Consider the following 72,089-nt stretch of genomic DNA (forward strand, 5'->3'; position numbering starts at 1 on the left):
CCCGTCCCAGAGATTTGGTGAGCTTTAATCGCGCTATCTCTGAAATGACCTCCTCTATGCGTATGGCAGCGTCCAAAGTGTTGACGGACGTCTGAACCAGCAGCTGAATGTTGCAGGAGTCAAGGTACTCCATCTTCCCTCCCGGGCTGGACGTCTCCCCACTATACAGGCACTGATAGAAGTGGCGGAAGGAATCTACAATAAGGGCATCCGTAGAGTTCTCAACCGCCTGCAAATCCCTAATAGACTGGACAGCTGAGAGCTGCGCCCGTGCCGGCAGTATATGGGCTAACACAAGGTAAAATGCATGCCGCTAGTGCAAGAGGATTTACAAAAAGGGGGTGGTGATGAACAGAGTGTCTGAGTTAAACAGACCACTCTTACCCAGTCCAAAGATCAGGGCTTGATCCATCACCGTTATTTATCTCACTGCCCCATCCCAGCTCAGAACCTGGCTATATGCAAATCAGTCTGTCCCTGGCCCAGTGCATCATGGGAACAGGGCAGACTAAACTACCAAGCCAATTCTTCACCAGAAAGGAGACAAGCTACCGGGGACCGGTTTCTGGCATTTCAGCCTTCTTCGGCCCGGCTTGCTTGAATCCTGATGGAGCAGTGAGAAAGGGACTCATGTCTGAGTATACCCTGCCACACCTATAGTGGCCAAAAACGATTTACAAAAAGGGGGTGGTGATGAACAGAGTGTCTGAGTTAAACAGACCACTCTTACCCAGTCCAAAGATCAGGGCTTGATCCATCACCGTTATTTATCTCACTGCCCCATCCCAGCTCAGAACCTGGCTATATGCAAATCAGTCTGTCCCTGGCCCAGTGCATCATGGGAACAGGGCAGACTAAACTACCAAGCCAATTCTTCACCAGAAAGGAGACAAGCTACCGGGGACCGGTTTCTGGCATTTCAGCCTTCTTCGGCCCGGCTTGCTTGAATCCTGATGGAGCAGTGAGAAAGGGACTCATGTCTGAGTATACCCTGCCACACCTATAGTGGCCAAAAACGATTTACAAAAAGGGGGTGGTGATGAACAGAGTGTCTGAGTTAAACAGACCACTCTTACCCAGTCCAAAGATCAGGGCTTGATCCATCACCGTTATTTATCTCACTGCCCCATCCCAGCTCAGAACCTGGCTATATGCAAATCAGTCTGTCCCTGGCCCAGTGCATCATGGGAACAGGGCAGACTAAACTACCAAGCCAATTCTTCACCAGAAAGGAGACAAGCTACCGGGGACCGGTTTCTGGCATTTCAGCCTTCTTCGGCCCGGCTTGCTTGAATCCTGATGGAGCAGTGAGAAAGGGACTCATGTCTGAGTATACCCTGCCACACCTATAGTGGCCAAAAACGATTTACAAAAAGGGGGTGGTGATGAACAGAGTGTCTGAGTTAAACAGACCACTCTTACCCAGTCCAAAGATCAGGGCTTGATCCATCACCGTTATTTATCTCACTGCCCCATCCCAGCTCAGAACCTGGCTATATGCAAATCAGTCTGTCCCTGGCCCAGTGCATCATGGGAACAGGGCAGACTAAACTACCAAGCCAATTCTTCACCAGAAAGGAGACAAGCTACCGGGGACCGGTTTCTGGCATTTCAGCCTTCTTCGGCCCGGCTTGCTTGAATCCTGATGGAGCAGTGAGAAAGGGACTCATGTCTGAGTATACCCTGCCACACCTATAGTGGCCAAAAACGATTTACAAAAAGGGGGTGGTGATGAACAGAGTGTCTGAGTTAAACAGACCACTCTTACCCAGTCCAAAGATCAGGGCTTGATCCATCACCGTTATTTATCTCACTGCCCCATCCCAGCTCAGAACCTGGCTATATGCAAATCAGTCTGTCCCTGGCCCAGTGCATCATGGGAACAGGGCAGACTAAACTACCAAGCCAATTCTTCACCAGAAAGGAGACAAGCTACCGGGGACCGGTTTCTGGCATTTCAGCCTTCTTCGGCCCGGCTTGCTTGAATCCTGATGGAGCAGTGAGAAAGGGACTCATGTCTGAGTATGCCCTGCCACACCTATAGTGGCCAAAAACGATTTACAAAAAGGGGCATGTTCCGCTCCGTCTAAATCCAAGTGCTTTAGCATGCTTCGCTTTGTTTCCAGCTCCCTCCAAACTCACAGGCCCCCGTCCGCTTGTGCACTGCCTCCAAAGCTCCCACCTCCCCTTCCAATTCCGCACGCTTAGCTTTGCACAGTCGCGCAAATGATGCCGCCACTGCAATGAACTCTCCCCTCACCACTAATTTCAAGGCTTCCCACACCGCTGCCAAGGATGTATCCCCCCTGGTGATTTTCTGCAAGATAATTAATGATTGTATCCCATATTCGCAACACAACCGATTCCAAATGGAGTAGGGAATCCTGGAGACGCCAGCCGGGGTCGGCGGTCATCCACTGCCGAAGGTAAGCTGCACCGAGATAAAGGCATGGTCCGAGAGGGAGCGCGGGTAATCGGAGCCTCAGATAAGTAGGGCAGGAGAGAAGTCGTAGCTAAAAAGTGGTCAAGGTGGGATAGGTTTTGTGTGCTGCAGAGTACTAGGTGTAGTCACGCTCAGTAGGGTGTTGGACACGCCACACATCATGCAATCCACCATCAATCAACCATTGCCTACCCCCCTGCGACAGCGCACCCGACTGATGCCATCGCTGTTCAGACCTGTCCATCTCAGAATCCATCACCACATTGAGATCTCCACCCACCTGGATCGAGGTGTCCGGAAATGCCAGAACCTCGGAAAGGACGACCCTCAAGAAGGGTTCTTGTCGCTTGTTCAGGGCATATAGTGACCCTAGGGTAAGCTGCGCGTCCCCCCACTGGACCCTGACTGCCAGGAACCTGCCCTTGATATCAGCCACTTGGGAAAGCAATTTACAATTTGCACACGCGCTAAAAAGGATTGCCACCCCATGCTTCTTAGCTGGACCTGAGGACCACAGTTGCAAGGGGAAGCGCTTGTCCCTCATCCGGCTAGTATCCTTTGAAATAAGATGGGTCTCCTGCAGCAAACACGCATCACCCCCCCACATTCTCCAAGAGGTAGAGGATTGCTGCATGCTTGACTGGGCTATTCAATCCCCTGACATTCAAACTCACAATCTTTAGGTCTCTACCCATAGTACCAACATAGTGAGTAGGAGCCAACTAATCGCCCAGAGCCAGAGGCATGAAATGGGACAGAGTGCTGCGGCCACAGACCATATACCTGCCATGTCCGACCGAAGACTGATGCAGAGCCTCAAAAATAACCCCAAAACCCCAACAAAGCCCCTTAACCTAAATCATAATGTAATGTAACATAATGAAGAATGAAAACCACAAGTCTTGTCTAAGGACATTAGTCTGTCAAGAGAATCAAACAAGAAGGGGAACAAGGCACCATTCCAGGGAGCATACTGCACCTGATACTGGGCAACTCCACTATACAAGGGTTGAGGGATGGTACCACTTCTCAACAGAACATTTCCCACCTCCGGCGCCGAGAAACAGCCCACCTGATGCCAATCGAACATCTCTCAAGGGACGTCATTGGTGCCACAGATGTAACTGCCGCTTCTCTTTCCATCAGGCTGGAGGGCAAATCCGGTTTCGACTGCTGGGGAGATCTCAGGACCCTCTGCCAGTCAGTAGAGCATCTGTGCTTCCTCAGGGGGGATTCTGCGAGCCCTGGCTGAGGGGAGGACCGCTCCAATCCCAGAACATCATATGCAACAGGCAGAGAACGAATCTGGTAGAGCTTGCTCTGGTGATTTAAGATAAGTCGGAAGAGGTGGCCCCATGAGTAGGGGGTACCCTTCTCACGCAGATGGTTGGTAATAGGCTTGAATTCCCTGCGCTTGGCAAGGGTGTAGGCCGGCAGGTCTTGGACGAGCGCCGGGTGATGGCCCCGGAATTGCACAGGATGGAGGTCGCTGGCTTTGCGAAGGATACGCTTCTTAAGCTGGAAATCATGCACAAACCAGAATGTCTGGTAGGGGGGCCTTAGCGCCCCTTGGTAAGCTGACGCAGTGAACCTGATCCATCTGTATGGCAAATCCCTCTCCTTCCTCCAGTATTTTCCGGAAAAGCTCACAGATGTACTCACGAAGGTCATCCCCCTCACCCATCCAAGGCACCGCTTGAATCCTAATGTTTTTACGCCAAGACCGGTTCTCTAAGTCCTCAGCGTGGGCTTGGAGATCTAAGTATTGCTCCGTGAGGCGAATGGAGTTGATGGAGATCATCCTCCCGACCCAAGTCATGTTCCTCCAAGGTTGCCGCCCGCTCGTCAATGGCATCCACATCACGACGTACCACTCGTAGGTCGGAGGAGAGCTGAGCGCGAATCTCCAAAATGTCTTCTTTAACAGCCGAAAACAACTCAAGCACGAAGGCTTTGGTCGCCGATACCTCGTTATCCTCCGATAGCGGCGATTTGGCGTCTGCATGAGAAGTGGACTGACCTGCCGATTTCTGCAGCAGATCTTTCAGAAGCTTGTCTTTCCTGTTCCTGGAAGAAGACATGGCGACTAAGGCGCAGGCCTATTCTCCAAAGTGCGCAGCTCAGACAAACGCAGTGCCAGCACCCAGAGGAGCTCTAGGAATGCCCGCTTCCGACAGGGACAGAACAGCAAAAACACCAGAGCTCAATATTAGCTGGCCCACATGATTATCAAGATGCAAATGAGCCCGGGCCTTGCGTATGTTGTGAGCAAAGAGTTAGGACATGGGAGACACCCCCGTCCCCCCTCACCGCCAGGACTCTCCCCGTCAAGGCCCCAGTAGCTCCGCTTGGGGGGCCAGCACTCACAGAGCCCAGGGGATCAGGGTTCCAGTCGGGCAGAAGGCCAGATCAGCGCTCCCCCTCAGCCCCTCAGATGGCAAAAGGAACAGAATGGGTCAAAAGCCCCCAATCTGCCTATCCACAAACCATGAGGCGGCCCCAACGGTATAGAGACAAAATATCGACTCCAAAATATCGACTGGACATAATATCGAGTTTTAAATATAGACTGGACAAAATATCGACTGGACATAATATCGACTACAAAAATATCGTTTTTCAGGTAAGTGAAGTAATATCGACTGTATAAAATATAGATAGCAAAAATATCGATTTTTTAATAATATATAATATTTTATAGTCTATTTTTATGTAATAATATGTGTGAATAGTGTGTATTAATGTTATTAAATATTTTATTACATGAATTTTGTTTTGATAATAATTGCGTAATGTAATTCTGTAGCGGGTTGTGGGTTTATAGGGGAATAGGGTGGGAAGTAATTTAATAATAATTAATTAATTAATATATGTTTGTTAATATTTTTAATTAATAATTAATTGATAATTAATTAATATTAATTAGTTAATTAATTAATATAATTTTGAATATATTTTGTATTAGTAAATAATTGTTAATTAATTAATTGTAATTAGTTAATTACATTAATTAGAGTACATTTTATATATATATAATTTTGTGTTATTTTAAAGTAATTAATTTTTATAAAATAATATTAATTATTAAAATAATTACACCTAATGTTCTAATATATTTACTTTATTGTTATTGTTAATTAATAATTAATTGGTAATTAAATAATATTGATAAATTTTGGGTAAAGGGGTATTTTTAGGGTTTAGGGTCAGTTTTCAGTTCATGGGTAAAGGGGTATTTTTAGGGTTCAGGGTCAGTTTTCAGGTCATGGGTAAAGGGGTATTTTTAGGGTTCAGGTCAGTTTTCAGGCCATGGGTAAAGGGGTATTTTTAGGGTTCAGGGTCAGTTTTCAGGCCATGGGTAAAGGGGTATTTTTAGGGTTCAGGGTCAGTTTTCAGGCCATGGGTAAAGGGGTATTTTTAGGGTTCAGGGTCAGTTTTCAGGCCATGGGTAAAGGGGTATTTTTAGGGTTCAGGGTCAGTTTTCAGGCCATGGGTAAAGGGGTATTTTTAGGGTTCAGGGTCAGTTTTCAGGCCATGGGTAAAGGGGTATTTTTAGGGTTCAGGGTCAGTTTTCAGGTCATGGGTAAAGGGGTATTTTTAGGGTTCAGGGTCAGTTTTGGGTTTTTGGGTAAAGGGGTATTTTTAGGGTTCAGGGTTAACAAATAAGATTTTAAAAAATTATTTTTATTATTTTCATTTATTATTTTATTATTATAATTTAATTTAAGTCGTTTTAAGTATATTTTAATAATTAAAATTTAATATTAATTTAATTTAACACTGTTTTTAATAAAGTCGATATTTTTTACATCTATATTTTTGTTAACGATATTTTGTACTCGATATTTTTGTACTTACCTGTTTGTAGATACAAACTCGATATTTTGACTGTCGATATTTTGTCCACGATATTTTGGCAAGTCGATATTTTGTCAGTCGATATTATTTCAGTGATCCGGCCCCAACACCCAGCAGAACAAGTCTCACAAGCCCCGGCCCACCAGCAAGGGTCAAAAAGTACACCGCTGTGAGGGACTCTCCCAGTGTAGGCCCCACTCTCACTCTCAGTCCCCGCTGGACGGGGGGGGGTGCATATGCTGCCACTATCCACAACCTCAGTTTCAGGCCAGCAAAGCGCTAGTTCCTGCCGTCCGCCCCCGCCAGCACACCCCCGCTCCTCACTCCGCCGTCTGCCGACGTGCGGACCGATCCATATCTCTGGAGGGTAGGTCAGCAAGCCACTAATCCTCCCGGCCTCATCCAGGCCAGCACACAGGAGCGACTGCTACCCGAAGCAGCCAGGGCAGGTATCACAGATCTGGGCCAGTAGAGAGGAGCTCTGCCCGCCGACGCGCGGGCCGATAGCAGACCCAGCCCCACTCGCAATGCAGGCTCCAGGACCCCAAGCAAAGTTGAGGAGAGCGTACCTAGTGGGCACTTAAGGGGGGAGGGCATCCACACCCGTCACGCCGCACAGTCTCACTGCCAGCGGCCCTCGCCCCCGACCGACTCCACAGGTACCGCCAGTCCTTCAACCACTGTGACGCAGATCAGGCATACCACTAGGCCCCTCCGGTCGGATCTACAGGGCTCGGGGATCACAGCAGGTGCCCAGACACCATCTAAACATGCTCAGTGCGGGTCCCTGTCTCCCCCGCAGTACAGGAGCACGCCGTCCATTGGTATACGGACCGAGTCCCGCTACCCAAGGCCTGCTGCCCCCTCTCACCTTGCTGCACTGTGTTTGGGCTTTCTCTTCTTCTCCGCCACGCTGCTCAGCACTCGTGGGCCCCGGATCCGGCAGTCCCACACAGCTACGGGCACAGACAAGCCGCCGCTCGCCAGGGGGCCCGCCCGCACGCCTAGTTGGGAGCGGGGTACCAGAAGCACACGTCGCTAGCCTGCCCTCAGCTTCGGTTTCAGCAGGCATGGGCCGCTCACCCACGCGGGCCTCACAAAATGTCGGCTTGGAGGCAGACCCTTGATCTCCGCATTCCGGGCTGCTCCGTAAGATGGGTCCTCAGCCCACACACACCTCTACTATGCTGGGGAAGCTGTTGACTCTTCACAGCGCGGCTCTAAGGTGCCGCGGCACTAGGATCCCCGCCGTTAGAGTCTCGCTAACAAGCCCGCTAGACCGCAGCAAGGCCAAGGCCGGGCGGATCAAGTCAGCACCGAGCACCACTGTTGAGCGCCGAAATACATCCTCCACTGGAGCATCCACGCTCACCTTCCAGTGCGGATGGCACCAGGAGGGCAGATATCCAATGCTAATTACAGTCGGCGCCGGAGGGACAGAGAAACGCGTCCTACTCCGCCGCCATCTTGGCCACGCCCCTGCTTCCCGATGCTTTTAGATAGAGGTTTTTATAACACCTGTGGTTTCATTTGCTGACAGTTTATGACAGATAATACAGTTTAGTTGCATATTTGATCTTTTAGTTAGATTGCTCTACTTGAAAATCCATTATAGAGACCTACGCTGAAATGCCACCCTGGCTTCAATTTGAGAATGTCAAAGCCCAGTTTGTTTTTGTTTCCATTGTAATTATAAAATGTTGAAGCTTTCTGTTATAGTTTAATGTTGGCAAAATCCCTGGATCCTGAAATGTTATAGTCTAGGGAGAACTTGACTTTCTCACCTGCCTGGTTCCCCCTCCCATTCCAGTCTGGCCTAGTCATGACTGTTGACCCAGTAACCTTTGTTCCAAGATAGGTTTCTGCTCCCTTGCATTCTGGGACATTGTGATTTTTCTCCCTTAATCTTTGCGTGGAAATTAATCTCTTTCCTGCTTTTTATTTGCCAAAACAAAAAAGGTTCACTATAATTTTGCAGTTACAGGTCTAGAAAACTACTTAGTTCTCACTATTTTTTATGCCAGGGTAAGGAAATAGTGACATTTGGATGTGGTATTTAGATTGGATGTCTGTTTTTTTTGTTATTATTCTTGCTACATATATATATATATATATATATTTTATTTTTTTATTCGTTTTCTGTTTCTTTTTTATTTTTTGTGTTTTTCCTTACTCTGTGAGTCAGCGCTTTTAGTGCTTATGTTGAATGTTGTTCTTACCGCTCGGCTTTGCTCACGGCGAGCAACTCTCACACTTGGCGGTAAGTGACAGTAGCATTAAATGGCATTGAGGGGTTGGTGGGGTTGGGAAGCCAATGGGTACCACCACTATATAGACTTACAGCTCTGAGTGAAACCTATTGCTCTGTTTACACAAGTCTTCCACGCACAAACAGGCATTCAGGTTACTTGTTGCTTAGACTTGAACAGCCGAGCCCACCCTCAGGATATCCAGGGTTTATGGTCTTAAGCAGCAAAGATAGAAGTCTTTCAGGTTTTATAGTTCTCGCAGTTACTTCTTCTTGAGTTCGTTCCTCTAATTGCGAAATATTAGTTCTTGGCTGCTTCCCTTTAATAGAGTAAAAAGGCACACTAATTTCAGAGCATTCGAGCTTAGTTTGGGCCTGTATTTGAGGTAGACACCCCTGTCCCCAGAGCCATTTGAGGTGCCTCAGCCCTTCTACTGAACCAATAAAGGCTCTGCAGTCCTGCTTTAATTATCCTTTATGCCACAATCTTGCTCAAGTATTCAGCAACTCAGATGTGATCCTGAAGAAACTGAGGAGAGACTATTCCCAAGCTTAAGTGCTGCTTGGGAGATTGGCCTGCAGTGGTTGCCTTGCTGCCAAAGGAAGGAGAAATGAACTTTTGAGTAACTTTGCTTTCAACTTGTGAAGTATCTCCAAGGGCTTGGAAAAGAGCTTGCCTCTTCCTGAAGTCTCAGGGACAACAGACTTCACCCCCCAGCTCCCCAGAGTTCTTGTGGAAGTGCCAGCTGCTGTTTGGGCCTTCTGAGGAACTGCGCGTCGCAAGGAGCTGGAAGCGCGACTCAACGAGAAGAAGCGTGTCGCTGTCGCTGTGCCTGCCATTGCAACTCCGGAGAAAGGAGGGTGTCGCCGCTGGAACTGTCACACTGCACCGGATCAGAGAGAAGCGTGCCGCAACGAAGAGGAAGCGTGTCGCCGTCGCTGCTGCTGCTGTAGCAACTACGAAGAAGGAGGGTGTCACCGCTGGAGCTGTCGCACTGCACCGCATCAGGAGAATGATCTCGCAACGAGGCCAGAGAGTGTCACCGTTGCTGTGCCTGCCGTCGCAACTCCGAAGGAGGGTGTCGCCACTGGAACTGTCGCACTGCACCACATCAACCAAGAGCACCTTGCATCCCCGGGAAGCAAGCCGCCGTCGGAGCTGCTGCCGTCGCATCTTGTACATCACTGTAGTTGTCGCATCATGAGGAAGCTTCACGCATCGTGGAGAAGAGCGTCGCCGCTGGAGCTGTTGCCGTGGCATCGTAAGGGTGTCGCCGCTGCAGTCCACGCATCGAACCGAGAGTTTGTCGCATCCCCGAGAAGCGTGCCGCATCTGGAAGATCTTCACGTCTTTATTTCTTTGTATCTGAACTTTGCCGCTTTTCCCATCACTGTGACATTGCTTGTTGTGGAAGTGCAACCCAACCTAAGGTACATTGACGCAGAGTGTCGCATCTAAGAACTGAACTGAACTAAGCTTAAATCTACCATCTTAATGTAATCATAGTGTGTATTTTTTTTGTTTATGGTCTTGTGGTAACTCTATATAAAGTCTACTTATTTTTTATATAAACCTTGTGTGGTGTCCATTTGTAGTGTTGTCACTGGGTTACTGTGTGTGGTCACAAATGCTTAACTTACAACGCCTCTGAAGTAAAGCCTTGGCTGCTCTCGCCACGCTACCTTGAGGGTGAGCAGGGGTTATTTTAGGGTTTAATCCCCCTTGTCCTGACTAGAGGAGAGGGTCCCTGCTTGTCACAAGTACCTACCTGTGCCAACTAGAGACCCCCAAATCTAACATTGGCAGTCAGCGGGAAGGATTCTGGATTTGCATTTGTGACTCATGTACAGTGACTGGTGAACACTACTTAGTGAGTGCAGACCATAACGATACCGCATACTTTTCTGGTAGATTCCTATTTTTGAAAGAGGCCTGGATCCATTGTAGTAGAGAGAGCAGAAGCTGGGCCTCCCTAATTGTGAATGGGAAGAAGATAGGCTGGAATGTTACACAGTAAAGCAGATGAAGTACTTTTGCAAGAAATTCAATGTTTCCACTTTTGGATTTAAAGTGAAGGAAGAATTTTACAAGGCGCTGAGGGTGACAGGTGTTTGAGCCCTGAAGAAGTCTCAGTTGATGAGACGAAACGCGTTGGCTAAGAAAAGAAAAATCTACTGTGAATTGGACCATTTTTTTCTACTGTTGAAAATACAATAAAGGATTGAAAATACACGACTATCAAGTTCGGACCTGTTCATTTGATATGGACTTTAACTATTGATTCAAGGACACTGACTATTATTGCAAAAAAATGTTTTGTTGATGGGTGCTGATTCCACAGTTTTTGTTGTGTATTTGGACTTTGTCCTTGAAGGAACAGATAGGGTTGTGTTCCTAGGTTTCTCAAGCACCATCATACCACTTAAAAGTCACAGGCCATAACAGGTGCAGGCTTCTTGCTCCAACCCTTCGTTTGCTAGTGTGTTTCAGCCTCTAACATGGTTTATCTCCAATACATAGCTTTCTGATATCGAGTATCCGCCAGTCTTTCAGAGGGGGTCTGTGCTGATACCTGCACACTCTGCTCCTTTCCCCAGCTGGGAGGAACGCCCCTTAATTACTGCCAAAAGCAGCAGACATCAATTTAATACTCAGTCCTTTGTTTAAATTGCAGTGCTGATGTACGTATTATCCACATATCACATACCGTAAATAGCCTTAATGACATGAAGTACATCGGCCACCCGCCAAGCGGCCGATCAATATTTATTACAGTTTGAAAAGCTGCTCTTCGTACCATATAATCATAAATTACTTTGAACTTATAAACAATAGTTCTCTTTCTCAGCCACTGCAAAGACTCTCCCACAATATGATCAACACTTACTACTTAATAATTAAAACTAACAAAAGGGAAACAAGCATTGACAAAGCTAACAGGTTTTTTTGCCTACGCAAGCGCTACTGACTGCCAATGTGTTTTAGCCATGCTGTTCACCAGTATGACTGCTGTTAAGCATGGCTAAAAGAGTGGCGTGGAGTGATGTAAAGTGGAGTGGTGTTGAGTAGAGTGGAGTATTATGGAGTGGCGGTGTAGAGGGTCGTGGAGTGGCGTAGAGTGGAGTTGAGCGGTGTGGAGTGAAGCGGATTGTTATGGAGTAGTGTAGAATGTTGTGGAGTGTCATAGAGGGAGTAGAGTGTTGTAGATCTGAGTGACGTACAGTGGAGTGGCATAGTGTTGTAGAATGCCATACAGTGGAGTAGAGAGGTGTGGAGAGGAGTATCGTGAAGTGGTGTGTTATGGAGTAGAGCGGATTGTTTAGCGTGGAGTGGCATAGACTGTGGTGAGTGGCATAGGACAGAGTGGAGTGGAGCAGATGGTGTTGGTTAAAGTGGAGTAGAGTTTCGTAGATCTGAGTGGCGTGCAGTGGAGTGGCATAGTGTTGTAGAATGCCGTACGGTGGAGTAGGGAGGTGTGGAGAGGAGTATCGTGAAGTGTTGTGGAGTAGAGCGGAGTGTTCAGAGTGGAGTGGCATCGACTGTGGTGGGTGGCATAGGACAGAGTGGAGTGGAGCAGATGGTGTTGGTTAAAGTGGAGTAGAGTGTTGTAGATAGAAAGAATGGAAAGCAAGCAGCCCTTTAGCACTGTCTGAGGAGTGTAATGTTGTCTAAACATGAAAATAAAAAAAGTATTAGCAAAGCCAATAGGTCTCACCCATGGATATTTTAGCCATGTACATCAATGGAGGTTTGGTCGGAAGTACACAAAAAAAGCGCTATGACGTGGTAAATGCTGGTTGCATCAAAGCACTTAAAAAAATCTTAACAATACCATATAGTAGAGCGGTTTGGCTTTGTCTATTGTGTTTACCACGTTGTACAGCAGCGGCCAGCTGTGCAGCACCCAGAGACTTCAGCTTCTGCTGCAGGGATTCTGCACAAACACAGAACTATGCGCAGGACTATAGGATTTTCGTGTATAGGGAGTGGGTATTTCTGCCACCTTAACACCCATAAGCCCAGGACTGACTAGCTATAGTGTCTCGATTGTTCTCCTACTCACTCACAGAGAAACAAATGATTAGACACCCCAGAACACAACACTTCCAGATCTCTCGGGAATCGTGGTAACAAGACACACCCTTTCGCTGGCACTCTCGTACTTGTCCACAATAAGATCTGACAGAGACACAAAGCAGTTTAAAATATTTATTTTAACTAAGGTGCCCACACATGCAGAAGAATGCATAGTACAAATACAGTCAGCATAGCAGCTAGTCCGTAAATCATGAAGGGAGACCTCATCATAGAAAGACATTAGAGCCGAACCTCCCTCCCCTTTGCTACGGAGCAGTATTATTATATATCTGAAGATCTCTGGGCTTTGTCGTCACGCCCTATACCATAGCCTATAGATGGTTGATCTGCATCACACGTGCGGTCTCGCTCTTCTCCCTGGAAAAGCCCCTCTCTAAGTGTGTGTTACCTAATTTGTCTATCCCACTAAAAACCAAAGTGCGTTGTACAAATAACAGCTACATCAGTTTGTTTTGTCCAAGGGCTGAGGCCTGGCCAGAACAAAATAACAAGGGGCATTGTTGTTCCCCCTTGTACATGATGTTCAGTCATAATCTCAGGGACCTGCGGAGAGTGAACACAGCGATGAGTTTACATGTGAAAGCCGCCCGAGAAAATATTGCAAAAAAATAAAGACGTATAGTAAAGTGTGCAAAGCAGCAGGCAGGCTGCAACGTGCTCAAGCAAACTTAGTGAAGACGACAATGTCCCTATGGGGCACGTTACACTTTGAGCAGCTGAAATTTAAGTGAAATCCGCTAGATCAGCAGGGTTCCCACAGATCACGTCATTGCTGACGGGACTGGTAACTCCTGATCCTAAATGTACTCATGTACCATTTATATTTCGATGGGAACAGCAACAGAATGATAGGAAGTTGACCAATGACATCTGGTCGGATGATAACAAGGTGCCCATTTGGATAAGCATTCAGGTGTCACACTGTGCAGTGCCTTGTCCTTAAGAGAAATTAAAGTTTTCTCTATGCAGAATGTCCTTTTAAAGCGGTGGACAGAATCCAGCTAGTCATGACCGTTGGCCGCTCACCAGTTGTGGCCCAACAGCTGGCTCCCAACAATGTGCAATAGTGGACTATTCATTTTACAGTTGCCCTAATGACAAACCAAACATGGCCAGTTTATGGCCTCATTTCTTGCTCTACGTTGATCTAGCAACTTTCATTGGTATGACAGTTCTGGTTGCAGATAGAAGCAGTGTAAGCACAATGTCTCACTCACTGACCTCATTAGGGGTGACTGAGGCTCTAAGAACAGGGATGACGCGACTGTATCTGCAAAGCTTGTGCAGTGGTCTCCAACCTGGAGCCAGTGAATGCGCGGGGAATGCGACAGCCACATCATGCTGAAATATTAATTTTCAAGTTTCCAGTTTAATCCGATTTATTTGCATTAATAATCAGTCGAACAAAGCAGAAATTACAAACAATGCAATAGCAAAAGCAAGTAAAGCCGCAAGACAGATAATCGTGAGGAAAACCTTGTGTCCTACAGGATAGCCCATGTTTGAGAAACTGGAGCCAGCAGGAGGAAGAAAACAGCAGTGTGGGGGCAGAGACAAGAGCACATGATGGAAGGACCTGGAATAAATGGAATGGCAGGCAGCAAATGAAGGCATGCCAACCACAACACAGCGGATACGCAGATTCTATCACAGTGACATATGCCATGCCTCGTTCAATTGCGACTTGATAGCATCTTTCTGATCCACACCCAGGGACAGGAGTGGGTCAGCAGGCTTAGCATCATCAGCCCCAAGGGCAATGCAGCAACACCAGCTCAGTGTCAACACTTTGCAACAATCCAGAAAGCAGAGGCGTTCCCCGGTTCTATAAGAACACTGACATTTGTCAGATCACAACACAATGCAGCTCTTTGCCTGGCTGTTGCTGCTCTGCTGCTGACGCTGTTACTGCTGCTGGTGCTGCTGCTGCTGTTGCTGCTCTGCTGTTGCTGCTGCTCTTCTGATGCTGCTGCTGCTGCTGTTGCTGCTGCTCGGCTGCTGCTGCTGCTGTTGCTGCTGCTCGTCTGCTGCTGCTGCTGTTGCTGCTGCTCGGCTGCTGTTGTTGCTTTGCTCTGCTGCTGCTCTGCTGCTGCTGTTGCTGCTGCTCGGCTGCTGCTGTTGCTTTGCTCTGCTGCTGCTGCTGCTGCTGTTGCTGCTGTTGCTGCTGCAGCTGCTGTTGCTGCTGCTCGGCTGCTGTTGCTCTGCTCTGCTGCTGCTGCAGCTGCTGTTGCTGTTGTTGCTGCTCTGCTGCTGCTGCTGCTGCTGCTGCTGCTGTTGCTGCTCTGCTGCTGCTGCTGCTGCTGCTGCTGCTGCTCTGCTGCTGCTGCTGCTGCTGCTGCTGCTGCTGCTGCTGCTGCTGGTGGTGGTGCTGCTGCTGCTCTGCTGCTGCTGCTGCTGTTGTTGCTGCTGCTCGGCTGCTGTTGCTGCTGCTCTGCTGTCGGTGCAGGAAGGAGAGGCGTGGCTGAGCTCTTGCTCTACCAGTTCTGCTGATACCACTGAGCTCTGGCCACCACATCGTTGGAGTAGTCGCCGCCGATAGTATGTCTGTCCACATCATCATAATCAGAGACTCTTCTTGGGCCACAATTGTAGGCTGCAATTCCACCTGAAAGACAGAGGGACAGAGGCGTCAGTCCAGACTCAGACTGGCTCAGGGCTGCTGTGTGCACGGGAGGGGCCCTCTCTGCCAGAATCACTAGCAGGGGACACTTTCACCGATGCTTACTATATTGTTATTGTGCATATACTACTCTTTTACAATATTATTATGTGAAGGCTGTTTGATATTCTTTCAAGGTGAAGCTCCAACCGCTCAATGCAGAGCGCGTCATTATTGGGCTCTTACTGCACTATTCAGACTCTTCATGGTTCAACTGCTGACTCCATGTCAGTGTATTTATTACACCCATTGACATTGTTACACTTTTATACACTTATGTTATATATATGAATGTATGACTTGTACATTATATTTGAGCTTCAGAATTTACTGTTAACACTTTGTGCCTGATTCAATTCAATTCAATTCAAAATCTTTATTCGATTGTAGGTTTTACAATCATAAAAGTACAATTTATAAGCACACATTTAAAAAACATTACAGACAATTCATTTCAGATGACAAATAATGACACAGTATACAGTACAATCTATCACGCAGAATGAGCATGGGCAGTATATAGTTAAAAATATAAATAGCTGTAATCTTAAAAAGCACCTAAAATTTTAACATCGTGGTTAGCCATCCATGCTTTTCCTAAAGCAAATGGCTTTTTTTAAAAGTTACAAACAAATAAAGTGCAATCGCTATTCAGTAGTTGTAAGTGATAAAGTGCAGGTTTAATTTGTGTGAAGCTCAATTTTTTAAGGCACGGTTTAAGGTATAATTTCCGTGGGGTGGAGTAATAGGGGCAGATAAAAAGGAAGTGTGCCAGATATTGTGGAGACTTTCCGTCGCAGCCACAAGCTGGCAACACTTCGCCCCGTTGGGCCCCACTTGGGACTGCCAGTAGAAGGTGATAGAGATCAAAGCGGAACCTTGTTAGCAGAAACCGTTCATAGCTGGACATAGGCCAGGTCAGGTAAGGTTCCATTTGCAAGCATGTTTTTAATAATAGGTGTTTCCTAACACTGACCTTCTGTGTCTCAACCTCTTCTCTGTCAGTACATCTTAGCAGTAGTAAAGCATTCTTAACCAAGCTCACGTCAGATTTTGTAATTGTGTTTGGGGCATGGAACAGATCCTGTCGATCAATTCCCGTTAGGCTGTCCTTTATGTACTTCACCCACGGTACTTTAAACCTCCCATCTAGCTGTAAGGCTTCTTTCAATAGAGAATGTGTTAATGGGATGTCATTATTCAGCCAACAGTTCAGCCAGCATATGACTGGGCTTACTGCTATTCTGTCGCCTAAAAAGGGGATCCCCAGCTCCTCGTGTACCGAGTAGTTCCCAATGCCCCTGGGCAGTCTCAGAATCTTTTTTAGGAAGTTATGTTCTGTAACCTCTAGGTCTTTAATCTTACGGTAGCCCCAAAGGTCACTCCCATAGCAGGCAACAGCAACGCTTTTTGCCTGGTACAGTTTAAGCAATGCGGCCGTCGGGCAATTGCCGATTTTTTTTGCAAAGCCAAGGATGGCCGCGTTGATCCTTGATGTTTCTCCCTTCTTCTTAGAGATTGCTGGGCCCCATGATAACTTGTGATCTAGCAGGACCCCGAGGTAAGAGAAGGAGTTGGTTGATGGAATTTTCTCCCCGTTTATACTAAAATAGACAGTTTTTGGGACACCCTTCCCTGCTTTCATAACGTAGGACTTGGAGTTATTTATGTTTAGTCCACGTGACTCCATGAATTTGTGGAAGGAGTTTAATAGTTTCTGGAGACCGATTGCTGTTCTAGAAATAAGAACAGCATCGTCGGCGTAGAGTAATACAGGTACCCCTTTGCGCTCAACTAAGGGGTAATCTGCTTCTACGTTTAGAAGAAATTCCTCCAGTTCATTAATATACAGGTTAAATAAAAATGGGGCCAAGATGCAGCCTTGTCGGACACCCCGGTTTATTTTAAATTTGTCCGTTACATTAAGGTCTTGGGAGTAACGGACGTTCGCTCTTGTGTCTATATGCAGATCAGCGAGAAAATTGACAAGGTTCCTCTCTATACCCATTCTCAGCAAAGTAGCCCATAATAGGCTTCTGTCTACACAGTCAAAAGCGGACGACAGGTCCATAAATGCCATGTAGACAGTGCCTTGTCTCGCCAGTGTGTACTTGCTTAGGATAAGGTATAGGTTCAGGCACTGCGTAATGGTCGAGTGACCTGGTCTGAACCCGTATTGTATGGGTGAAAGGATGTTGTTATCTTTAGCCCAAGTAGATAACCTGTTGAGAATTACTCCCCCCACCACTTTAACTACTGAATTTAATAAAGAGATTGGCCTGTAACATAACGGGCTACTGCGATCGCCCTTCTTAAAAATGGGGACTATAGTCGAGAGACCCCAAATTCTTGGGCATCCAGTTGTCACCGCTGCGTTTATTACAGCCGTGAGAACCGGAGCCCAGAAAGGGATGCTGGACTTAAACAGGTCCGGCGGCAATCCATCCGGACCCGGGGCCTTGTTGATGGTTAGACCCTGTATTCCCCTAACAGTCTCTTGTACTGTGAAGCATAATGGAGACGCAGTTGAAGTTAAAAAATCATAGTCTTCCCGAAGCTCATTACTCTTAAAAATTGTACTGAAGTGGGACACCCACTCCCCCTCTGGGATGTTTGTTCCAAGGGCTGTGTCGTTTGGATTATCAAACAGAGGTTTGTTAATTATTTGCCAAAACTTGCTGCTGTTCCCCAACACTGATGGGTCTAAAAGGGATTCAATTACGTTGGCCTTAATTTCCTTTTTTCTAATAGCTATTGCTTTCCTATAGGCCAAGCGGAGATTTTTTATCAGGTCACGATCTCTGGGTTTAGTTTTTAGTGCGTATTTCAGATCCCTACTTGCCTTTGAGCAATTATGGTCAAACCATTTGGAATTGTTCTCGCTATGTCCCTTTGTTGGCGCTGTGAGCATGGAGCCAATTTTGGTGACCAACCCCTCAAACCTGGACAAAATATTCGAGGGGGTTGAATCAGACGATAGGCAAACAGACAGCTCCTCTTCACATGCGCTGGTTATCTTAGTATACAGGGTGTCTTGATTTATCATTGACCATCTAATGCGACGCCTGCCATTTACGCACCTTAGCGTGCCATGATCGATGCGTGACTGTCGTTTTGCTAATAATGGTCCGCACAAGTTTATGACAAGGGGATTATGATCGCTGTATACACTAGTGAGGATAGTAAAGTGCGAGACCCATTGAACAACATCTGGAGATAATAATATATGATCAATGAAGGATCCCTGCCCATGTCCTTTAAAAGTTGGGGTGTCAAAGGTTTTTGTATCGGGGACCAACGACATAGCTACAGTCAAATTGTGTTCATTCACTAAGTCGTTTAAGATCTTACCGCCCCTACTATGGGAGAAGTGAAAACCGTCCTCAATATTACACCCTAAGGACCCCCTTGGCGTACTAGCTGGGTACCACATGGTTGGACATTGAAATCACCTGCTATCATCAAATACCGTGATACAGTGTGAACATTTTTGCTCAATATGTCAATTAGGGAGGCAATATTACAAGCTTCGTTACTACTGTTAGCATTATAAAAGTTAACCAGTGTCAGCACATTCTTGCAGTTTTTTATGTCAATCTTCTGTATATTCAGACTAACATTGTGGCAGTTACTTATATTACAGCGCAGGCCTAGGTTGATGAAAATGGCCAGGCCACCCTTGGCTCTGCCCCTAGTCGAGGCAATCGCTGGAATAGTAAAGCTTAGGAAACCCTCGATATGGACGTTATTATCCTCTATCCAAGTTTCTTGGAGGCACACAATGCTAAATTTTCTAATGAATGTTAGCCATACTGGGTCCCGTAACTTGTTTGCCAAGCCTGCAATATTCCATGAGATTAAATTTACACAGTCTTCGGGTGCAGGGCAGATAACAGACTCTCTGGTAAATGGAGTAGATGTTGGAGTAGGCGACATTGCGCCTGCTACCGCCAGGCCCACAGTACTTGTTACAACTGGCTCCTGATACTCGGATATAGGGACAAATGCCCCGTGCTGGCTGTGAGGGTTCTCAATTTTAGATGGAGAATCCGTAATTGACAAAAGTATGCTAGGGTGGTTTTCATGGGTGCTTTCTGTCTTGTCGGCGCCACTTTCGATGTCACCATTTACTGGCCTTGTGTCTGGTAGGAGTGTTGAAGGCGCCTCTATTTCCCCAGAGAACACTGTAGGTAATACTTTAGGGGAACTACTATTTTTAGCAGCAGTTGTTGGAACAGTGTGTGTATCTTTATCACTGCGACGACACCCCAGCTTCTCAGCTGACCTTGTAGTGCATGATGTACTTACCCCTCCCCCCATAGCTTCTGCACTCCTTAGGCATCAGTCGCAATCCTCCAGTCCGCTAAAGGCCTCAAACCTATTAGAAAGCTCTAAAGGCGTGAATGGTAACAAGTTAGACATATTCCCATTAAATCCTGTTTTATGATTAAGAGGTATAGTGTTCCACCCATGTATAACTGGTGGTGGAGCCAGTTGGTGCATGTATACAGGGTTCAAAGCAGACTCAATATTGGAGAATTGCGAAGTGATGAGGGTGTTGTTATTATAGTGATGTGGGGGGAAGACAGTGGATCTAGGGTAAAAGTACGTCAGGGGGCCTGATTCATAAAGGTACATTTTAACTTTTGTGTAAGTTTAAGTTTTTATGGTACTCACAAACTACGAGTTATTAGTAAGTTTACGACTGCAGACATTCCGCAGTCAGGGCATAGAACATATAAAGGTAGGACAGGTCTGTCTTGGTTTACATTAGTCCCTATAACACAACTCCCAGCCTGGCTACACAGATCAATTGAAAGGCATCTGAGCTGAAGTGTCAATCAAGCCAGAGGTCACTGGCGACTGAGGCAGGGCGGGACAAACATCCCCGCCACCACGGCAAGGAGCAGAAACATCCCATAAGGAGTGACATGAACAGGCAAACCCAGACACACAGTGCAGCCAGTAAGACCGCAGAAATGGCAGTGGCAGTGAGACTGGCTCAAATGCCCCTCATTGGCTTAAGTGAACTGTGAGGAGTTCTGGGAGTGTATAGATTTTGGACCAAGCAATAATGATAGACATGGGCCTTGGGAGAGGCTTCAGCAGACTGTTATTCCCCAGGGCAGATGCAGACACTCCATCATTCACTTGCCCAACCATCATGGGGAATCCTTGGGGGACCTCTGCCAGATCCAAGCAGCCAAGTGATGCCCTGCACTGGACTGAAGCGAGTCTCACCCGTCCGCGGTGCGCTTATGCACACGTGTTCATGTAACCTTAGCATACGTGTTCATGTAACCTTAGCATACGTGTTCATGTAACCTTAGACTACGTGTTCATGTAACCTTAGCATACGTGTTCATGTAACCTTAGCATATGTGTTCATGTAACCTTAGCATAGGCTCAGTCTGCTCTATGAAGGCCAACAGTATTGTTTCTGGTTTTACTACTCTTGTCAGAAAATGTGAAATGTATCCACCAGATAGTTTCAAAAACATAAAAATAGCCTACAAGACCGTGGAAGAATTCTAGAACTGGTGGCGAACACAGGGACTTTCCTTCTGCCTTCTGCATATTCGCATAAACGATTTCCTTTTAGCCAGGCTTTGTTACTTTTTTATTGGTTGAGACATTTGGCGGCCTCCAAGTTGCATTGAGCACATTTTGTCTACGAAAACGTAGGGCCATATTTATGGCCAATGCACACAGCGCAGCGAGTCACTGCGCTGTGCGGCGCTGCGCGACAGGAAAAGGGCAGGAATGCAACATATTTAAGGCACTCCTGCACATTCCTGCCTTTCCCCCTGCGCTGGGGCCCTCTTCTCTGCCTAGCACTAACAGAAGCACCCGTGCACAACAGCGCAAGGGTGCCTGCGTTGTAAATTGGATTGTTTTTGTGCCAGAAGGTACACCTTCCGGCACAAAAACAATGTACTGAGGCTTTCTCCTTGTGTGCTGCAGAATGCAGGACACTTACAAAAAGGACAACACGAGGAGAAACAAACCTATTTCACCTTGTTATGTCTCACCAGGGGAGGTGTAGGTTTTTAGCACATTCCACGTTTGGCAATTCTGGGAATGCGTCAAAATCCATGGATGTTGTGTGGGAACACCCATGTATCGTCCACGGAAACGCCTCCCTGGCGCAGAGTAATGCAACACAGCGGTTTGCGATGCTTTGCACTGCTCGAGCTTCATTAAGCCGCTCAGGGCCACACACGGTGGCCTTGCGTGGCGTCATAAATCTCATTTTTAGTTTGCGTCGCTCTTTCACCATGTTGTGTGGTGTAAAAGTGATGCAAAGGGGCTTGTAAATATGCCCCTGAGGGCATAATTTGGATGCAGCGAGATCTGAGGGAAACCTTTCTGAAAGTTGATTTATGATGTTTTAGTCAGTTTTTTAAAAGGGGTTGAGGAGCCCAAAGTCACCACAGAAGTGAAACACGAGGAAACTGATGGGAACAAATGCACCCTGCAGGACAGAGCGATGAGTGCATCATGGAAGCATTGTCTGAGATGAGTCCACCCTGTCCTAGGAGGAGTCTGGAATATTGCGACGCTCGCTCGATTGACGCGTTCCTCAGCTGTACTTTAAGCAGTGAAAGAGCATCCGGCTTGTTTCTTGCCATCTCTTTCTTAGTTCTCTCAGAAGACACCTGAGATCAGAGTAAATGAACCACTTAAGTGCACGATCATGGAGTGGACAAGCATTAGCACCTAGCTGGCCCAAGCAGGCTGCAACTCAACAGCTGTCATGAACTTATGCATCCTGTTTACTTACATTGCATCTCCCTGGAGTATCTCTGACAAGGACGGCAGGCCTTACTTCAAGGCCATGTCTCAGAGAGAGAATTCCACAAATGACCCCCAGAAGAGTAACAGAGCACCGCACACCTGCAGCCGGACAATTCTCCAAATCAAAGGAGGTTCCATACGCCCAGGTGCACCGGCTCAAGAGGCCGCCCCGCGAGGACGCCCCACGAGGATGCCCCATGAGGACGCCCCACGAGGACGCCCCACGAGGACGCCCCATGAGGATGCCCCACGAGGCCGCCCCGCTAGGCCCCCCGCGAGGACGCCCCACGAGACCGCCGCGCGAGTCCACCCTGCGAGACCACCCTGCGAGGATGCCCCGCGAGACCGCCCCGCGAGTCCGCCCCTATGGCACACAGGTGGATGCTGCTGTCCATCCCAGAGAGTGAGAAGTCGGTGTCAATGGAAGTCCAAGGTTATCTATGGCACGGCCTGCTTTGGAGACTTCTGATTTAATGTGCATGAAAACCCACGGCCAGAGCTAGAGCTCGGCTAGTGATGGAGCTCAGATTTCACCTATAAAATGTATGCATTATTTTATGACAAAAAGCTGCAGGCAGCATGTATGAACTGGCACGCAGATTTTGACGCAAGCAGAATGAAAACATGAAAGAGGCCTGCAAATGAAACCATGTAAAACAATGCTCATTTCATTAATCAGCCAGGTAAAATGTGTAGTTTAGATTTAACCTCACTATAGAATACATATTTAATTTAGAAAATGTGTCTTGAACTAGCATATTTGTGCTGAATTAACAAGCATTTTTGCAAGAATAGAAATGTGCTGGAATGTGTTTTTCCAGGGTAGATACCCACATGATTTCAGTTTGCTTTAGTGGACTCAGCTCAGTGCAGTGTTTGCCCTTGAAGATGAGAATGGAATGTGCTCCTCTTCCCTTCCACCTTTCAATCAAAGGGCTTTGTTAATAAATCAGCCCTCCTGTTCCCTCTCTTCCACCTTCACAGGGACCATAAGAAGGAATACTGCATTCAATAACCTGCACAGCCCAGGCAGGACCACAGAAATGTGCGAGAGCCCTGCACGCCCCCGGTCACTGTCCCCTCACAATCCGTGTGAATTGCAATGATCTCAGTCCTTTTTGGCAGAGCAGCAATGTTCTTGGAAGTTCACATTTGACAGGACCCTGCGATCACTAGAGACTTGGGATGAGGCTGAGGTTCAGGAAGGGAGTGGGTGGAGAGGAAGATACTGCTGCTCCAGGCTTCAAAAGATGAGATTTGCACCCACATGTCTCCATCCTTCATGAGACATTCTCTGCTGAGATGTCTACATGGGGTCAGGATCTGATATATGAGATCAGTTCTCACCTGAGACCTAGGCAGGGCTGCTGACTTACTCCGGGACTATTTACATGACATCTTGAACCATTCTTGTTCCATCTGAATGGAGCTGTTGATATTCCATCTGTGATTGTGAATGGGGCAGTCGGTATAATAGCCGCCAATGCATAGGACATTGTGTTTTCTGCGTCAGATGCTCATAAGGCTGTTGGCCCCACTGAAGCAGAGGCGCAGAAGTTTTGGTAGAGTTTCGGGGCTTCTACTTAATTAAGGAAATCCCCAAATTTGATTGAATTCTTCCCTCTCAGGAAAAGATGTCCGGGTTGTATCATCTGTGGTTCATCTTGGCCTCACTCCTGCAGTGACAACAGACTGCAGAGTTGTGACTGGCTTAGGGGACCCTGAGTGTGTAGTGTCAATGAAGGGTCACAGACGCAGGAAGCTTGTGAATAGGTTTATTCGGCTCAAGAGCAGCACAGCGACAGGAACATAGTGCAGCATCCAACTGACCAACTGTCAGCATTCCACTCCCAGCCTCAGTACTCCCAACACTCAGGGTTCCAACTACCAGTGCCATAAGGGCACAAACACAGAATACTACATTATCCTCATTTCTGCAAACAAAAGGAAGAAAAGAAAAGAGTAAAGAGACACACAGAGAAAACAGAGAAACAAAAGAGAAACGAAAGAAAGAAAGAGAGAAAGAAAGAAAGAGAGAAAGAAAACCTGACAAAACACAAAACAAGGTAAACACCTAACATAGCAAAACAAGGAAGAAAAGAAGAACTATCTGAACCTGGCAGGAATCCTGGGTACTCTCAAACTCCTGCGAAGTGTGGGCGACAAATCATCTTTACAACAATTGTTGCCAGAGTTGGTGGTTTCAGAGGAGGCATTTTTAACTTTGACAACCTTACAGACATTCCACCAATGGTTGTTGTTAACTCGCACAGCATTGCCACAAACCTTGTTGACAACAACCGGTTCAGAGAATTTACTCCTGCCTTTGGTGACATGAACAGGATTCTTAATGCGAACAACATCACCAACACAGAAACCATGAGACACCACCCTTTTCCTCTCATCAAATTGACTTTTCTGCCTAGCCTGTGCTTTGTTAACATTTTCCCTCACAAGACCATCAATGCCATCTATGACATTCATCTTGACCCACTTGGACATCCAACCTGGACAAATCTTAGTCGACGGTTTTCTCCCTCTTAGAAGCTCGAATGGGGAGAAACCAGTGGAAGATTGTGCGGTCGTACGGTAAAACCATAACATGGAGCGAACAGCGTTTTCTAACACACACTTACTGGCAATGGCCCATTGCACACAGTTATTCAACACACGGTTCATTCTCTCGACAAGACCATTGGACTGGGGATGGTACAAAGAACTCTTCTTGTGAGAGACGCCACTTTGTCTGAGAAAGCACTCGAAATCAGAACTAACAAACTGTACCCCATTGTCGGTCATGATACATGAAGGAAAACCCTCTCTTAGAAAAATATCCTTCAGGAACAGAATGACATTTGCCGAGGAAGGCTCATTGATGAACCGAACCTCAGGCCATTTAGAATAATAATCAATGGCCACGATTGCATATCGTGAGGTGGGTGGTAAGAGGTTAAATGGTCCGACCAGGTCAACTCCAATTTTTTCCCAAGCTCTTTCTGGAAGTTGAACCGGTTCCAGGGGGGGCGTCCTCACTTTAAGACTTTTGTCGGAAAAGTTGCATATAACACAACCATCAATCATCGAATCTACACACGCATCCATTTGTGGCCACCAAAATACATCTCGCAACCTGCGTTTGGTGAAAGTTTTCCCTAAGTGGCCTTCATGCGCACCATCCATAAGCCGTTCCCTCAAACTCTCCGGAGGAATCAGCCTTCCACATCGCAAAAGAAAACCATCCTCTACAGTGAGTTCATCGGCAACCTTAACATACGTCTGAAACGGTCCAGAGACATACTTCTCCCTCGGCCAACCAGACTTCAAAAATTCAATGACACGAGCAAGGATAACATCCTTGGCCAATTCTCCTCTCCATTCAGTTTCATTCACAGCACACATGCCTTCTAAGTCTAATGCCGCTACAAAACAATCCTCCTGATCATCTTCCCTCTCAACCTCGGAGTCGTTACCAGAGATGGGAAAACGTGAGAAATAGTCTGCCCTGACATTTTTTGCTCCAGGCAAATAGGTTATGTCAAAATCATACTGAAGTAGCTTGGTCGACAATCTTGCAATCCTAGGGGTGTGCTCCTTAATCTTTTCACCAGACAAAATTGAGACCAAAGGACTATGATCCGTGCGTATAGTGAAATGACTGCCCCAGCGAAAAGAATTGAATTTCCTGACTGCCCACCAGCAGGCCAACAACTCTTTCTCGATGACCGAGAAATTCATTTCTGCACCACGCAAAACTCTTGACGCATAAGCTATGGTGTTATCAACCTGACCATTCTTCTGGGTGAGCACAGCCCCTAGACCAAACCCGCTAGCATCAACAGTCACCACACATTCCTTATTGGGGTCAAAAGCTCTAAGAACACTGTCACTCACTAGCTGAGACTTGATCCAACGAAAAATTTCATCACAGTTCTCATTCCACACAAAAGGTACATATTTCTTGAGCATGTTGGTTAAAGGTTGAATTTTAGACGCGTAATCTTTGATGAATCTAGAGTAGAATTCACTCAAACCTATAAAGGATTTTAAACCAGGTTTATCCAGGGGAGGAGAGGCATCGACAATGGCTTTTACTAACCCTGGACGTGGTTCAACCCCATTGTAAGAGACAACCATGACCAAGGAATTCCATTTTCTCTTTGAGGAAAACGCATTTCTCTCTTTTAAGAACAACACCTTTACTTTGCATAATGCCTAACACCTGACTTAAAGAAACATCATGTTCCCCTTTGCTTTGCCCAAAAATTAAGACATCGTCTTGGAAAACGATCACTCCGGGAGTGTCCTTGAACATCTGACTCATTAACCTCTGAAAAACTGCTGCCGCAGAGGCAAGTCCAAAGGGCATTCTACAGTATTGGAAGCTGCCAAAAGGCGAAACGAAAGCAGTTAAATGCCTAGAGGACTCACTCAACACCACCTGTGATATGCAGATGCTAGATCCAACTTGGTGAACCATCTAGCACCCCTGGTAAGAGACAATAAATCGGTGATCTTAGGCAAAGGGTGCGAGTCAACCCAGATGTTTCTGTTAAGGCTGCGTAAGTCGACACAGACACGCAAATCTCCATTCCTTTTCCTTGCAACAACAAGGGGAGACAACCACAACGATGACTCGATAGGTTCGATAATTCCTTTTTTGCACAAATCCATAAGTTCCTTTTCAAGACTATCTCTGACACTAAAAGGGACACCCCTTACCTTATGCTTGACTGGAATGGCCCCTTCCTTTACTCTGATTTCGTGTTCGAAACCTTTAATCGTTCCAAGCCCTTTACTGAAGACGGAAGGAAACTTATTGGCCAAACCTACCACATAGTCATCAGTTTCTACAACTGCCAAACTCTCTAAAATAAAGCCATCCTCTTCCATCCCAACCTGTTCTTTAGCACCTGGTCTTAATATTAACCGAAACAATCCGCCATGGAACCAACCCAAAATGTTAAGACCCTTGATAGCCACATAAATTTTCCCAAAAATTTTCCTCCCCCTGAACTGAATGATATCCTCAAAATACCCATCCAATGCTATTCTGCGCCCCTCAAAGGATATAGGAGCTCTGTCGGGAGGTTCTAGTTTCCTTCCTGGCCAAGTCTCATTAAATAGCTCTTGGGTGATCATAGTGACCTTTGCACCTGAGTCTACCAATAAAGAAATGATTTTATCACCTACACCAAAATTTTCATAAGGATCAACACAATCCGAAGGGTCTCCAACAATGACACCATCATCACGCACAGCTATGACCATGTCTTTGTCGACTTTGGTAGACACATCAACGAAATTCTCCCCCTCACGAACCACAACAACCATATCTCTAAGGTCATCTTGGATGGTACTAATGTGATCTTCCCCCCTGCTGGTGTTTTCATTGCATTCTGCAACACATCCTACCCCAGTAGTGTTAACCTGACTCTGAGACTTATTTACAAAATTCATATTTCCCTGCCTTGGATTTTGGCAAATTTTAGCAAAATGACCATACTTCCCACAGGTGCGGCAAGTAGCACTCCTAGCCGGACAGAACTTATTATCCTTATTGTGAGAAGGATTCCCACATCTATAACAAATGTCACGTCTAGAAAACATATTTCTATCGTTGCGTTGTGGATAAGAAGGAAAGTTCCTCTCAAAAGGTTGTTGACCAGGATTAGTTCTGGTTTCTCTGTTCTCCTTGGACCTCACAATTGAGACTGACTCTTCGTTCTTTCTTTCAAGTTCTTTAACCTCTTTCTTTGATAATTCAATACTTTTGGCTGTGCGGATTATTTCTTCCAGAGTAGGATTCCCTAACGTGAGCAACTTCTGTTGTATCGACTTGTCAGTGCACTTGCAGATGTACTGATCCCTAATCAATTGTTCTCTGAATCCTTCAAACTCGCACTCAGCACTCAATTGTCTCAGAATGGAAACATAGGTTTCCACATCTTCGCCTGGGAGTTGGTCTCTTTTGAAAAACTTATGTCTGATCACAACGAGACTTGGTTTCACGTCAAACCTCAACTCCAATTTCATCCTTGTCTCAACATACTCATCGATGTCATCTTCGTTGTTTCTTGCAATAGGAGGTAAGTGTTTAAAGATTTCCCTACCCTCGAAACCCAAAGAATGCAACAGAAGACACTTCTTCCTTTCTGCGCGGTATCTAGACGCGCCTATTGCACCTAGATAGGTTTCGAAGGCGTCAAACCACTTCCTCCAAATTATCGGTGGATTCCCTGGTGTCTCCAGGAAAGGCGGTGGAGGCGAAACTGACTGCATTGCAAGAAAAAGTAATTTGAGTGAAAATGAAAAAAAAAACAACAGGTCTTGTGATGTCGCTGTGCCAACTGAGGAATAAAGTTTTCCTTTGAACGTTCTGGATGCTGGCTAGTAAAGTAGCAAAACTGAATGCAGCAGTAAATACTCGTTTTGCTTTAATTGATTTCCTTTTTGATTCTACTCACTGTTGGTGTAACAGTAGAGCGTTATGGAGGAGATCGTTTTTTTTTGTGTTTTAATTGTTCCTTTCCCCACAGCGTGTAACGCACAACTGTATTTGCCGTTTAATCTTGTTTGCCATTTTTAAATTGAACCTTGCCCCACAGCGTGTAGCGCACAACAGTATTTGCAGTTTATTCGTGGTTTGCCAACCACGTATGATTTCATTAGTCAAAATGGCCGCTGCGTGCGTGGTCCCGCGTTGCCAACCACAGACGTCACTGTCAAAATGGCCGACGGGTCGTAATCAGCGTGCCTAACGCTGCCAACCACGACCATTGCGCAGCAGCTCTCCACCCCCAGATGGACGCGCAGTGAAAAACAAATCTGAACACTTATCTGGAAGTGTCCGTCGTCGTGCGCTCCACTCAGGACAGATTCCTTCTGTGGGGTTCTGCTCTTCTCCCAAAGCGCGATTCCTCCTCCTCGCCGGCGCTAAGACACTCCGACCTTCTCTCTCGATTCTGCAACATTCACGAGGTGAGACTGCAGGTCCGTTTCATGCTCTTGAGCATCGTCGCCATCATTTCTGTAGTGTCAATGAAGGGTCACAGACGCAGGAAGCTTGTGAATAGGTTTATTCGGCTCAAGCGCAGCACAGCGACAGGAACATAGTGCAGCATCCAACTGACCAACTGTCAGCATTCCACTCCCAGCCTCAGAACTCCCAACACTCAGGGTTCCAACTACCAGTGCCATAAGGGCACAAACACAGAATACTACAGAGGGCTTCCTGCTTGGTTCCGGCTGGAAGAGATGCAGAAAGATGCCTGAGAGAAAATATGAGTGTCGTTTTTATTTTCCTCTCCCCAGCCCCGCCACCCCTGATCCATGCCAGGCGCCACTGCATTTTTAAACATAGTCAAAAAGTTGTACTAATCCATGAAATTCTAAGTGTTCCTCAATGTGGTGCAACCTATCTTTAACCGATTCATTTCATCATGCTTTTCTTTGTCAATGGAAAAACTCTGCTCTTGCTAAGGCTGGTCAACTTTTGAAGATGAAGTGCTTTTGTCTTTTGATAGATGTGTGTCCGAGGTGCTTTTGTCTTTTGGTAGATGTGTTTCCGAGGTGCTTTTGTCTTTCAATAGATGTGTGTCCAAGGTGCTTTTGTCTTTCGATAGATCTGTTTCCGAGGTGCTTTTGTCTTTCGATAGATGTGTTTCCGAGGTGCTTTTGTCTTTCGATAGATGTGTTTCCGAGGTGCTCTTGTCTTTCGATAGATGTTTGTCCGAAGTGCTTTTGTCTTTCGATAGATGTGTTTCCGAGGTGCTTTTGTCTTTCAATAGATGTGTGTCCAAGGAGCTTTTGTCTTTTGATAGATGTGTTTCCGAGGTGCTTTTGTCTTTCGATAGATGTGTGTCCGAGGTGCTTTTATCTTTCGATAGATGTGTTTCCAAGGTGCTTTTGTATTTTGGTAGATGTGTGTCCGAGGTGCTTTTGTCTTTCGATAGATGTGTTTCCGAGGTACTTTTGTCTTTCGATAGATGTTTCCGAGGTGCTTTTGTCTTTCGATTGATGTGTGTCCGAGGTGCTTTTGTCTTTCGATAGATGTGTTTCCGAGGTGCTTTTGTCTCTTGCTAAGGCTGGTCAACTTTTGAAGATGGAGTGCTTTTGTCTTTCGATAGAAGTGTGTCCGAGGTGCTTTTGTCTTTTGGTAGATGTGTTTCTGAGGTGCTTTTGTCTTTCAATAGATGTGTGTCCAAAGTGCTTTTGTCTTTCGATAGATGTGTTTCCGAGATGCTTTTGTCTTTCGATAGATGTGTGTCCGAGGTGCTTTTATCTTTCGATAGATGTGTTTCCGAGGTGCTTTTGTCTTTCGATAGATTTGTTTCCGAGATGCTTTTGTCTTTCGATAGATGTTTGTCCGAGGTGCTTTTGTCTTTCAATAGATGTGTGTCCAAGGAGCTTTTGTCTTTTGATAGATGTGTGTCCAAGGAGCTTTTGTCTTTTGATAGATGTGTTTCCGAGGTGCTTTTGTCTTTCGATAGATGTGTGTCCGAGGTGCTTTTGTCTTTCGATAGATGTGTTTCCAAGGTGCTTTTGTATTTTGGTAGATGTGTGTCCGAGGTGCTTTTGTCTTTCGATAGATGTGTTTCCGAGGTACTTTTGTCTTTCGATAGATGTTTCCGAGGTGCTTTTGTCTTTCGATTGATGTGTGTCCGAGGTGCTTTTGTCTTTCGATAGATGTGTTTCCGAGGTGCTTTTGTCTCTTGATAAGGCTGGTCAACTTTTGAAGATGGAGTGCTTTTGTCTTTCGATAGAAGTGTGTCCGGTGTGCTTTTGTCTTTTGGTAGATGTGTTTCTGAGGTGCTTTTGTCTTTCAATAGATGTGTGTCCAAAGTGCTTTTGTCTTTCGATAGATGTGTTTCCGAGATGCTTTTGTCTTTCGATAGATGTGTGTCCGAGGTGCTTTTGTCTTTCGATAGATGTGTTTCCGAGGTGCTTTTGTATTTCGATAGATGTGTTTCCGAGATGCTTTTGTCTTTCGATAGATGTTTGTCCGAGGTGCTTTTGTCTTATGATAGGTGTGTTTCCGAGGTGCTTTTGTCTTTCGATAGATGTGTGTCAGAGGAGCTTTTGTCTTTCGATAGATGTGTGTCCGAGGTGCTTTTGTCTTTCGGTAGATTTATTTCCGAGGTGTTTTTGTCTTTCGATAAATGTGTTTCCGAGGTGCTTTTGTCTTTCTATAGATGTGTTTCAGAGGTGCTTTTTTCTTTTGATAGATGTGTTTCCGAGGTGCTTTTGTCTTTCGATAGATGTGTTTCCGAGGTGCTTTTGTCTTTCAATAGATGTGTTTCCAAGGTGCTTTTGTCTTTTGGTAGATGTGTTTCCGAGTATAACATTCCACGCATGCGCTTTTTATATGACTTACAACTGCAGGAGGGTTTGTGAGTCGCCAAATGATATCAGATTTGCCACATTTCCTCTGACTGAGGGGCCCCATCATGGCGGGATAGGATCAGGGCACTCCATCAGCCCTGTATCAGGACATACAGATAACTTGTAACACTTAGCAGATGGATTGTTGGCCAATCTAAAGAAGGCTGTGACAGTACAGAGGGTTACAGAGAGTGTTGTGCAGGGGCACTATATCAATTCTACTTACATTATTACAGGATTTATATTATGGTGCAAACACGTTGCATCAATAGGATGTTGAGTAAAAGCTCAGGGCCTCTTGGCCTCCATGCAGTGCACCTGTTTATCAAGTGCGAGAGTGTCACAGAAAACAGGAACAAAGTACTTCCAGGTGTAAACACACTGCTCTCTGCCACATTGTCCCCTCTCCTAACCTTCCATCACTCTCTGGAGGTTCAGCCACATCACGAAGGGGCAGTGTGTTTGCTTCGATCACCACCTGGCTCTGGTCAGCTAGACCTTGGCTCAATGCTGCCCCTCCCAGTGAGAGGCCTTGGTAGTTTAAGTCTTTACATTTATGTGGCTTGGAGAGGTTCCTGCTCTCTCAAGGCCACGAGAGGCCACATCCGATGAGGCTACCTATGCGGCAGGAGTTACAAGTATTGTTTGGAGACACTAGAGGACATATTTGGCAGAAAAAAGGATCAGACGATTGAAAAGATTGTGACCGGAGGGTGACCACCATTACCCCAGCACAGCAGATTGAATCACGTAAGGTGAAGAGTGGGATTGTGGATCTCCCCGCTAAAGGGGTATTTATACCCTAGGGGATTTGAACTCTTGTTGTGAGTGAGTGTTTGGAGAAGATTACAGATATTTTGTCCCCTTGTCCTGAAGAGGCCAAAAGAAATTGTAGGCTGAAACGCGACCACGACCGCGTCAACAGACATTTGAGGAGTCCAATGAATTATATTTTTTGGCATGAGATTATTGGCGCATATTAGAGACTAAGAGAGAGGTTTGATAACTCTGCTGCTAAGAGGACTACCTCACAGTGTATCACTTAGATTAAGGAGTGTGCATTAGTAGTTGTATATGTTAGGGTTTTGTATAGATTGAATATATTGTGTATATGTATTATATTGATGCTATAGTAATGATTTATGTATTTGTTCATGTATGTATATTATGTTTCATGTTTTTGTTATGAATAATTGTTTTTGTCCATTTTTCCCGCCGAATAGTATGTGTATCTTACTGAATTGTTCATAGTGATTTTTGAAAAATACCTTGAAAACATCAGGGTAATTGATGGTGCCTTGACTCAAAATAAGTGAGTGATTTATCCCTCCATACCATTTTCTTCTTTACACATTTCCAGCTCACAGTGCTCCAGCTGAGCTGCAGAGCAGACCCGGAGACAAATCAGTCAACTTTTTTTCGATATTATATTCATGATTAAGATATGCTCCTGATGAATTTATTCAAATATTATTGTAATACTTTACTCAGATTTGCTTGATCTCTTTTGTATGATGAATGTTGTAATCCTACATTGTCTTTCATAAAAAAAAGAAAATCAAATGCTCAACTGGCTGAGCTGCCTTATCAGCTATGGAGATCAGATGCTGCTGACATGAAAGAAAGTGTAAGACAGTAAGGGCAGGCGAAGAGAAAAAGAAAAGGCTAAGTGGAATGAGTGTGTGTTCACAGGACAATTCGGAGAGTAGGTAGTGAGGTATTGTCAGCGCATAGCCTATGCAGCAATAAATCTACAGCTTACTATCTCAAAATGGGGCATCAAGGGAACCACGGACAGCTACCACCCACCGCAGTACATATGATGATATACATTGACGTGTATGTTAAAAAATCAGTTCATGTAATCACATATACACTTATATGAAGAATGTCAAGTTGATTATGTAATTATGGTTATATTTGTCACACAGTAATGTTGATTAATTTCCTTCCTTCTTTTTCACTTGGGCTGCCTTAATGCTGTCCTTTTTCTGTTTCTACTCTCCTTTAATAATTTTCCCACTAAGACTGCCTTAATTCAATCCTTTTGTGTCTAGACACTGTTCAAAAAAGCCTTGCTGGAAACACAGCAGTACTAAGGAGTTTTGAAGTCGTTTTTATAAAAATACATATTAATTTGGTTTTACTAACAAATATATATGTTTTAAGTATTACCATTACCAGTACTACTCTATAATGGTGCCGGCGCTAATGTACTACTGAACGTTATATTTCAATCAATTACGATCGGATCCACGATCTAATTTATAATTGCGTTAATTCTCGCAATATAACAGGCAAAGCACTACTAACACAACAAATTAGCTTTTAAAAAGTAATCCTGACTACTGTACATTATATTTTAATCAATTACGATCGGATCCACGATCTAATTTATAATTGCGTTATTTTCCGCAATATAACAGGCAAAGCACTACTAACACAACAAATTAGCTTTTAAATGTAATCTTGATGGCCGTAACTATTATCGGCCGATGGTCTGAATTGTCTGGGGTGACTTAGGCATTGTGTCGAGTCCTTCCTCGACATCCATGCCCCAGTGTATGTATTTAATACTTACCCAAGATGGCGCGGGTGCAACACGCCGTCCGAATGATAATGATCGTGTACGGGAACCCGAGGTGAGTTTAATGCTTACTCTGTTTATTAATAATTGGCAGCTTATGGCCGTTATGTCGGAAATATAATTCAATGCCTTTTTCGACTGCGGGGGGATAGGACTAGCATACCGGTCGGTTAGCATTTGTGTGGTTAGGCGGTATTGTACATACCGAAGGGATTTTTACAACATAAAACATAAGTTTGACTTCGGTTCAGCGCGATAGCAGTGCACTGGCACCATTAGATGTTAAGCATTCTATGCACATAATAGACACCTATAGTGTCAATATGATTCAAAATTTGAGATTCTATTGGTAAACAATTGCTTGCTTGACGTTTTATTGCAGACATACTTGATGTTCCAAGATTTACAGGCTTATCTTGCCTATCGTTTCCATAATGAGATTTTTATACTGTTGAAGACATTAGTGAGGAACAAAGTTACGATATCATTTAAAGGGTAAGAGAATTATCGTTTTTACCTAATGTAGCAACTTCTCTTAAAACTTTGTTCTTTTTTAAGTGATTTTATACTGAGTTTATTTCTAAAGTATTTTGTGATTTCTATATTATATTTCGCAGTGGATTGCTCTATAGAATTTCCTGATACTCAGCCGTTCTCACATCTACAAGTGATATCATTTTTTATGGTGAGTTTCAGGCTTGAGCATAACACAAACTACTAGGTCCTTGGTTGTTTATACACATCCCAGTGATGGCACTGATTTGCATTCAGTCTGTTTCACTATACTAACTGGATAGCATATTTGCTCTGATTAGGTGCTCCCTTTAAGGTTCTTCACTTTTGTGTCTTCTCTCTTTTTGGTTCTTTGTGCATGCTTTTACCTATGTCACAAGGGTCTATCTGATGGTCGAGTTTCTGGAATTAGTGTTATTTGTTATTTATGGCGTATTTCTGTTCTTTCCTTTTTCTTTTCCCTTTTTCCTTTTGACTTACGAGATGGCTTACTTATTTGTATGAGGTTTTTTTCTTTGAATGGCACACTTAGGTGTAATGTTTGGTGGTGGTATTTCTTAATTTGACTTGGTTTTCCCAACTGTTGGGATTTATAATAGGGTATAATTTGTTGTTTCAGCCCTGAGGAAGTAATTGGGTGATGCCCCTTGACGAAACACGTGTTGGCGTTTGGCTGTTGTAAATTATATCAAGACTGTACTGCTATATCTACAAGTCTTCGTGATCATCTGGATGAAAAATAAAATAAAGACTTTTTTCAAACTTGGATACATGGATATGGACTTTCACTGTTTGAATTGATATTATCTGTAAATCATACAGATACACTTACATATTTTTGTGCTCAGGGAACTCTGCAAAACTTGTGTTCACAGGACACCAGACCTGGGTGGGAGGCAGAGTGTCCTTCACTGGTTCAAGGGACCCTGCAGGAAGGGAAGGGTGCAAACGAGTTCAGGGAGTGACTGCTAGATGCAGCCACTCACCCCTGTCAGTTTTCAAAGGCTGCGAATCACTCACCAGAGAACTAACCCCCAGATAAAGATTCAGCCTCAACCCACGTCTGCCGGGGTCTTTCTCCCAACACAGGGCATACTTGACTCCAGCCGCGGCCCTGGTCCACACCGGTCACTGAAGACCTTGGAGCAGAGATAAAGGTCTGAGCTGCAGGAGAGGGACTATACCAAGGAAGAGGACATCTATCGCCAGGACCACAAACATGTCTTTAGAACCCTGTCGCCACTGATGAAAGAATATTCTAAATTAAAGAGGGAGCTACATTAGAAGAAACTTTGAAATGATGGATCAGGAGACTTCTAAGGGCCATTTTTGGCCCTCCGCCTCTTCCCTTCGGCGGGGCCCCCACACGCAATGTTCTAAGGCAATCCACGGCTGATTGATTGGATTTAATTTGATGGCTGTTCTTGTGATGGAGAAAGAATGGCCTTAGAACACTATCGCCTCCTGTAGCACAGAAGAGGCCATGTTTGTCAGCTGCACACAGTCCAAGTGATGCATGTGAAAGACAAGTACTTAAGGACTCACCCTTTAGTTGCTGCTCCCTTGTCCACTGCGGGAACTTCTTCTGGATGGTGGTGATCATGTGAACGAGGGTCCCAGTGGCTTGTAAGAGATGTTCTTTGCTGTCCCAGGCCCCTCTGGGGGTGTGCCACTCCTTAGCTACCTAATGCAAAGCAAGACAAACAGATTCAAGGAGAGCATGTGTCGTGTTCACGCATAAAGATTGCTTTGAGTGTCGATAACCCACAGAGCTGTCCGGTGGTGACTCTCAGTGAAGTGTGTCCGGCTGAGCTGCTTAGCTTGTGAGACTGATGTTTCTTTCACCTCTGCTTGTTTTTGCAAACGACCCTTAGGGAGAAAGGAACCCACTGAGGGAGTCTTGATGAACCTTGACTTAGACATGAGGAGTCTAATGTGGGTCAAGGGGGCATATCACAGCGGGGTGCCCAGAGCACAAGATACACGTGTGCCCGCTGCATGCAATGATGGAAGCCTTTGTCTCACACCCATGTCATATTACAGGTGTGGGTGCATGTGCAAACACGTCATTGCATGCACAGTAATGTCATAGGGTACCCCTTGAACGCGAGGTATGGAGGTCCCGGGTACCCCCTCAAGCAGGCCAGTGCAGGCAGATGCAGTCAAACTCTCCATTCACTTCAAGTACATCCCTCTCCCCTTTCAAAAGTGAGGCAGATGCAGCGTATGATGAAACATGGAACCGAGTTCCAAGCCGCGCACTCACTAACGAGCGGTCCCTATCAGAGGTGCAAAGGGTCAGAGGTGAAACTTGCACTGCTGAGGATGCAGCACCTCAGTCTGGCACACCCACATATGTGTGAGAGGTGGCACAGCAAGGAGCGGGCATTGTGCCTGATAGCTGGCAAGGCTCCAGCAGTGGAGAATTGTGTCTTCTCTAGGATAACCACTGACCGGGTACATGTTTCTCATTTAAAATGGTCCTCTTGAAATATGTCATATATGACAATATTTTAACGCAGGCCTGGCTTGGGCCTAGATAGAATATTGTACAGAGCTCCAGACTAACCATATTCAAAAGGGTTCAGTGACTAAATATCGAGGGACATAATATAGAACGCACAAAATATTGACTCCAAAATATTGAAGTACAGAATATAGAATCCCTATCTACAAACAGGTAAGTACTAAAATATTGAGTACAAAATATCGATAGTTAAAATGATGAATTTTTTAAATGTATTAAAAATAATATAAAAGTAATTAAATATTAAACACAATTAAATACAAAATACTTAAAATAATGTAAAAAGCTTAACATGTGAAAATAATAAATGCAATCTAAAAAAACATAATTTTTTAAACATATATATTTACTTAATAATATTATAAAATAATTATTAATCTTAATTATAAAATATTTTAAACATTGTGAAACATATATTTACATATATATAAACTTATTATATAAATATAAAAATAAATAATATATAACAATTTAAATAATTAAAGTGATACTTTTCATACAAATTAATAATTTACACTACATTAAATATAACAAAATTAAAAACATTACATAGCTAAGGAAATAACATTAGTATTCACACTCCAAGAATTTGTTGGATTGTGAGAGGGTAAAAATGACTATTCAACTAATAAGAACCTTTTGGTGTATTTCCCATGTATCTCAAAATGCCAAAAACAATTCAAAGTGTGTACCATGTAGGCAATTAAAAACATATAATAAACAAATCAAGAACCCTAAACAGTGTGTATGTTATAAAAATATACAATTTATTATAATACCATTAAAACATTTTGTTGTACAGCGTAATGATAGTACCCAAAATCACATATGATATAAAAACCAATAAAAAATTCACTATTTAATTTAAAACAATTAGTAACGGAATCACAGTTGTTGTAGGCAACTAGGACCGCATGCCTTTCTGTGGCGGCATTGCCGCCACATAAAGGCATACCCCACAGCCCATCCTAATATGGCTGGCGGTGTCTGATAGACACCGCCTCCATATTAGAGCTTTTCTGCCACAGTCGCAAGCCGACTGCGGCGGAAAAGCGGCAGACGGTGTTTCTGACCGCCGCGGTCCCCCCGCCATTGTAATATGGCGGGGGGAAATTGAGAGCGGACGGGCACGGATGGCGGACGGATCGCCACCGCCTGCATGGCGAAGGCGATCCGTCCGCCATCCTAATCGGCCCCTAAGTCAGGCCATCAGCCTGAAAAACTAAAAAGAAATCAAATCCCTGCACGGAAATAGTATGTGACACGTAAGAAATGGTACCAGCCCAGTTTTCCACATAAACCTTGTCAGCATCAGCCTTTCCATGCTCTGAGGTACAGCCAAATTCTTCTGAAGCCCCCCCAAAAGTACAGAAGGATGTCGAGGTTGTTCCTCCAAATGATCATGAATTTAGATGTGTTTATAAAGAAAAGAGTCGACACTCGTCCACCTCATTGAGAGTATGACAGACAAATCAATCTATTACCTGGAGAGCCTATTCCACACAGGAAGATCTATCCACTGGAAGGTGAAAGAGGCCGGCATTGTACAACAATATCTTCAGTAAAACTTTGCTAAAAGCTTTATTCAACAGACCACCTTTCCAGCAGGGGCCCCAATCCTTTTTGTGTCGAAGGCAAATGGGGAATACAAGCCATGCATAAACTATCGAGAATGAATGTGATTATCATAAGAAATCGATATCTGCCATCCCTGGATCAAGTCAAATCGGTCAAAGTATTGTATAAGTTGGATCTTAGAGGAACATACAACTACGTGAAAAGGATTAATGGAATGTGGCATTCAATACCCAATATGGACATTTTGAATAACTGGTACTGCCTTTCAGCTTCCTTAATTTCACTGCAGCCTTCCAGCATTTTGACAACAACATTTTTAGTGATATTCTGGATTTGTGCATCGTGATTGGAAGGATTTGAGTTAGGACAGAACATGTGCATCTAGCCTTGAGCCCCGGATGATAACCAGTGCAGGCAATAACACAATCTCACATAGGACAGTAGATCAAGATAAAAGGATTTTAATCATACAAACCTGCATGAGTCCAAAGCAATTGCCATCGTCATCCCACCCTTGGATCAGGTCGGCTCCAGCACAGGACTCCCGCGAGATAATTCCAGCAATAATGCACGCTTGGACATTCTTCTCCCGTGCTACGCTGTCGATAAGGCCCTTGTATTTTTGCATATTGGAGGAGTCACTCTGAGCCATCTTACGAGATGCTGCAACTCCTGGAATCAAAAATCAACATTTTGTCCTTGATCACTCACAATCATGCATGAAAAAAGCTCATTAGGTTAGTTTTAGATCCAGCTGACCTGTTATTCCTCCTACGTCCTAAAATGATTCACAGGCCCTGAACATTACCCTGTGCTACACAACCTGTCTCCAGTTTGAACAGAAACCATAACTTGGGCAGAATCCATGACTTCATGCCATGGACTGCAGGCCACTGAGCGGCCATGGACAGCGGGCCACTGAGAGGCCATGGACAGCGGGCCACTGAGAGGCCATGGACCGCAGGCCACTGAGAGGCCATGGACTGCAGGCCACTGAGAGGCCATGGACTGCAGGCCACTGAGAGGCCATGGACCGCGGGCCACTGAGAGGCCATGGACTGCAGGCCACTGAGAGGCCATGGACTGCAGGCCACTGAGAGGCCATGGACTGCAGGCCACTGAGAGGCCATGGACTGCAGGCCACTGAGAGGCCATGAACTGCAGGCCACTGAGAGGCCATGGACTGCGGGCCACTGAGAGGCCATGGACTGCGGGCCACTGAGAGGCCATGGACTGCGGGCCACTGAGAGGCCATGGACTTCAGGCCACTGAGAGGCCATGGACTGCAGGCCACTGAGAGGCCATGGACTGCGGGCCACTGAGAGGCCATGGACTGCAGGCCACTGAGAGGCCATGGACTGCAGGCCACTGAGAGGCCATGGACTGCAGGCCACTGAGAGGCCATGGACTGCAGGCCACTGAGAGGCCATGGACTGGAGGCCACTGCGAGGCCATGGACCGCGGGTCACTGAGAGGCCATGGACTGCAGGCCACTGAGAGGCCATGGACTGCAGGCCACCTGAGTCTGACTCTGTTCCATCTGTATATGGTTTCTTTGGCTGTCCTGAGTATGACTCTGTTCCATCTGTATATGGTTTCTTTGGCTGGCCTGAGTCCGACTCTGTTCCATCTGTATATGGTTTCTTTGGCTGGCCTGAGCCCGACTCTGTTCCATCTGTATATGATTTCTTTGCTGGCCTGAGTCCGACTCTGGTCCATCTGTATATGGTTTCTTTGGCTGGCCTGAGTCTGACTCTGTTCCATCTGTATATGGTTTCTTTGGCTGGCCTGAGTCCGACTCTGTTCCATATGTATATGGTTTCTTTGGCTGGCCTGAGTTCAACTCTGTTCCATCTGTATATGGTTTCTTTGGCTGGCCTGAGTCTGACTCTGTTCCATCTGTATATGGTTTCTTTGGCTGGCCTGAGTCTGACTCTGTTCCATCTGTATATGGTTTCTTTGGCTGGCCTGAGTCCGACTCTGTTCCATCTGTATATGGTTTCTTTGCTGGCCTGAGTTCTACTCTGGTCCATCTGTATATGGTTTCTTTGGCTGGCCTGAGTCCGACTCTGTTCCATCTGTATATGGTTTCTTTGGCTGGCTTGAGTCTGACTCTGTTCCATCTGTATATGGTTTCTTTGGCTGGCCTGAGTCCGACTCTGTTCCATCTGTATATGGTTTCTTTGGCTGGCCTGAGTCCGTCTCTGTTCCATCTGTATATGGTTTCTTTGCTGGCCTGAGTCCGACTCTGTTCCATCTGTATATGGTTTCTTTGGCTGTCTTGAGTCTGACTCTGTTCCATCTGTATATGGTTTCTTTGGCTGGCTTGAGTCTGACTCTGTTCCATCTGTATATGGTTTCTTTGGCTGGCCTGAGTCTGACTCTGTTCCATCTGGAGTGAAGTAGTGTGGCTCACTGGTTAGAGGCGGCAGACCCGAGAGCAGAGGACGGCCCGGGACCAGGGTTCGATTCCCGGCGCGGCAGGTTTCTGGACCAGGGTCAGCGGACTCGATAATTCTCTCGCCTCGGTGCCCACTCTGATCAGCGATCACACTCGGCAACTCTGGGCATTAGCTTGCCTCATCTTCACTAACGGCCCCACCAGACCGCCGGGGATGCCTGGTCTCACCCTGGAGATACCCATTAAGGGACCATCTCTCAGGGAAGCCAGGAAGGGTTTCGCAGCGGTCGAAGCGCCTTGGGACCCTACGGGTAAGTAGTGCGCTATATAAATGCCTATACATTTACATTTACATCTGTATATGGTTTCTTTGGCTGGCCTGAGTCCGTCTCTGTTCCATCTGTATATGGTTTCTTTGCTGGCCTGAGTCCGACTCTGTTCCATCTGTATATGGTTTCTTTGGCTGTCTTGAGTCTGACTCTGTTCCATCTGTATATGGTTTCTTTGGCTGGCCTGAGTCCGACTCTGTTCCATCTGTATATGGTTCCTTTGGCTGGCCTGAGTCCGTCTCTGTTCCATCTGTATATGGTTTCTTTGCTGGCCTGAGTCAGTCTCTGTTCCATCTGTGTATGGTTTCTTTGGCAGGCCTGAGTCTGACTCTGTTCCATCTGTATATGGTTTCTTTGGCTGGCCTGAGTCCGACTCTGTTCCATCTGTATATGGTTTCTTTGGTTGGCCTGAGTCTGACTCTGTTCCATCTGTATATGGTTTCTTTGGCTGGCCTGAGTCCGACTCTGTTCCATCTGTATATGGTTTCTTTGGCTGGCCTGAGTCCGACTCTGTTCCATCTGTATATGGTTTGTATGGCTGGCCTGAGTCTGACTCTGTTCCATCTGTATATGGTTTCTTTGCTGGCCTGAGTCAGTCTCTGTTCCATCTGTGTATGGTTTCTTTGGCAGGCCTGAGTCTGACTCTGTTCCATCTGTATATGGTTTCTTTGGCTGGCCTGAGTCCGACTCTGTTCCATCTGTATATGGTTTCTTTGGCTGGCCTGAGTCCGACTCTGTTCCATCTGTATATGGTTTCTTTGGCTGGCTTGAGTCCGACTCTGTTCCATCTGTATATGGTTTCTTTGGCTGGCTTGAGCCCGACTCTGTTCCATCTGTATATGGTTTCTTTGGCTGGCCTGAGTCCGACTCTGGTCCATCTGTATATGGTTTCTTTGGCTGGCCTGAGTCCGACTCTGTTCCATATGTATATGGTTTCTTTGGCTGGCCTGAGTCCGACTCTGGTCCATCTGTATATGGTTTCTTTGGCTGGCCTGAGTCCGACTCTGTTCCATCTGTATATGGTTTCTTTGGCTAGCCTGAGTCCGACTCTGTTCCATCTGTATATGGTTTCTTTGGCTGGCCTGAGTCCTACTCTGTTCCATCTGTATATGGTTTCTTTGGCTGGCCTGAGTCCTACTCTGTTCCATCTGCAAATGGTTTCTTTGGCTAGCCTGAGTCCGACTCTGTTCCATCTGTATATGGTTTCTTTGGCTACCCTGAGTCCGACTCTGTTCCATCTGTATATGGTTTCTTTGGCTGGCCTGAGTCTGACTCTGTTCCATCTGTATATGGTTTCTTTGGCTGGCCTGAGTCTGACTCTGTTCCATCTGTATATGGATTCTTTGGCTGGCCTAAGTCCGACTCTGTTCCATCTGTATATGGTTTCTTTGGCTGGCCTGAGTCCGACTCTGTTCCATCTGTATATGGTTCCTTTGGCTGGCCTGAGTCCGACTCTGTTCCAAATGTATATGGTTGCTTTGGCTGGTCTGAGTCCGACTCTGTTCCATCTGCAAATGGTTTCTTTGGCTAGCCTGAGTCCGACTCTGTTCCATCTGTATATGGTTTCTTTGGCTGGCCTGAGTCCGACTCTGCTCCAAATGTATATGGTTTCTTTGGCTGGCCTGAGTTCGACTCTGTTCCATCTGTATATGGTTTCTATGGCTGGCCTGAGTCTGACTCTTTTCCATCTGTATATGGTTTCTTTGGCTGGCCTGAGTCTGACTCTGTTCCATCTGTATATGGTTTCTTTGGCTGGCCTGAGTCCGAGTCTGTTCCATCTGAATATGGTTTCTTTGGCTGGCCTGAGTCCTACTCTGTTCCATCTGTATATGGTTTCTTTGGCTGGCCTGAGTCTGACTCTGTTCCATCTGTATATGGTTTCTTTGGCTGGCCTGAGTCTGACTCTGTTCCATCTGCATATGGTTTCTATGGCTGGCCTGAGTCTGACTCTGTTCCATCTGTATATGGTTTCTTTGGCTGGCCTGAGTCTGACTCTGTTCCATCTGTATATGGTTTCTTTGGCTGTCCTGAGCCCGACTCTGTTCCATCTGTATATGGTTTCTATGGCTGGCCTGATTCCGACTCTGTTCCATCTGTATATGGTTTCTTTGGCTGGCCTGAGTCTGACTCTGTTCCATCTGTATATGGTTTCTTTGGCTGGCCTGATTGCATTCTATGGTGTGCAGGTTATATGGCGTCCCGGAAGGCTGAGCTTCGAGCCCGACTCTGTTCCATCTGTATATGGTTTCTTTGGCTGGCCTGAGTCTGACTCTGTTCCATCTGTATATGGTTCCTTTGGCTGGCCTGAGTCCGACTCTGTTCCATCTGTATATGGTTTCCTTGGCTGGCCTGAGTCTGACTCTGTTCCATCTGTATATGGTTTCTTTGGCTGGCCTGAGTCTGACTCTGTTCCAAATGTATATGGTTTATTTGGCTGGCCTGAGTCCGTCTCTGTTCCATCTGTATATGGTTTCTTTGGCTGGCCTGAGTCCGACTCTGTTCCATCTGTATATGGCTCCTTTGGCTGGCCTGAGTCCGACTCTGTTCCATCTGTATATGGTTTCTTTGGCTGGCCTGAGTCCGACTCTGTTCCATCTGTATATGGTTTCTTTGGCTGGCCTGAGTCCGACTCTGTTCCATCTGTATACGGTTTCTTTGGCTGGCCTGAGTCCGACTCTGTTCCATCTGTATATGGTTCCTTTTGCTGGCCTGAGTCCGACTCTGTTCCATCTGTATATGGTTTCTTTGGCTGGCCTGAGTCCGACTCTGTTCCATCTGTATATGGTTTCTTTGGCTGGCCTGAGTCCGACTCTGTTCCATCTGTATATGGTTTCTTTGGCTGGCCTGAGTCTGACTCTGTTCCATCTGTATATGGTTTCTTTGGGTGGCCTGATTGCATTCTATGGTGTGCCGGTGACACCCAGCTCCTATGATTATTTCAGGAGCATTCCGAGGTTGCACTCAACAAAAGGAGAGACTTAAGGGAGTGGCCGGATGGATTGAAGGGAACTTCCTCCGATTGAACTCCAATTAAACAGCAGTTCTATTCTTCGTTCTCGTGGTCCTTCTCCTCCACCCACGGGTTCCTACTGCTCCTGCCATAAATTCTTGGTGTTATCTTTGACGCAGCCCTTTCCTTCCCTGCGCAAATGTAGTAGATTTAGTCAGTATGTTTCTCCAAACTGAAATTGCTACAGGAGTTGCTGCACCTTATAACTGAGGACTCATGAACACGTTGCTTCACACACTGCTTACCCGCTGCCTGAATTACGCCATAGTCTTGAGTTTAAATCTTTCCTTTCTAATTCAAAGACTTCGGATTATTCAACACGCAGCAGCACGTCATATCGGGAGAGTTCCTCCCACCCCCATCTCAAGCAGGTACATTGGCTGCCAGTAACTAAACGCATTAAATTCATGCTATCATGTTGGCGTTTAGAGCGTTTGCAGGGGGAGGTCCGCTCTATAGTATCCCTTGTCTGCAGGAGCCTTTCTTGGCAAGTGTTATGCATCTGAATTTGGATGCACGTCCTCTTCAATGGAGCAGGAAGGTTCACTTGTCACTGTCAGACCATTCCGACCAGGCTGGCTTGCAGTGTGTAAGAAGCAACACATGAACACACATGTGGCCAAGAGCACAGCCAATGCACACCACCAGCACACCCATCCCAGGCACTAGGATACACAATCAATATTAAGGGCCTTTTGATGAGTACTGTGGTCCTAGGACCGCTATACTCATGGTGGCGGTCTGACCACCGTCACCACTGGGAGTCCACTTGCCGTATTTCAAGTGTGACGGTTGGACCGCCGTGTCTGCCGGGATCCAGGATTGCGTGGTGGTGGCGCACCGTAAAGGTGCAGGAATATGCTGGTGGTGCCACTGCAGCACCGTCGAGCATATTCCGAGTTGTATTTCCACCACCCATTTCATGGAGGTGAACCCACCATGAAAAGGGCGGCGGAGATGCAACCCAGTCGCTTCTGGGCCTGGGGGATGCTTCTGGGAGGACACATGCTGTGCCACCCTAGAATTGAACCCTCGTTCATGCTGCGCAGGAACGTGCTGCAGGCACTGTCATTGCTGTGGTCTGCTGTTAAGGCTCTTCTATAGGCCTAACACAGCCACCACCGTGAGACCACTGCAGCACCGTCCGCCCTAGATTCAACTCAGAATCCAGGCAGGCAGTCGCACCACAGGCTTGGCGGCCTTCCTGCCAGCACAGCGGTGCCGGTGATCCTGGAGGACCACCAAACACGTAACAAGGCTCTAAAACTGGAAGTGCTTATTTTAATCCTTTTACAGCTAAGGAAGTAGAAGCCTGCCAACAGCTCTTGATTGTTTTGAGGCTGCCTGGGCCTGATACGCTTACCCAGTGGACATTACGGGGGTTCTACAGTTACCAAGGAAACACAAGAGACTCCACAACTTTTAGGATGCCGGCATTCATGGAGTTGACTAGTTACACTGTGATGGGACCAAGTTCGGGCAGTACACAAGCCTTATCATCTGCTATAATGGGATCAACGGGATATTTCTAATACAATACTTTCAGGGAGGTGGGAGCGCACCAGACACGCCCCAACAAAATTACCTTTGGCATGATGGTTCATGTAGTTCATTATTTCTCGCTCATTTTAATTCAAAGTGTTCATAGCCAGTGCTGTATTATTAATTTCAATTTGTATCCCTAGACACGTGTTTCATGATTCCTCAATCGTCAGTAGGGAAAAAAAGCAAAGTTCATAGGTTGCAGGGCATGCTGCCTTATCTCCCAGGACCAGTTCCACTCACAGCATGAACTTTGAACTTTGCTTTTTTCCCTACTGACGATTGAGGAATCATGAAACACGTGTCTAGGGATACGAATTGAAACTAATAATGCAGCACTGGCTATGAACCCTTTGAATTGAATGGAGCGAGAAATAATGAACTTCATGAACCATCATGCAAGAGGTAATTACGTTGGGGCGTGTCTGGTGCGCTCCCACCCTGATAAGAATATTTCTAATACAAAACTGATTATGCACCTCAGACATTAATACAAAGGAGAAAAAACTTTGGGAATGGCTGCAATTAAGGCTGCACTGATTTTCTGAAGAAGAGTTAATATGTAAGAAATGGGACAGCATTTTGCCAGAAATTGGTGGACCAAAATTATGACAAATAGGCAGATATGGGCAGGGTTCAGTATTTTAAAATATTTGGCTATATTTTGAATATGATTGTGGGGAAATCCATTCTGGGGGTGTCTGTTTCTAAAGACCATTTCCAGTCAGTTAGTGGGAAGTTACTATTAATAACCCTGGGTGGATAGCGCAACTCCGCAAAGTGGGAAAAAATACTCCGCTGTGCTACGCGAAGCTCCGCAAGTGCAGAGTTTGATAGAAAAATGCCATTCGCTGTGATTGCACAGTGCTGGATGCTTGTCCGCCCTGTGCAATCTTCGTGAACAGCACCATACACAGCGCAAGCGAGCGCTGCTTTCCTTTCTGCTGCTCGAGTAGATTTTTACTCGAGCGGAAGCTTTCTGAACGCGAACGTGCAGTTTCTCAATACGAGCGGTCACGGGCATATGCGACCTCTCGCAATGAGAAACCTGACCTGCCCGCATTAAGAAATCTCGCCGGGATAGTTATTTTCCACACTCGCACTCGGCAACTTAATTTTGACAATTGTAAACGAGGAAAAATCTCGCCGGGAGGTTGATTTTCTTTGATCGCGGTCGCCAATTTGAAGTTGACGAATGCGAGTGAGGAAAAAGACTCCACTCCGCAACGCGGTGCAGAGTTTTTGGGAACTCTGCAAGCTGCACGTAACACGGAATGCGTAAATCTCTGCAAATTCCGCGAGCGAAGCGGAGTTCACCGCCCAGGGTTAACTATTAAATGAGAAATTGCATTCCGAGGCCAAACAAACGCTGAATGTGTGCGCAAGGGTGTTGAGCTTACCTCTCTCAGTCAGTCTTTCCTGCCGCGCAGTCTGCTCGGAAGCTCCAGAGGTCTCCACTCTCATAATGTCACCTAAGGGTCACACCATGAAAGCTGCTGTAAAATGGGATACACAACAGCTACAAAACACATAGATCTGATCTTAACAGATAGGAAACATGCCTCAGTTGCGAAACAGAGTTTTTGGGAACTCGGCGAGCTCCATGTAACGCGGAATGCGGTAAATTCCACAAACTCTGCGAGCGGAGTTCACCGCCCAGGGTTAACTGATAAAAGAGAAATCGCATTTCGAGGGCCCAAAAAACTCTGCATGTGTGCGCAAGGGTGTTGAGCTTACCTCTCTCAGTCAGCCTGCCCTGCTGCGCAGTCTGCTTGGAAGCTCCAGAGGTCTCCACTTTCATGACGTCACCTAAGGGTCACACCATGAATTAAAAGAGTATTTCATTGAGAAACAGCACAGACATGGAAACATGACATCTTAATTCTGACTTGTGTTGTGATCATGATTGACGGTGTGAAAGGGTGGCGCAGAAGAACACGTCACATGCTCCTTTCAGTGCCAAAAGGCTTGAAGTTCTGTAAAGAGCGGTAGGAGGCAGTAATTAGGTTTAAATTATTAATTTTACAAGTAGTATTAAAACCCACCGGTGCTAGAGCCTAGGCATCTCTCCAGATCAGCTCCAACAGATTCACTGAAGTAGAATCTAGACTCACAATAAAAGGATTCTCAATTACATACTTAGGAATCTAAATGAAGTGACAGAACTACAGAACTAAAGAAAAGGTAAACAACTACAACAGAAATAGAAGACATATACCACAAGTTCCTTTTCCAACAAAATAAAACAAAATAAAACAAAAAAAACAAAACTAGTCTAAAACATAATCACAGTATTTCTTAGGCAATTTCACATTCCTTTTAGATGAAATAGGAACATTTTGAACAGAAGAGCTCAAAGAAGCATCATCCCCAGGAACAGTGTCAGCAAGATCAGAAGAAGGCAAACAAGCACTGTCAGGAACAGAGTCAAGACATTTGCCAGCAGTGTCATTGTCATTAGAATGAACAAAATCATTAAACGAGACACCATCTCCCTTTTTAGCAAAGAAACGTTCTTGGCCTGGTTTAAGAACAATCACAGAACTTTTGCTCCACCAACCCTTGTCCTTAAGCAAAACAGTAGAATTGGTGACGTCCTCTACTTGAAAAGGTTCAGAGAACTTAGACAAACCCTTGGGAGTAAAAGATGGTTTAACAATTCTAACCCAGTCACCAATAGTTACAATTTTGTTCTTACAATGATGGGACAAATCATGATAAACCTTACCAGACAACCGAGCTGAAACTATATTGTCCCTGGCCTTAATGATGGAATCCTCTAAACTGATCTTACTAAGCTTCGCATTACCAATTAAAGGCATGAACATGCACCTAGGTTCCCTGCCTCTCATTAAAAAATAAGGAGAAACACCAGTGCAAGAATTGGGAGTCAAGTGGTAACTCCAAATCTTCTCCTTTAAAAACTCCAACACATCAAGTTTGCTCTCCAAAGCGGCCTGAACGCCCTCCTTAAAAAATCTGTAGGCCCTCTCCACCTGACCATTGGAGCGAGGGCTATAAAGAGGAGCTCTGACAGCAGTAACACCAAACTCATTCAAAAAAACTTGCATCTTACTGGAAACAAATTGGACCCCATTATCTGACATCAAAGAAATAGGTGCCCCCTCAACCCTAAAAATGTTGTCCAGAAAACACACAACTTCATCAGTGGTAGGATGTTCTACAAAAGAAAAATAAATCCATTTGGAAAAATCATCAATTAAAACAATAAGAAATCTCATCTCCCTACCCAGACACTCAAAAGGTCCGGAAAAATCAATAGAAAGTCTCTGCCAAGGACTTGTAGGACTTGAAGACAAGAAATAATGCAGCTAAAATGGCCGCGACGTTGCGTGTCAACGTGAAACGAAGCGTTCCAGCACAGTTTGTGCGTTCCAGCAGATCACGTGACAGCGTGCAGCGTCACAAAGGGCCAGCTCGAGAGAAGATCCAGCGCGTGAATTCAGCGCGAGCAAAGTCCAACGGCCTTGGAGATCGGTAAGGAAGGACCGCTTTAAATCCAAAAAGAATAATAAAATCGTAACAGTACCTTAAAACATCAGAAAGTTTCAGGGATTTCAGTAAAGATGCCCAAATCTTCATCAAAAGGACTATGGTAGCCGGCACAACCACGCAGAAAGTCTGTATCAGTAAAGTTCATAAAAGACAAAATAGTCCTTTTTTTTAAGAAAAGCTACACAGTGGGTCGTTAATTAATTAAATAAACCTTGTCGCCATTGTAAAGAGCGGTAGGAGGCAGTAATTAAGTTTAAATTATTTATTTTACAAGTAGTATTAAAACCCACTGGTGCTAGAGCCTAGGCATCTCTCCAGATCAGCTACAACAGCTTCACTGAAGTAGAATCTAGACTCACAATAAAAGGATTCTCAATTACATACTTAGGAATCTAAATGAGGTAACAGAACTACAGAACTAAAGAAAAGGTAAAGAACTACAACAGAAATAGAAGACATATACCACAAGTTCCTGCTAAACATAACACTATACCACTGTAGCAGACTGGGCATCCCCCACCATAACACACTAAAGAAACAAATCTATCTTGAAGGCCCAGAAAGCTGATTTAAAAGGGGATCCACAACAGGTAAAAAAGACACAGATCTGATCATAACAGATAGGAAACATGCCTTCGATGCTTAGCGGAGTTTTTGGGAACTCCGCGAGCTCCGCGTAACGTGGAAAATTCCGCAAACTCTGTAAGCGGAGTGGAGTTCACCCAGGGTTAACTATTAAATGAGAAATTGCATTCCGAGGGCCCAAAAAACTCTGCATGTATGCGCAAGGGTGTTGAGCTTACCTCTCTCAGTCAGTCTGTCCTGCTGCGCAGTCTGCTTGGAAACTCCAGAGGTCTCCACTCTCATAATTTCACCTAAGGGTCACACCATGAATTAAAAGAGTATTTCATCTGAGAAACAGCACAGACAGGGAAACATGACATCTTAATTCTGACTTGTGTTGTGATCATGTTTGACAGGTGTGAAAGGGTGGCGCAGAAGAACACGTCACATGCTCCTTTCAGTGCCAAAAGGCTTGAAGTTCCTGCTAAACATAACACTATACAACTTTAGCAGTCTGGGCTTCCCTCACCATAACACAAAAAATAAAAACAAGTCTATCTTGAACGCCCCGAAAGCTGCTGTAAAATGGGATACACAACAGGTACAAAACACACCGATCTGATCCATAACAGATAGGAAACACGCCTAAGTGGAACGTCGTAATATAAAGTCAAGCCTCAAAGGCTGTTAAGTCTTCATGCTAAGTTATCCGAAAAAACACGACGTGATCTCAGCCATGGTGCCTTCTTCTGTGTGCGTCGTTCCTCGGTGGGCAGAACGCGCGTCGGTGGTCTTGTTGCCTCTAGGTCCGCTTTATATGAGTGGTATGCTACGCTTTCGGTTTCGGTTTCCCTGTGGCTGAAGTAACGTTTCAGCCCCTCCCACCCCGGAAGCGGTCATGCTGTGGCCTGCATTCCATCTGGTAACCCCTTGGGATCGTGTATCCCCTGCTCTTCGGCACTTTTCGGAAACGAAACTCAGCCCGGGCAGGTTCAGACAGAAGCAGCTGATCTCTGGGGCTGAGTGCAGGGGTACACAATTCAACAGGACGCCTAACTCAGCTCGACGATAAATCACCAGATACTTTTGCAGGAAAAAGGACAGACAGAAAGCGCAATAATTACAGAGAAGGGATCCTGATGAAAATAGCAATTACATTAATAAACAGTGTGAAAGCAAGGAAACTATTGCTCAAACATATGGAATCATAACAAAATAAACATGGGGGGAAGAGAATAGAAACAGCAGGGGTTCAAATAGGGGAAAACTAGTATCAAAACGAGAGAAACATTAAAGGGTGAAGGAAAAAAAAAAGACAATGAAAAAAGCAAAGCATTAAAATGGGGAAATAAAGTGATTTGATTTGTATATAGTGAATATGTTACAAGGTGTTAATGACAAACATGCAACTTGCACAGTAAGTTGAATAACTGCATGTTTGGTTAGTCTCATACAACGTACATGGAATTTTACCAGTCTGCCCTATATTTTTGTGTCCATGCTAATGAAACAAGCATTTGCAACACAATCGGTCTCATACTTGTGTGAAAGTTAGAGCTATTGGCGTTGTAAATGACAATGTTTTTTTACTTATTTTTTAGGTCGAGCCTGGGCAGCGCATGCGCTACTCTGTGGCAAGATGTATTGGAGTATGGAGTAGAATCTCCGCCCACTCTTCCCCCATATTTGCCATTGGCTTGTTTCATTGTCCTTCGTAAATGCTGGCTTCTGATTTGTTAATAGCTTGTTAATCCCTCCTTAGTACCGCCTTGTCTTTATTTGTAACCTCCCATGAGGACTGGGCCTTTAACTTCAGTTGTTGCACAGTACGTCTTTTTTAGTCTATAAGCTCTATTTTCTTTAATGAGTTTCTCCTACTGCAGGCACAGCATGCTTTCCTGCAACATTCAGTGCGCCATGCGTGCTTTCACTTTCCGAGCAGCCTGGGATAATGGCGGCCGCTTCTTTAAATAGGTTTCGCATTTACAAGACTTTGAGCTGTTGGCATTGTAAATGATGATGCCTTTTATTTATGTGTTAATTAGTAAAACATATAAATAAAAGGCATTGTCATTTACAATGCCAATAGCTGAAACTCTCGTAAATGCGACACCCATCGCATTGCAAATGCTTGTCATACATGGCTCCAGGTACACACTGGTGGCGCACATTCTAATGTTCATTTCTCACATTGCTGGTTTTCGTACGCAGACACTGGTGTACGCTCGTATCTCAGGCTGCACAGCACACATTCTGGGACTAGATCCCTTACTGCCTTTGTTCGTACACGGATCTTGGTGCATGCTGGTGGCTCACAGCACACATTCTGGGACTAGTTCCCTTACTGACTTTGTTTGTACAGATCCTGGTGCATGCTGGTGGCTCACGGCACACATTCTGGTGCTGGCTTCCTACGCGGCAGGTTTTCGTACAGGAATTCTGGTTCATGCTCATGTCACTTGCTGCACAGCACACTCTAGTGCTGGATTTCCTCATAGCAGGGCAGGTTGTCCTACACAAATCCTGGTGCACGCTTGTGTTGCATGCTGCACAGCACACTCTAATGTTACTTTTCCACATGTTTGGTTTTCATGCACAGATTCTGGTGCACGCTCATGTCTCATGCTGCACAGCACACTCTATTGCTAATTTTCCACAGGGGTATTTTTCATGCATATATCCTGGTGCACGCTCGTGTCTCACGTGGCACTGCACACATTTTGATGCTGGCTTTTATACATGGATCCTGGTGCATGCTCGTGCCTCACACTTCACAGCACATTCTAATGCTGGTTTCCCACATGGCTGGCTGTAGCTCACTGATCCTGGTGCACGCTTGTGTCTCATGTTGCACAGCACACACTAATGAAGGTTTACCAGAGAGATGATTTTAATGCACGGGTCTGGTGAAAGCTGCACAACAAACTCTAAATCTAGTTTCCCATACTGCTGGTTTTCGCTCACGGATCCTTGTGTACGCTCAGCCTCCTCTGTCCGTTCGTCTGCGCATGGGGTGCCCCAGGGGTCCTCACTGAGCCCTATGCTCTTTAACATCTATGTGAGGCCCCTGGCAAGCATCGTGGAAGACGAGGGTCTTTCCCTTTACTCATACGCAGACGACACTCAAATCATCTTTTCCCTCTCCCCGGCTAAGACGTGTGCTTCGTCTACTCTCAAGCTAGGGCTTAGCCAAGTGGCGGAGAGGATGCAGACTAATCTTCTGAAATTAAACTGAGACAAGACGGAGGTGGTCATCCTAGGCAAACATAAACACCTCTGGGGCCCTCAACACTGGCCACCTGAAATGGGCCCACTACCCCTGCCGTTCACGCAGGTACGGAACCTTGGCTTTGTCCTGGATGATTCACTATCTATGCGGCACCAAGTAGTCAGAGTGGCAGCCTCCTGTTTTACCATCCTAGGGTGGCTTCGCAAAATCCTCTGGATGCTCCCGGACTCCACAAGGCGCACGGTAGTCCAGGCTCTAGTCATCTCACGCCTAGACTACGGTAACGTGCTTTACCTTGGAGTCACTGTGGAGTCTCAGAGGAAACTCCAGCTTGTTCAGAACGCGGCCGCTCGTCTACTCTGTAAAGTCCCTTGGAGATCCCCCATCTCCCCCCATCTTAAGGATCTACACTGGCTCCGCATCGAAAGCAGAATCACATTTAAGGCCCTTTGCTTTTTGCACAAGATCAAGCAGGGGTCAGCCCCAGCTTACCTCCAGTCTCTCGTCCAACTTTACTCTCCTTCCCGCCCTCTCAGATCCTCGTCCCAAGGGAATTTCCTGATTCCACGTTTTAAACTGACAAGAATGGGCGGACGCTCTTTCTCCTGTCTTGGCCCCAAACTGTGGAACTCCCTTCCAGCTCCATTGAAACTTGAACCTTCCCTGACGAAATTCCGTAAAAAACATAAAACCTTACTTTTCCCTCAGTGAAGACTGCCTGGCCCTTATCACCTCTACCTCTAGCTGGCGCCGGGAGACCCCATGTGGGTAGCTGCGCGCATTATAAGTTTAATTACAATACAATACAATACAATACGTTGCACAGCAAACTCTAATGCTAGTTTTTCACACTGCTGGTTTTCGCATACGGATCCTGGTGCACACTCCTGCCTCACGCTGCAAAGCACACACTAATGATAGTTTTTGTACACGGTCCCTGGTGCACGCTCATGTCTCACGCGCATAGCACACTCTAATGCTGGTTTTCACGCACGGATCCTGGTGCACGCTCATGCCTCACTCTGCAAAGCACACACTAATGATAGTTTTTATACACGGTCCCTGGTGCACGCTCATGTCTCACGCGCACAGCACACTCTAATGCTAGTTTTCCTTCATGCTGTTTTTAATGCACAGGTCCTTGTGCACACTTGTGTCTCACGCTACACAGCACACTCTAATGCTGTTTTCCCACATGACTGCTTTTCACGCACTAATTCTGGTGCACGCTATTGCCTCACGCTGCACAGTACACTCTAATGCTGGTTTCCCATATGGCTGGTTTTCAAGCACTGATCCTGGTGCACGCTATTGCCTCACGCTGCACAGCACACTCTAATGCTGGTTTCACACATGGCTGGTTTTCACGCACTGACCCTGGTGCACACTATTGCCTCACGCTGCACAGCACACTCTAATGCTGTTTTCCCATATGGCTGGTTTTCACACACTAATCCTGGTGCACGCTATGGCCTCCCGCTACACAGCACAATCTAATGCTGTTTACCCACATGGCTGGTTTTCACGCACTGATCCTGGTGCACACTATAGCCTCACGCTGCACAGCACACTCTAATGCTGTTTACCCACATGGCTGGTTTTCACGCACTGATCCTGGTGCACACTATTGCCTCACGCTGCACAGTACAATCTAATGCTGTTTTCCCACATGGCTGGTTTTCACGCACTGATCCTGGTGCACACTATTGCCTCACGCTGCACAGTACAATCTAATGCTGTTTTCCCATATGGCTGGTTTTCACGCACTGATCCTGGTGCACACTATTGCCTCACGCTGCACAGCACACTCTAATGCTGTTTTCCCATATGGCTGGTTTTCACGCACTGATCCTGGTGCACACTATTGCCTCACGCTGCACAGTACAATCTAATGCTGTTTTCCCATATGGCTGGTTTTCACGCACTGATCCTGGTGCACACTATTGCCTCACGCTGCACAGTACAATCTAATGCTGTTTTCCCACATGGCTGGTTTTCACGCACTGATCCTGGTGCACACTATTGCCTCACGCTGCACAGCACACTCTAATGCTGTTTTCCCACATGGCTGGTTTTCACGCACTGATCCTGGTGCACGCTATTGCCTCAGGCTGCACAGTACAATCTAATGCTGTTTTCCCATATGGCTGGTTTTCACGCACTGATCCTGATGCACACTATTGCCTCACGCTGCACAGTACAATCTAATGCTGTTTTCCCACATGGCTGGTTTTCACGCATTGATCCTGGTGCGCGCTATTGCCTCACGCTACACAGCACAATCTAATGCTGGTTTCCCACATGGCTGGTTTTCACGCACTGATCCTGGTGAACGTTATTGCCTCACGCTACACAGCACAATCTAATGCTGGTTTTCAAATGAGTTTCTCCTACTGCAGGCAGAACAGGCTTTCCTTTAACATTCAGTGCACCATGCGCGCTTTCACTTTCCAGGCAGCTCGGAACAATGGCAGCCGCTTCTTTGCAAGGAAATAGGTCTCGTATTTACAAGAGTTTGAGCTATTAGCATTGTAAATGAAAATGCTTTTTATTTATGTGTTAATTAGCAAAACAGATAAATAAAATGCATTGTCATTTACAATGTCAATAGCTTAAACTCTCACAAATGCGAGACCTATTGCATTGCAAATGCTTGGTTTTGTTTGCAGTGGAGTAATGAGTTAGAAACCGAGAGTTTGAGCTATTGGCGTTGTAAATGTAAATATTTATGTGTTATAGAGTAGAGTGGGTGTATGCGGTGTGTAGTGGAATTATGTGGCTATCATCCTGATAATGTGAGCATTTAAACCCTTCCGTGCGTCGGACGGCTGGGAGCCATCCGACGTCACGGTGGGCGTGGGCGTCAGATGGCTCCCAGCCGTCCTAGCACCCACCCACGGGGAAGCACTGGTGCCCCCCGTGGGCCGCCCATCTACGTGCCCCCACCGGGGAAAGCAGGAAAAGCCCTTCCCCTGCCTCCCCCACCCCCCTCCCATGTCATCAATGACATCAGCGCGCTGGAAGTCATTTGCTTCCCGCGTGTCGTACAGAGAGGAGGTGAGTTTCTTCTGGTTTGGGGTTGGGAAGGGGCCGTCTTTTAAACAGAGAGGGATCGGGGGAAAGGAAAGGGTTTTCCTTTGCCCTGATGCCTTGTTTGTGCATTCCTGCTGCACGATTGTGTAGTAGGGATGCCCACTAGACACAGGGTAGATTTCACCATTTTTTTTAACTGGCCCACTGGACCACCAGGGAATAACGTGTGGGGAGTGGCTTATTTCTGCAGGTGTAATTTGTTCTTAGGAAGGTTCAATGGGAGAAAAGCCCCAACGTGCCCCTGAACAAGGGATTTCAATTCACGCATTTTGTATTCTGAGCTCAACAGGAACACATTGCTGAGCTCCAAGACACACAGAACAACATCCGGGTACTTACATCTCTGCACAAGGTCGTTTCTAGGAATTTTCTTCAATACTTGTCGTGTGATCTCAGTGGCTGTTTGATCCCTGTAATATTGAATCATAGTCTTCGCCGTATCCATGCGGTCGGCGTTTTCAAGCCGTGATCTTGGGATCTTTACCTGTCCAGGTTCCACAGCGGAGTCTTGGAGCCACGTTTTGAAGAGCTTGAACTCTTGGCCAGCCAGTTCTTCTAAACAACCATAGATCACCTCACTGGCTGTCTCTGGGCTGCTTCCCTGAGCCATTATAAAGCATGAACCTCAGTGCCTGCAATGAAAATGCATCTTTCAGTTGAAGTTAGCTGAGATCTGTCACAGTTAGTTTATGATATGGAGGTCTGATTGGGTTAAGAACATTATGAGCCCCTGCATAGGGTACAGGAGCCCTGAAATCTAATATCATTAAATATAAAGACAGAGCCCAGCCATATTCAGAGTCCTACATTTATTGATCAAGTCATGGCATAATGATAACTGGTGGCGGCTCCTCAGCTAAGGCGGAGGAGCATCACCCCACTACTCATTGAGCAGTGGAAAATAAAATGATAATAACAAGTTGGTATCATTTTATTTTCCTTTGCGACTACTGACGGGGCAGTGCTGGCTCGCCGCAGAGGAAGCATGAGTGGTTTGCACTCCCTCCCTAAGTGCGCATGATGCTTTGACCGGCCCTCTAGGGCCGGCCAGACAGTCGTAGTTGGCATGTTCTCCATTGGGCTGTGTTGCACAGCACCGTAGAGAACATGCCCAGCCCCCCGGCACTCCCTGAGCAGTCAAACAGTCCTCTCAGACCAATCACGATACTGCTCCTGCAGCACCGTGATTGGCTGCCAGAGCCCGGAAGACTGGGTGCTTCCGGTGCAGGCTGCAGGCATCAGTCGGGAAGAAGACAAGAAGACGGAGGAGAGGCGTGCAGTGGAGGCAGCAGGAAAGCAGGCAAGTTGATTTAGATTTTCTTTCAGCCCTCCCCCACCCCAGCACCTCCGTTCAGATGCAGCCGCCACAGCTGATAACCCTACATAGAGTGACAGAGCCCTCCCCCACCCCAGCACCTCCGTTCAGATGCAGCCGCCACAGCTGATAACCCTACATAGAGTGACAGAGCCCTCCCCCACCCCAGCACCTCCGTTCAGATGCAGCCGCCACAGCTGATAACCCTACATAAAATGACAGAGCCCTCCCCGACCCCAGCACCTCCGTTCAGATGCAGCCACCACAGCTGATAACCCTACATAGAGTGACAGAGCCCTCCCCCACCCCACCACCTCCGTTCAGATGCAGCCGCCACAGCTGATAACCCTACATAGAGTGACAGAGCCCTCCCCCACCCCAGCACCTCCGTTCAGATGCAGCCGCCACAGCTGATAACCCTACATAGAGTGACAGAGCCCTCCCCCACCCCAGCACCTCCGTTCAGATGCAGCCGCCACAGCTGATAACCCTACATAGAGCGACAGAGCCCTCCCCCACCCCAGCACCTCCGTTCAGATGCAGCCGCCACAGCTGATAACCCTACATAGAATGACAGAGCCCTCCCCCACCCCAGCACCTCCGTTCAGATGCAGCCGCCACAGCTGATAACCCTACATAAAATGACAGAGCCCTCCCCCACCCCAGCACCTCCGTTCAGATGCAGCCACCACAGCTGATAACCCTACATAGAGTGACAGAGCCCTCCCCCACCCCAGCACCTCCGTTCAGATGCAGCCGCCACAGCTGATAACCCTACATAGAGTGACAGAGCCCTCCCCCACCCCAGCACCTCCGTTCAGATGCAGCCGCCACAGCTGATAACCCTACATAGAGCGACAGAGCCCTCCCCCACCCCAGCACCTCCGTTCAGATGCAGCCGCCACAGATGATAACCCTACATAGAGTGACAGAGCCCTCCCCCACCCCAGCACCCCTGTGAGATGCAGCCGCCACAGCTGATAACCCTACATAGAGTGACAGAGCCCTCCCCCACCCCAGCACGTCCGTTCAGATGCAGCCGCCACAGCTGATAACCCTACATAGAGTGACAGAGCCCTCCCCCACCCCAGCACCCCCGTGAGATGCAGCCGCCACAGCTGATAACCCTACATAGAGTGACAGAGCCCTCCCCCACCCCAGCACCTCCGTTCAGATGCAGCCACCACAGCTGATAACCCTACATAGAGTGACAGAGCCCTCCCCCACCCCAGCACCCCCGTGAGATGCAGCCGCCACAGCTGATAACCCTACATAGAGTGACAGAGCCCTCCCCCACCCCAGCACCTCCGTTCAGATGCAGCCGCCACAGCTGATAACCCTACATAGAGCGACAGAGCCCTCCCCCACCCCAGCACCTCCGTTCAGATGCAGCCGCCACAGCTGATAACCCTACATAGAGTGACAGAGCCCTCCCCCACCCCAGCACCTCCGCTCAGATGCAGCCACCACAGCTGATAACCCTACATAGAGCGACAGAGCCCTCCCCCACCCCAGCACCTCCGTTCAGATGCAGCCGCCACAGCTGATAACCCTACATAGAGCGACAGAGCCCTCCCCCACCCCAGCACCTCCGTTCAGATGCAGCCGCCACAGCTGATAACCCTACATAGAATGACAGAGCCCTCCCCCACCCCAGCACCTCCGTTCAGATGCAGCCGCCACAGCTGATAACCCTACATAGAGCGACAGAGCCCTCCCCCACCCCAGCACCTCCGTTCAGATGCAGCCGCCACAGCTGATAACCCTACATAGAGTGACAGAGCCCTCCCCCATCCCAGCACCCCCGTGAGATGCAGCCGCCACAGCTGATAACCCTACATAGAGCGACAGAGCCCTCCCCCACCCCAGCACCTCCGTTCAGATGCAGCCGCCACAGCTGATAACCCTACATAGAGTGACAGAGCCCTCCCCCACCCCAGCACCTCCGTTCAGATGCAGCCGCCACAGCTGATAACCCTACATAGAGTGACAGAGCCCTCCCCCACCCCAGCACCTCCGTTCAGATGCAGCCCCCACAGCTGATAACCCTACATAGAGTGACAGAGCCCTCCCCCGCCCCAGCACCTCCGTTCAGATGCAGCCGCCACAGCTGATAACCCTACATAGAGTGACAGAGCCCTCCCCCACCCCAGCACCCCCGTGAGATGCAGCCGCCACAGCTGATAACCCTACATAGAGCGACAGAGCCCTCCCCCACCCCAGCACCTCCGTTCAGATGCAGCCGCCACAGCTGATAACCCTACATAGAATGACAGAGCCCTCCCCCACCCCAGCACCTCCGTTCAGATGCAGCCACCACAGCTGATAACCCTACATAGAGCGACAGAGCCCTCCCCCACCCCAGCACCTCCGTTCAGATGCAGCCACCACAGCTGATAACCCTACATAGAGTGACAGAGCCCTCCCCCACCCCAGCACCTCCGTTCAGATGCAGCCGCCACAGCTGATAACCCTACATAGAGCGACAGAGCCCTCCCCCATCCCAGCACCTCCGTTCAGATGCAGCCGCCACAGCTGATAACCCTACATAGAGTGACAGAGCCCTCCCCCACCCCAGCACCTCCGTTCAGATGCAGCTGCCACAGCTGATAACCGTACATAGAGTGACAGAGCCCTCCCCCACCCCAGCACCTCCGTTCAGATGCAGCCGCCACAGCTGATAACCCTACATAGAGTGACAGAGCCCTCCCCCACCCCAGCACCTCCGTTCAGATGCAGCCGCCACAGCTGATAACCCTACATAGAGTGACAGAGCCCTCCCCCACCCCAGCACCTCCGTTCAGATGCAGCCGCCACAGCTGATAACCCTACATAGAGTGACAGAGCCCTCCCCCACCCCAGCACCTCCGTTCAGATGCAGCCGCCACAGCTGATAACCCTACATAGAGTGACAGAGCCCTCCCCCACCCCAGCACCTCCGTTCAGATGCAGCCGCCACAGCTGATAACCCTACATAGAGTGACAGAGCCCTCCCCCACCCCAGCACCTCCGTTCAGATGCAGCCGCCACAGCTGATAACCCTACATAGAGCGACAGAGCCCTCCCCCACCCCAGCACCTCCGTTCAGATGCAGCCGCCACAGCTGATAACCCTACATAGAGTGACAGAGCCCTCCCCCACCCCAGCACCTCCGTTCAGATGCAGCCACCACAGCTGATAACCCTACATAGAGTGACAGAGCCCTCCCCCGCCCCAGCACCTCCGTTCAGATGCAGCCGCCACAGCTGATAACCCTACATAGAGTGACAGAGCCCTCCCCCACCCCAGCACCCCCGTGAGATGCAGCCGCCACAGCTGATAACCCTACATAGAATGACAGAGCCCTCCCCCACCCCAGCACCTCCGTTCAGATGCAGCCCCCACAGCTGATAACCCTACATAGAGTGACAGAGCCCTCCCCCACCCCAGCACCTCCGTTCAGATGCAGCCGCCACAGCTGATAACCCTACATAGAGTGACAGAGCCCTCCCCCACCCCAGCACCTCCGTTCAGATGCAGCCCCCACAGCTGATAACCCTACATAGAGTGACAGAGCCCTCCCCCACCCCAGCACCTCCGTTCAGATGCAGCCGCCACAGCTGATAACCCTACATAGAGTGACAGAGCCCTCCCCCGCCCCAGCACCTCCGTTCAGATGCAGCCGCCACAGCTGATAACCCTACATAGAGTGACAGAGCCCTCCCCCACCCCAGCACCTCCGTTCAGATGCAGCCACCACAGCTGATAACCCTACATAGAGTGACAGAGCCCTCCCCCGCCCCAGCACCTCCGTTCAGATGCAGCCGCCACAGCTGATAACCCTACATAGAGTGACAGAGCCCTCCCCCGCCCCAGCACCTCCGTTCAGATGCAGCCGCCACAGCTGATAACCCTACATAGAGTGACAGAGCCCTCCCCCGCCCCAGCACCTCCGTTCAGATGCAGCCACCACAGCTGATAACCCTACATAGAGTGACAGAGCCCTCCCCCGCCCCAGCACCTCCGTTCAGATGCAGCCGCCACAGCTGATAACCCTACATAGAATGACAGAGCCCTCCCCCACCCCAGCACCTCCGTTCAGATGCAGCCGCCACAGCTGATAACCCTACATAGAATGACAGAGCCCTCACCCACCCCAGCACCCCCGTGAGATGCAGCCGCCACAGCTGATAACCCTACATAGAGCGACAGAGCCCTCCCCCACCCCAGCACCTCCGTTCAGATGCAGCCGCCACAGCTGATAACCCTACATAGAGCGACAGAGCCCTCCCCCACCCCAGCACCTCCGTTCAGATGCAGCCGCCACAGCTGATAACCCTACATAGAGTGACAGAGCCCTCCCCCGCCCCAGCACCTCCGTTCAGATGCAGCCGCCACAGCTGATAACCCTACATAGAGTGACAGAGCCCTCCCCCACCCCAGCACCTCCGTTCAGATGCAGCCGCCACAGCTGATAACCCTACATAGAGTGACAGAGCCCTCCCCCGCCCCAGCACCTCCGTTCAGATGCAGCCACCACAGCTGATAACCCTACATAGAGTGACAGAGCCCTCCCCCACCCCAGCACCTCCGTTCAGATGCAGCCGCCACAGCTGATAACCCTACATAGAATGACAGAGCCCTCCCCCACCCCAGCACCTCCGTTCAGATGCAGCCGCCACAGCTGATAACCCTACATAGAATGACAGAGCCCTCACCCACCCCAGCACCCCCGTGAGATGCAGCCGCCACAGCTGATAACCCTACATAGAGCGACAGAGCCCTCCCCCACCCCAGCACCTCCGTTCAGATGCAGCCGCCACAGCTGATAACCCTACATAGAGCGACAGAGCCCTCCCCCACCCCAGCACCTCCGTTCAGATGCAGCCACCACAGCTGATAACCCTACATAGAGTGACAGAGCCCTCCCCCACCCCAGCACCCCCGTGAGATGCAGCCGCCACAGCTGATAACCCTACATAGAGTGACAGAGCCCTCCCCAACCCCAGCACTCCGTTCAGATGCAGCCGCCACAGCTGATAACCCTACATAGAGTGACAGAGCCCTCCCCCACCCCAGCACCTCCGTTCAGATGCAGCCGCCACAGCTGATAACCCTACATAGAGTGACAGAGCCCTCCCCCACCCCAGCACCTCCGTTCAGATGCAGCCGCCACAGCTGATAACCCTACATAGAGTGACAAAGCCCTCCCCCGCCCCAGCACCTCCGTTCAGATGCAGCCGCCACAGCTGATAACCCTACATAGAGTGACAGAGCCCTCCCCCACCCCAGCACCTCCGTTCAGATGCAGCCACCACAGCTGATAACCCTACATAGAGTGACAGAGCCCTCCCCCGCCCCAGCACCTCCGTTCAGATGCAGCCGCCACAGCTGATAACCCCACATAGAGTGACAGAGCCCTCCCCCACCCCAGCACCTCCGTTCAGATGCAGCCGCCACAGCTGATAACCCTACATAGAGTGACAGAGCCCTCCCCCGCCCCAGCACCTCCGTTCAGATGCAGCCACCACAGCTGATAACCCTACATAGAGTGACAGAGCCCTCCCCCACCCCAGCACCTCCGTTCAGATGCAGCCGCCACAGCTGATAACCCTAAATAGAGTGACAGAGCCCTCCCCCACCCCAGCACCTCCGTTCAGATGCAGCCACCACAGCTGATAACCCTACATAGAGTGACAGAGCCCTCCCCCACCCCAGCACCTCCGTTCAGATGCAGCCGCCACAGCTGATAACCCTACATAGAGTGACAGAGCCCTCCCCCGCCCCAGCACCTCCGTTCAGATGCAGCCACCACAGCTGATAACCCTACATAGAGTGACAGAGCCCTCCCCCACCCCAGCACCTCCGTTCAGATGCAGCCGCCACAGCTGATAACCCTACATAGAGTGACAGAGCCCTCCCCCACCCCAGCACCTCCGTTCAGATGCAGCCGCCACAGCTGATAACCCTACATAGAGTGACAGAGCCCTCCCCCACCCCAGCACCTCCGTTCAGATGCAGCCGCCACAGCTGATAACCCTACATAGAATGACAGAGCCCTCCCCCACCCCAGCACCTCCGTTCAGATGCAGCCCCCACAGCTGATAACCCTACATAGAATGACAGAGCCCTCCCCCACCCCAGCACCCCCGTGAGATGCAGCCGCCACAGCTGATAACCCTACATAGAGCGACAGAGCCCTCCCCCACCCCAGCACCTCCGTTCAGATGCAGCCGCCACAGCTGATAACCCTACATAGAGCGACAGAGCCCTCCCCCACCCCAGCACCTCCGTTCAGATGCAGCCGCCACAGCTGATAACCCTACATAGAGCGACAGAGCCCTCCCCCACCCCAGCACCTCCGTTCAGATGCAGCCGCCACAGCTGATAACCCTACATAGAGCGACAGAGCCCTCCCCCACCCCAGCACCTCCGTTCAGATGCAGCCGCCACAGCTGATAACCCTACATAGAGTGACAGAGCCCTCCCCCACCCCAGCACCTCCGTTCAGATGCAGCCGCCACAGCTGATAACCCTACATAGAGTGACAGAGCCCTCCCCCACCCCAGCACCTCCGTTCAGATGCAGCCGCCACAGCTGATAACCCTACATAGAGTGACAGAGCCCTCCCCCACCCCAGCACCTCCGTTCAGATGCAGCCGCCACAGCTGATAACCCTACATAGAGTGACAGAGCCCTCCCCCACCCCAGCACCTCCGTTCAGATGCAGCCGCCACAGCTGATAACCCTACATAGAGTGACAGAGCCCTCCCCCGCCCCAGCACCTCCGTTCAGATGCAGCCGCCACAGCTGATAACCCTACATAGAGTGACAGAGCCCTCCCCCACCCCAGCACCTCCGTTCAGATGCAGCCGCCACAGCTGATAACCCTACGTAGAGTGACAGAGCCCTCCCCCACCCCAGCACCTCCGTTCAGATGCAGCCACCACAGCTGATAACCCTACATAGAGTGACAGAGCCCTCCCCCACCCCAGCACCCCCGTGAGATGCAGCCGCCACAGCTGATAACCCTACATAGAGTGACAGAGCCCTCCCCCACCCCAGCACCTCCGTTCAGATGCAGCCGCCACAGCTGATAACCCTACATAGAGTGACAGAGCCCTCCCCCACCCCAGCACCTCCGTTCAGATGCAGCCGCCACAGCTGATAACCCTACATAGAGTGACAGAGCCCTCCCCCACCCCAGCACCTCCGTTCAGATGCAGCCGCCACAGCTGATAACCCTACATAGAGTGACAGAGCCCTCCCCCACCCCAGCACCTCCGTTCAGATGCAGCCGCCACAGCTGATAACCCTACATAGAGTGACAGAGCCCTCCCCCACCCCAGCACCTCCGTTCAGATGCAGCCGCCACAGCTGATAACCCTACATAGAGTGACAGAGCCCTCCCCCACCCCAGCACCTCCGTTCAGATGCAGCCGCCACAGCTGATAACCCTACATAGAGTGACAGAGCCCTCCCCCACCCCAGCACCTCCGTTCAGATGCAGCCACCACAGCTGATAACCCTACATAGAATGACAGAGCCCTCCCCCACCCCAGCACCTCCGTTCAGATGCAGCCGCCACAGCTGATAACCCTACATAGAGTGACAGAGCCCTCCCCCACCCCAGCACCTCCGTTCAGATGCAGCCGCCACAGCTGATAACCCTACATAGAGTGACAGAGCCCTCCCCCACCCCAGCACCTCCGTTCAGATGCAGCCGCCACAGCTGATAACCCTACATAGAGTGACAGAGCCCTCCCCCACCCCAGCACCTCCGTTCAGATGCAGCCGCCACAGCTGATAACCCTACATAGAGTGACAGAGCCCTCCCCCACCCCAGCACCTCCGTTCAGATGCAGCCGCCACAGCTGATAACCCTACATAGAGTGACAGAGCCCTCCCCCACCCCAGCACCGCCGTTCAGATGCAGCCGCCACAGCTGATAACCCTACATAGAGTGACAGAGCCCTCCCCCACCCCAGCACCTCCGTTCAGATGCAGCCACCACAGCTGATAACCCTACATAGAATGACAGAGCCCTCCCCCACCCCAGCACCTCCGTTCAGATGCAGCCGCCACAGCTGATAACCCTACATAGAGTGACAGAGCCCTCCCCCACCCCAGCACCTCCGTTCAGATGCAGCCGCCACAGCTGATAACCCTACATAGAGTGACAGAGCCCTCCCCCACCCCAGCACCTCCGTTCAGATGCAGCCGCCACAGCTGATAACCCTACATAGAGTGACAGAGCCCTCCCCCACCCCAGCACCTCCGTTCAGATGCAGCCGCCACAGCTGATAACCCTACATAGAGTGACAGAGCCCTCCCCCACCCCAGCACCTCCGTTCAGATGCAGCCGCCACAGCTGATAACCCTACATAGAGTGACAGAGCCCTCCCTATTCGGAGCCTTACATTTATCAACGAGGCCCTGACCGACTTATACACTTGATATACTAACAGAACCTGCCATATTCAGAGCTTTACGTGGTGCCACAAAGCACTGACATGTTCACTGACTTACAGCTATTGCTGGAGGCCTGACACACTCAGGGGCATATTTACAAGCCCCTATCGGCACGGGAACATCACATATTTGGACACTGTGTTGGTGATACGGGCTTTGCCTTAGTACACTGTGGCGTTAAGCCACTTAACGAGGCATAACACCACCTTGTGAATGAGGCACCCTCTCACGCTGTATTTAGGGCAATGGGTGTTGCTGTGGGCGTTCCACCACAACTCCGCAACACCCATTGATTCTGACACTGCTTAAATATGGGACATTAAGCAGCACACATAGAAGTTACAAAACACTGTTTAAAGATTGGAGACCTTCCTGCACATAAACAATCTTCCCCCGCAACGCAGACACCCATGCACTGTGGTGCACGGGTGCCTGTGTTGGCGCTAGACTGCTAAATTTAGTGCCAGAGCACGGGGAAACGTTCAGAGCCTTGAGTAGAGTGATAGAGCCCTCCCACATTGACAGTCTTGAGTAGTGTGATAGAGCCCTGCCATTATCAGAGCTTTGAGTAGAGTGAGAGAGCCCTGCCATGTTCAGAGCTTTGAGTAGAGTGATAGATCCCTGTCATGTTCAGAGCTTTGGGTAGAGTGATAGAGTCCTGCCATGTTCAGAGTTTTGAGTAGAGTGATAGAGCCCTGCCATGTTCAGAGCTTTGAGTAGAGTGATAGAGCCCTGCCATGTTCAGAGCTTTGAGTAGAGTGATAGAGCCGTGCCATGTTCAGAGCTTTGAGAAGAGTGATAGAGCCCTGCCATGTTCAGAGCTTTGAGTAGAGTGATAGAGCCCTGCCATGTTCAGAGCTTTGAGTAGAGTGATAGAGTCCTGCCATGTTCAGAGCTTTGAGTAGAGTGATAGAGCCCTGCCATGTTCAGAGCTTTGAGTAGAGTGATAGAGCCCTGCCATGTTCAGAGCTTTGAGTAGAGTGATAGAGCCCTGCCATGTTCAGAGCCTTGAGTAGAGTGATAGAGCCCTGCCATGTTCAGAGCTTTGAGTAGAGTGATAGAGCCCTGCCATGTTCAGAGCTTTGAGTAGCGTGATAGAGCCCTGCCATGTTCAGAGCTTTGAGTAGAGTGATAGAGCCCTCCTACATTGACAGTCTTGAGTAGTGTGATAGAGCCCTGCCATGTACAGAGCTTTGAGTAGAGTGATAGAGCCCTGCCATGTTCAGAGCTTTGAGTAGAGTGATAGAGCCCTGCAGTGTTCAGAGCTTTGAGTAGAGTGATAGAGTCCTGCCATGTTCAGAGCTTTGAGTAGAGTGATAGAGTCCTGCCATGTTCAGAGCTTTGAGTAGAGTGATAGAGCCCTCCCACATTGACAGTCTTGAGTAGTGTGATAGAGCCCTGCCATGTACAGAGCTTTGAGTAGAGTGATAGAGCCCTGCCATGTTCAGAGCTTTGAGTAGAGTGATAGAGCCCTGCCATGTTCAGAGCTTTGAGTAGAGTGATAGAGTCCTGCCATGTTCAGAGCTTTGAGTAGAGTGATAGAGCCCTCCTACATTCAGAGCCTTGAGTAGAGCGATAGAGCCCTGCCATGTACAGAGCTTTGAGTAGAGTGATAGAGCCCTCCTACATTCAGAGCCTTGAGTAGAGCGATAGAGCCCTGCCATGTTCAGAGCCTTGAGTAGAGTGATAGAGCCCTGCCATGTTCAGAGCCTTGAGTAGAGTGATAGAGCCCTGCCATGTTCAGAGCTTTGAGTAGAGTGATAGAGCCCTGCCATGTTCAGAGCCTTGAGTAGAGTGATAGAGCCCTGCCATGTTCAGAGCCTTGAGTAGAGTGATAGAGCCCTGCCATGTTCAGAGCTTTGAGTAGAGTGATAGAGCCCTGCCATGTTCAGAGCCTTGAGTAGAGTGATAGAGCCCTGCCATGTTCAGAGCCTTGAGTAGAGTGATAGAGCCCTGCCATGTTCAGAGCTTTGAGTAGAGTGATAGAGTCCTGCCATGTACAGAGCTTTGAGTAGAGTGATAGAGCCCTGCCATGTTCAGAGCCTTGAGTAGAGTGATAGAGCCCTGCCATGTTCAGAGCCTTGAGTAGAGTGATAGAGCCCTGCCATGTTCAGAGCTTTGAGTAGAGTGATAGAGCCCTGCCATGTTCAGAGCCTTGAGTAGAGTGATAGAGCCCTGCCATGTTCAGAGCTTAGAGTAGAGTGATAGAGCCCTGTCATATTCAGAGCTTTGAGTAGAGCGATAGAGCCCTGCCATGTACAGAGCTTTGAGTAGAGTGATAGAGCCCTGCCATGTTCAGAGCCTTGAGTAGAGTGATAGAGCCCTGCCATGTTCAGAGCCTTGAGTAGAGTGATAGAGCCCTGCCATGTTCAGAGCTTTGAGTAGAGTGATAGAGCCCTGCCATGTTCAGAGCCTTGAGTAGAGTGGTAGAGCCCTCCCACATTGACAGCCTTGAGTAGAGCGATAGAGCCCTGCCATGTTCAGAGCCTTGAGTAGAGTGATAGAGCCTTGCCATGTTCAGAGCTTTGAGTAGAGTGGTAGAGCCCTCCCACATTGACAGCCTTGAGTAGAGCGATAGAGCCCTGCCATATTCAAAGCCTTGAGTCGGGCGATAGAGCCCTCCCACATTGACAGCCTTGAGTAGAGCGATAGAGCTATGCGACGTTCAGAGCTTTGAGTAGAGGGATAGAGCCCTGCAATGTTCAGAGCTTGGAGTAGATTGATAGAGCCCTGCCATGTTCAGAGCTTGGAGTAGAGTGATAGAGCCCTGCATTGTTCAGAGCTTTGAGTAGAGCGATAGAGCCCTCAATGTTCAGAGCCTTGAGTAGAGTGATAGAGCCCTGCAATGTTCAGAGCTTTGAGCAGAGTGATAGAGCCTTGCCATGTTCAGAGCTTTGAGTAGAGTGATAGAGCCCTGCCATATTCAGAGCCTTGAGTAGAGTGATAGAGCCCTGCCATATTCAGAGCCTTGAGTAGAGTGATAGAGCCCTGCAATGTTCAGAGTCTTGAGTAGAGTGATCGAGCCCTGCCATGTTCAGAGCTTTGAGTAGAGAGATAGAGCCCTGCCATGTTCAGAGCTTTGAGTAGAGTGATAGAGCCCTGTCAGGTTCAGAGCCTTGAGTAGAGTGATAGACCCCTGCCATGTTCAGAGCTTTGAGCAGAGTGATAGAGCCCTGCCATGTTCAGAGCTTTGAGTAGAGTGATAGAGTCCTGCCATATTCAGAGCCTTGAGTAGAGTGATCGAGCCCTGCCAAGTTCAGAGCTTTGAGTAGAGTGATAGAGCCCTGTCATGTTCAGGGCTTTTTGAATAGAGTGATAGAGTCCTGCCATATTCAGAGCCTTGAGTAGTGATAGAGCCTGTCATATTCAGAGCTTTGAGTAGAGTGATAGAGCCTGTCATATTCAGAGCTTTGAGTAGAGTGATAGAGCCCTGCCATGCTCAGAGCTTTGAGTAGAGTGATAGAGCCCTCCTACATTCAGAGCTTTGAGTAGAGTGATAGAGCCCTGCCATGTTCAGAGCCTTGAGTAGAGTGATAGAGCCCTCCCACATTGACAGTCTTGAGTAGAGTGATAGAGACCTGCCATGTTCAGAGCCTTGAGTAGAGTGATAGAGCCTTGCCATGTTCAGAGCTTTGAGTAGAGTGGTAGAGCCCTCCCACATTGACAGCCTTGAGTAGAGCGATAGAGCCCTGCCATATTCAGAGCCTTGAGTAGAGTGGTAGAGCCCTCCCACATTGACAGCCTTGAGTAGAGCGATAGAGCTATGCGACGTTCAGAGCTTTGAGTAGAGGGATAGAGCCCTGCAATGTTCAGAGCTTGGGGTAGATTGATAGAGCCCTGCCATGTTCAGAGCTTGGAGTAGAGCGATAGAGCCCTCAATGTTCAGAGCCTTGAGTAGAGTGATAGAGCCCTGCCATATTCAGAGCCTTGAGTAGAGTGATAGAGCCCTGCAATGTTCAGAGCTTTGAGCAGAGTGATAGAGCCTTGCCATGTTCAGAGCTTTGAGTAGAGTGATAGAGCCCTGCCATGTACAGAGCTTTGAGTAGAGCGATAGAACCCTGCCATATTCAGAGCCTTGAGTAGAGTGATAGAGCCCTGCCATGTTCAGAGCTTTGAGTAGAGTGATAGAGCCCTGCAATGTTCAGAGTCTTGAGTAGAGTGATAGAGCCCTGCCATGTTCAGAGCTTTGAGTAGAGTGATAGAGCCCTGCCATGTTCAGAGCTTTGAGTAGAGTGATAGAGCCCTGTCAGGTTCAGAGCCTTGAGTAGAGTGATAGACCCCTGCCATGTTCAGAGCTTTGAGCAGAGTGATAGAGCCCTGCCATGTTCAGAGCTTTGAGTAGAGTGATAGAGCCCTGCAATGTTCAGAGTCTTGAGTAGAGTGATAGAGCCCTGCCATGTTCAGAGCTTTGAGTAGAGTGATAGAGTCCTGCCATATTCAGAGCCTTGAGTAGAGTGATCGAGCCCTGCCAAGTTCAGAGCTTTGAGTAGAGTGTTAGAGCCCTGTCATGTTCAGGGCTTTTTGAATAGAGTGATAGAGTCCTGCCATATTCAGAGCCTTGAGTAGTGATAGAGCCTGTCATATTCAGAGCTTTGAGTAGAGTGATAGAGCCCTGCCATGCTCAGAGCTTTGAGTAGAGTGATAGAGCCCTCCTACATTCAGAGCTTTGAGTAGAGTGATAGAGCCCTGCCATGTTCAGAGCTTTGAGTAGAGTGATAGAGCCCTGCCATGTTCAGAGCTTTGAGTAGAGTGATAGAGCCCTGCCATATTCAGAGCCTTGAGTAGAGTGATAGAGCCCTGCCATGTTCAGAGCCTTGAGTAGAGTGATAGAGCCCTGCCATGTTCAGAGCTTTGAGCAGAGTGATAGAGCCCTGCCATATTCAGAGCCTTGTGTAGAGTGATAGAGCCCTGCCACGTTCACAGCTTTGAGTAGAGTGATAGAGCCCTGCCATGTTCAGAGCTTTGAGTAGAGTGATAGAGTCCTGCCATATTCAGAGCCTTGAGTAGAGTGAACGAGCCCTGCCAAGTTCAGAGCTTTGACTAGAGTGATAGAGCCCTGCCATGTTCAGGGCTTTGAGTAGAGTGATAGAGCCTGCCATATTCAGAGCTTTGAGTAGAGTGATAGAGCCCTGCCATGTTCAGAGCTTTGAGTAGAGTGATAGAGCCCTGCCATGTTCAGAGCTTTGAGTAGAGTGATAGAGCCCTGCCATGTTCAGAGCTTTGAGTAGAGTGATAGAGCCCTGCCATGTTCAGAGCTTTGAGTAGAGTGATAGAGCCCTGCCATGTTCAGAGCTTTGAGTAGAGTGATAGAGCCCTGCCATGTTCAGAGCTTCGAGTAGAGTGATAGAGCCCTGCCATATTCAGAGCCTTGAGTAGAGTGATAGAGCCCTGCCATGTTCAGAGCCTTGAGTAGAGTGATAGAGCCCTGCCATGTTCGAAGCTTTGAGTAGAGTGATAGAGCCCTCCTACATTCAGAGCCTTGAGTAGAGCGATAGAGCCCTGCCACGTTCACAGCTTTGAGTAGAGTGATAGAGCCCTGCCATGTTCAGAGCTTTGAGTAGAGTGATAGAGTCCTGCCATATTCAGAGCCTTGAGTAGAGTGAACGAGCCCTGCCAAGTTCAGAGCTTTGAGTAGAGTGATAGAGCCCTGCCATGTTCAGGGCTTTGAGTAGAGTGATAGAGTCCTGCCATATTCAGAGCCTTGAGTAGTGATAGAGCCTGCCATATTCAGAGCTTTGAGTAGAGTGATAGAGCCCTGCCATGTTCAGAGCTTTGAGTAGAGTGATAGAGCCCTCCTACATTCAGAGCTTTGAGTAGAGTTATAGAGCCCTGCCATGTTCAGAGCTTTGAGTAGAGTGATAGAGCCCTGCCATGTTCAGAGCTTTGAGTAGAGTGATAGAGCCCTGCCATGTTCAGAGCTTTGAGTAGAGTGATAGAGTCCTGCCATG

At 47.8% G+C, this 72,089-nt stretch overlaps 1 protein-coding gene across 3 annotated transcripts; it reads right to left on the bottom strand.

Annotated features, from left to right (window-relative positions):
• Positions 1-12,745: 12,745 nt before the first annotated feature.
• On the bottom strand, positions 12,746-57,002 carry LOC147666706 (lysozyme g-like). Of its 3 annotated transcripts, XM_086948949.1 has the most exons (7): positions 56,715-57,002; positions 50,293-50,364; positions 47,711-47,782; positions 47,374-47,445; positions 39,167-39,363; positions 36,132-36,270; positions 12,746-15,253 (listed from the first exon to the last, which is right to left on the bottom strand). In XM_086948949.1, exons 1-7 carry the CDS (start codon positions 56,983-56,985, stop codon positions 15,123-15,125), a joined length of 954 nt encoding a protein of 317 aa, XP_086805075.1. In that variant the 5' UTR covers positions 56,986-57,002; the 3' UTR covers positions 12,746-15,122. The 3 variants fall into 3 exon arrangements, with proteins under 3 accessions (XP_086805075.1, XP_086805073.1, XP_086805074.1); XM_086948947.1 differs by lacking the exon at positions 36,132-36,270 and having other exon boundaries at positions 12,752-15,253; XM_086948948.1 differs by lacking the exons at positions 36,132-36,270; positions 47,711-47,782 and having other exon boundaries at positions 12,752-15,253.
• Positions 57,003-72,089: the final 15,087 nt, after the last annotated feature.

Source organism: Lissotriton vulgaris, unplaced genomic scaffold, assembly GCF_964263255.1.
Source record: "Lissotriton vulgaris unplaced genomic scaffold, aLisVul1.2 SCAFFOLD_1640, whole genome shotgun sequence".
Taxonomy (NCBI): Eukaryota; Metazoa; Chordata; class Amphibia; order Caudata; family Salamandridae; genus Lissotriton; species Lissotriton vulgaris.

What these genes read in the sequence shown, in the direction of transcription:
- LOC147666706 (XM_086948947.1), bottom strand. Translation starts at nt 56,985, where the DNA reads ATGGCTCAGGGAAGCAGCCCAGAGACAGCCAGTGAGGTGATCTATGGT. An exon ending in AAACGACCTTGTGCAGAGAT is followed by an intron (nt 50,365 to 56,714) that starts GTAAGTACCCGG and finishes TGTGACCCTTAG; the next exon opens with GTGAAATTATGAGAGTGGAG. An exon ending in ATTGCTTTGGACTCATGCAG is followed by an intron (nt 15,254 to 39,166) that starts GTTTGTATGATT and finishes TCTGTCTTTCAG; the next exon opens with GTGGAATTGCAGCCTACAAT.